The sequence below is a fragment of the Cyrtonyx montezumae genome, unplaced genomic scaffold (assembly GCF_038088225.1).
Source record: "Cyrtonyx montezumae isolate F1298 unplaced genomic scaffold, pur_monq_1.0 scaffold_32, whole genome shotgun sequence".
In the NCBI taxonomy this organism is placed as follows: Eukaryota; Metazoa; Chordata; class Aves; order Galliformes; family Odontophoridae; genus Cyrtonyx; species Cyrtonyx montezumae.
Genome location: NW_027072037.1, coordinates 661,501 through 720,893, shown reverse-complemented (window position 1 = coordinate 720,893; position 59,393 = coordinate 661,501). Strand labels below are relative to the sequence as shown.

Here is a 59,393-nt window from a genome sequence, read left to right as displayed (position 1 = left end):
ATGCTTCTTACTGTATATTCAGTGAATCTTTGTCTGGGTGTGTTTATATGGAAAATAACAACCATGGTTGTACATTTCAAAATACAAGTTCAGAATCTACTCACAAGCATGTGAACCCAAGTTCTGTAGGACACGTTGTAGGTTGACCTGAAGGCAATATTTGCAAATGATTCTTCTCACATTGCTTCATACTTTTGAAACTTCAGTGTCTAGATCTAAACTACTCGTCTTCTGTAGTCAGAGTATAGAAATACGCACGCTCCATTCATTCTCCTAAAATGAACTGTAAGAAAAGTCATCATCATAGAACCATTTAAGTTGGAAGGGACCCCTAAAGGCCACCTAGTCCAAACCCCCAGCAATGAATAGGGACACCCACAGTTCCATCAGGTTGCTCAGAGCCCCATCCAGCCTGATCTCAAATGTCTCCAGGGATGAGGCATCCAGTGCCTCTCTGGGAAATTTCATTTGCTAATTCACTATTTGCCATAAAACTTCAGCTCAGAACAGGTTAAGAGCAAAGAACAGGCTGGTTGGTCCCATCTTGATTCCAGAAATACCCATTTTACCTAACTGACATAAAAGTGGTCTCACTCAGAGCTAAATATCTAACATCTAGGTGCCGTCAGGTCAGCTGTATTCCCATCGTCTTGTGTATAGATGAAATTTTGTCCATCAACACAAATTGTCTCGAAGGACACCATATTCCAAATCAACATGCATCAAATGTTAACACTGCAGAAGTGGAGATACAAGGTATGAAATGCCTTTAAAATGTTGATTTCTGCTGTTTTTTCTCTATATAATGCCATTCCTCAGTTCTTAACCCCAGCTTCCATCTTCCTACAACAGTCTATCCCATATCCCTGTTGTCCCCTCCAACACTGCTTTTTCTCCATCTTCCCCAGTATTCAAATCACATGGCATCTTACTGTTTATCTACACGGCTTGGGGAGGGGATTGACAAATCCTGAGTGTCCACAGCTATGAGGAGAACCTTTAAAGTTCTGCTTATGCAGCACTGGACCACGTTCTGTTTAGATTAAGTCCTTGGGGTTTGGTTGTAAGTTGGAGCTGCAAGAGAAGTAAGAGCTTGCAGTGCAGAGATTGTTTTCAGAAAGCTGAAGACAACTGACATGCTTTACTTTAGTGTGTGCATGAGGATTATTGTTTTCCCCCCAGAGCTTTTTACTTTCCTAAACCGGGCAAGCTTTCATAGGGCTGTTGACAAACAAAATAAGAGCTGTGTTCCTGCCACCATTCATTGTCCAGTTCCAGAGGATGAAGCTCTACACTTACAGGTGTATAACACCTATCAGTGTTTTTATCATGGTCAATTTTCTACATTTTTTCATAACCTCATTTCAGAAACTACATAATCCGTAGAAGCAAAATATCTCCCTGCAGAGGGATAACAAAGGAAAAGAAAAGAAAACAAAAAATATAAAAATAAATCAGCCCGTAGAGCTGGCAAATTTACGAAAAAGAGTTGTAAAAAGAATATAAGACTGCAGTCTTAATTGTCATGGTTCATGGTTTTAAAATAACTTCTGGCAGCAGTATTCATTCCCCACCAATGCTTTGTTGATTACCTCAAATTGCCATTTGAGGAGGTTCATAACCTGTTCATATGACTCTTCAGTAACAAGGACGGAACAAGGAGCTTAACTCCCTTACCAATATTTAATGTCATTACATTCCCTGAAAATCCTGTAAAACCGTAGTGACAGATGCTGTCATCACAGCTCACACCAGTAGAGGCCTCTCCTTTCTTCTTCACATCCCCTCTTCTTTTTTCTCTGCAGAGATTCCAGAGCAGCCATCAGGTTTCCTGTAACATGCTAATGTTATTAAGACTAGTTTTTTTTCAAGTTCAAACTATGTCACAAATGGTCACGGAGCATCGTGGCCCACAGCCACTTCAGCAAGTGTTCAAATAAGACTCATAAGCAGTCCTGTTTAATGTGAATTGCATTTCAACATTTTATAGGGTTGCACTCTATTGGCTTCAGCCTTAGAAAAAAAAATCAGTTGCCTACGAGTATACGTATCAGAAATTCCCATTTTAGCCGTAACGTCTGTCATGTTTATTCAGTGCTGTTGAAGTCATGCCTAAAAAAATGAAAGAAAGAAACAGAGAAGACATTGCTTACCACTTTCCAAAGTACCAACGTACACAGAGAAATGGAAAATGTGTAAGGGTACCCATTTTTCAGGGACAAAGAGCACTGATACAGCAGGGTTTCACTCTGAAATTCACCACACTGAAATACGGCCACAGTTCATTTTGAAAAACCTGACTTTTCTGAATTATCAACGTTATTTTGCCAATCTGCAGCACAGACATTCCATTAAAATGAGTTTCTTCCTACTGTCGCTGTTCTGTGCAAATTCCCAGCTGTTTGTGATTAAGAAGGACACATCTAAAAGAAATGGACTTTCATGGTTTTGGTTGTTTTCTGCTTTTTTTTTTTTCATTAAAGATGACTGTTCTGTCACTGGAAAAAAAAAAAAAAAGTTTCCTCAGTAACTTACAGAACTTTAAGCTTTCATTTCACCATAAAAGCACATCTGAAGGACTGGTGTACTGCAGGCACAGACAGAAGTTATCACTTCCAGCCTACTCTGCCTAAGCTTTTCACTCTTGAATATCACCACCCCTGCAAGCCCACTCCCACATTTCTCCTGTGCAGAGACAACTGTTTGATGCTTCAGTAATTACTCCATTTTCCCTTCACTTATTTTCCTGACATCCACGATCAGCGTATTCCTGGCCAGTGTTTCTCTGCCAAGTTGTTCTGAGCAGTGGCAGATTGCCTTTAGGACAGCAGAGCAGTGGTGGAGATACTGTATGTGCAGTGAAGGAAATACGCTTCTCCCCATGGGATCTTTAAAGGTGAAAGTCTGACATTTTCACAGCTCTCTCCAGGATTCTCTTTACAGAATGGCGTTAGGCCAGCTTGTACTACCAGCTCAGTTAGTTTGTAAGCTGCCAACGGCTTTCATAGCAGCTTGTTTCCTCCTCCCATCCCTCCTACCTGTTTCTGCACTTTTCTCCCTGCCCATACAGCAGCAACCCCCAACGATTCAAAAACATTTTCTCTGCCATTTCTTTTTCTCTCATCTCTATTACCGTGACCACATTTTCACAAGAGATCAACTCAAAGCAGGCAAAAAGCGGCTACTGGTTTTACTCAAATTCTTTTGTCTGTGATGAAAATGGCAGTTTGGTAGGAGTCAGTTTATCACATTTGGTTACTGGAGATTGTGACACAGTAAACAGATGGAAAAATGTAAATTTACCCAAATCTAGGTGGCCTCTCTAGACAAATAGATCGATTTTCTCAGGCAACAAGAGCAAGGCTGTAATTATTTCAGACCATCTTTGTTCTTCTTCCCTGTTATGGAGAATTCAGTATTCATATATACCAGGTTCACATTAAGCAAGAATCAGAGTCACATCTCCTGTCACTCTAAGCACCATGCCATTGCATTTAAACATCTGAGAGAGTAAATTGTCTCTTCTACAATCAAAGAAGGCTGCATTTGTAACACACAAGGTGCTGGGTGACTGGACTAAATCTCACCTACAGTACCAAACAGGGCTGGATGACACGCACCCCAGGGTCCTAAAGGAGCCAGCTGATGTGGCTACTGAGCCACTCTCCAGTATATTTGCAAAGTCACAGCTGTTGGGAAAAGTCCTCAAGGGCTGGGGAAAAAAGGAAACGAGACTCCCATTTACAAGAAAGGGGGTCTCAGAAAAGGGGTCTCAGAAAACTACAGGCTGGTGAGGATCACCTCTGTGCCTGGGAAGATCATGAAAAAAATCCTCCTAGAAGATATGTTAAGGCACACAAGGGATGAATAGGAGATCCCAGACAGCCAGCATGGCTTTACCAAGGGAAGGCCGTGCCTGACCAATCTGGAGGCCTTCCATGATGGAGTGACTGCACCAGTGGACAAAAGGAGGGCAACTGATGTCATCTACCTGGACTTGTGCAAGGCCTTTGACATGGTCCCCCACCAAAACCTTTCTCTCTAAACTGGGGAGAAGGGGATTTCAGGGGTGGACTGTTCAGTGGATAAGGAACTGGATGGAAGTTCACAGCCAGAGTGTTTTGGGGAATGGCACTATGTTCAGATGGAGGCCAGTGACGAGCAGCATTCTCCTGGGGTCTGTTCTGGGACCAATGCACTTCAAAAATATGAAGACAGGCTGAGGCAGCTGGGCATGTTCAGCCTGGAGAAGAGAAAGCTGTGAGGAGACCTCATTGCAGCCTTCCAGTATTTTAAAGGGAATTATTAAAAGGAGAGAAAATCAGCTTTCTACAAGGGGAGACAGTGATAGGACAAGGGAGAATGGTGTTAAGCTCAAGGAGGGAAGGTTTAGATTGGATGTCAGGGGAAAGTTATTCACAGAGAGAGTGGTGAGGTGCTGGAACATGCTGTCAAGAGAGCTTGTGGATGCTCCATCACTGGAGGTTTTCAAGACCAGGTTGGATGGGGCCCTGGGCAACCTGGTGTAGCACCAGATCTGGAGGTTGGTGTCCCTGATTACTACAAGGGTGCTGGAACTTGGTGATCCTTGAGGTCCCTTCCAACCCAAGCCATGTTATGATTCCATGATACATTTCAAACATAAACCACCACAACACAGGTTAAAACTTACAAAGATCTAAAAAAACTTAACATCTAATTGTCTCATACCACTGGAAGAGTGGAGGGAGCCCTAGTAACTACACAATAAATGACCTTACATTTTTCCTAAAAAAAAAAAAAAAAGACAGTAACTGCGGGTTTATTTTGGCCAATATTTAGAAAATGAGGAGACTCCAGAACTAATTGAAGAACAATTGAAGTTAAATAGCCAAGAGTTCTGGGAAGACATTGCTACAGCTGCATATTTCCCATGGCTCACACCCCAAAAAAAAGGTACTGGAATTCAGCACTGAAGAAAAAAAGAGTAAGCATTTTGTCCTGAACTTGTTAATCCCATCAGCATGGCCAAAACTAAGTTGAAATCAAGTCTGGACTGTTTTAGTGGTCTACCAGGATTAGACGCATGGGGAGATACCATCATGATGAAGTTTGTAATAATGAAGTCAAATCCACTGTGGAATATATTGGAAATTTCTGTCTCTAAGGTTGTCTTTCCACAGGCTTTTATTGCCATGACGATTCTTTCAAACTATTGAAATTTAGAGGAAAGGTGTAGGAGGAGAGGGGGGGGAGGAAAATTGGGTCTAAGTCATTTAACCACAGCTCCAAGAATAGGCAATTTTGTTGTGCAGACGTGACAGATGAATGTTTAAAAAAAAAAATGCTTGAAACTTTAGAATATCCAGAGCTTCAAAAGCTTTCAAATATAGGGCCTCAAATTATTAATATTAAAGTAATGAAGATAAAAAAATGGGCAAAGTGAACATGACACAGGGGAATTAATTTTTATTTTCTACACAGTGTGAAAGGGCGATCATTTAACTTGCAACAGACAAGTGGATTTTAATAAAGCTTCCTACATGAAATGTAGAGCATTAACTTACAATCACGTTAAATAAAATGTTTAAACTTTCATATACCATGGGTTGACATCAGTGTTTGATTTTCTCTCTGCTGGGATAGTTTCTCACATGGTAGTAATGCTATTGCACAGCTACTTGACCACAGTGCTAGCTTCAGCACTTCTTCCTTTTTGACTGTCTTTGGGCTGCTTACTCCCTGCCAGAGCTGTTTGTGGGCAGAGTGGGCAACTGGAGCAGGATTCAGACTAGAAATAAACATTTTTGCCCCCAGAAGAATCACTTCCTCAGTCCACCTCCCCAAGTCTTGTAAGTGCTGTCAGTGTAACCGAGAAGGAAACCCTTGGAAGAGGAGATAGGGCCAGTTTTAGCAGAGAGCTGGCACCTCTGAAACAAACTTGAAACCTAGTCTTCTAATTACCCAGGGAATGCTTTCCAAACTGTGTCTTGTCATGTCAATACCATACTTCAAAAAAGGTTTATGGCAGAAAAAATAAATAAATAAATAGTTTCTGTGTGCAGAAATAAGAGAAAAACTCATGCACACAACCTGTGTGAATGATCAAATTAGGCTACTTGCTCTTTAAATGGCAATCCTCTGCTGAAAAGCTTTGGTTTGAAGTAGACACATCATGTGCATTTATTGATTTTTGTCTTTCATATGTTTATATTAGTTATATTTGACTTGATTTTCTTATTTGCATGTAAAAAATTTCCCTTCCATATGCCTGTTTAGAATAGTTGAGGCTGCAATTCAGTGGTGGGTCTGTTAGTTTATACACTGCCAGCTTATCTATAAGAGTCTTCATCCAAGAAGAGAAAGACTTCATCTTCACATCCATTTCATAAATCTTAAATGATACTAGATACTTCTAAAAACACTCAGAGATGGAAAAGTTTGCTGTTTGACTGAGCCAATAGATATTTTGGAGGAATGTAATTTTCTCATTCAGAGAATGGTCAAAATGAAAACAAAATTAGAAATTAAAAATGAAAAAACAAGCTGAAAAGAGAACTGAAAAAAAAAACCTTTTTTTTTTTGCTGCTGTTACCAAAAAATCTTTGAGTATAGTTGTAAAACATATCTACAGAATTATAGATTGTTGTTTGTTTTTTTTTCAAGGATAAGTAAGATAGAAGATAACATGTCTATCAGCCACAGAAGGTTACTTGGGATTTTGAGACAGGAATAACGTTTTCTAGAAATGGCTTTAAACAATCATATAATTGACATGATCATTGTGACTAACAGTTCTCTACATTCACCACTGATTATTCTTCGTGCCACAGAAATTACAAATATATAAATATATATATACGTTAAGCAAAAATAGTTTATTTAACCACAGAAGTCAAGTTTCATTAAAGCATGATGAAGAAGAAAGAGACCAATGCAAACACGAGGATGCTACAAAAGGAAGGAAAAGAATGCTCACCAATCTATGAGGATCTAGGCCTGTAGGGAAAGAATACCAAGAGAAGAGCTCTCTAACAAAGGATCCTTCCCTGGAAGCAGTCAGCCCTTAAATGAAGTCTAAGAGGGGTGCAGCCTTTCTCAACCCCTTCTGGTCGCACAGGTGAATTACCTTCACCTGTGCTCCCAGGACTGACCAGGTCTTTTCTTCAGGTGTTCAATCAGTGGTTCAGTCTGACTCAGCAGTCCCCATAGACACGTCCTTATTTCTTATGAGTTCTACAGAAAATCATTTCTATGTTTCTAGTATAGTCAGCCATCAGAAATTTTCCTTTTTGAATTGCTCACTAGGTTCTTTTTATCTTTTACTTGGGTTTTACATCAATAGATGAATGCATTAAACATTCACTTTCAAATCCCATTTTCATCTTGAATCAATAGAAAACATTTTGAAATTTTCAATTGAGGAAGTTTAATTTCATTTTGAAGTAAAAAGTTGGGTTGGCTAAATAGAACATTTGTTTTTAACAAAAGAAATATCAATTATTTTTTCCCAACTAGACAGAAACACAATTATGGGCTGGTCCAAAATGGTTCTCTCTTTTGGTGCTCATTTAATCAGTTGCTCATGGAGAAGTTACAAGATGTAAAAGTAATCACTGCATGATTCACAAATCATAATTATCTCCTGGTCATATTTAATCAGTGCCTTATCTCAGAGGAAGGAAGTAATCAAATTCCACAGGATCATAGAAATGAGTAAATTTAGGAGAGTTTAACAGAAACAACTACAAAATGTAGTACAAGGCTGTATAACATGAAGAACACAGACACAACCTATGAAGCTTCTTTTTAAAGAACAAATCTCCAGGAATGCATGTTCATAGGTTCATAAGGTTGGAAAGGACCTACAAGATCATCTAGTCCAACCATCCTCCTATCACTATCCCTATCTGACTACTAAATGTGAGGGAGAAGGTAGACAGGTGAGTGAGTAAATGATGTCAGTGATGTTACGATACTGGAGAAAGGTGATATTGCTGGGTGTATAAATGAGGGTATCCCTATCACCTGCATAAACTAATGCTTTGTCTGTCAAATTGCTAGAGCAAGAGGATCAACTGATTCTGAAGAGCCACTCAAGAAAGATTCCTATCAGTTGGAAGTAATGTAGAGGAAAACAGGATTTAAGGAGAGGCCAGGGAACTGCAGCATAAGGAGGGAAAGGACAGAAGGAAGTAATTGCTTTGCCCAAAGAAGAGAAGATAAGGGGGATGCATGATGACTCCTGTTTCATAAAAAGTCCTTTGGAAGCGTAACAGGAACAATTCTGTCCATGTCAAACAGGACAAAAATACTCCCTAAAATCACTAGAGGAAAGCTGACATGGATTTTCTGATTGAATTCTGAAAGTAAAATCCGTAAATCCTTATACTAACCACATGAATAAAGTGTGGACTCTCCACCTTTGAAGGTCTTTTGAAAATGATTGGGCAAACATCCATGGGAGTGATGTGTGAGGAGAGTTAACTTGAAGTCTCTTTAAGCCACACTACCCTGTGTTTTGAAGGTCTTCCAGCAGTGCCAACAGAATTTTCTTTAGGAGTGAGCAGAGTAAATGGCCTTTGAAACAAATAAGGACTTCAGGGAATTTGGAGCTATAAATATATAAATCCATACATGTATAATATTTATTTTTCCCTACCAGAAATCCATTTTCTGGATGTATTGTTAAGCTAAATGGATTTGATTTTTCCTCCTTTTTTAAGATGTTTCGAACTTAATCAGAGAGAGAGTAGCGAATGTTCTTCCTTCTTTTTTTCTTTGCCCACAGAAAACAAATTAAAACCTGGCACTACTTACCATGCCATTGAGATGAACTTCAGTACAACTCTCGCAAAATCACAAAATGTTTTAATTGTAGTGAGGACCAAGACAGAAGATGGTGCTGTTCTTAGGCAAATTCTCCTTTTTTGGTCATGGTAACATGAGTTTTCTATGTTAATGCAAGTGAATGAATGATACTTTTTATACAATAGCAATCAAAAATGTGGAAAAGAACGCAATAAGATGATTTCCCTTAGATTTAAGACAGATTAAGTGAAAATGTTATGACATTAAGCATTTTGGGCTAAAGTTAATTCCAGAGAATAGCAGAAGAGTATGTAGCAAAGGCTGTGCTGGTTTCTGAATGCTGAAGACTAGTAGACAGTTAATAATGCAGTCATTTACAATACAGGGAATCACTTACAGCAGCAGAATGTTAATAATTAACCAGAAAGTCACAGAGAACCATTGATTAGTTGTCTTTGTCTTCTCATTGAATAGGCCAGTAGCGAGCTATGATTCTCCTCACTACACTGAAATAAACTACTCTTGTCCTGACCTTGCTCTAAGCAAAAAACATAGACGAAGGAATCATTAAGCATGTGGATAGCTACTTCATTACTAGCTGCTAATCACCATTAAAGAATTTTATTGCTCTCATCCAGGAAGAAATTTTGTCAATTGAAGATACATTGAAAAGAGTAACCTAAATATGACCCATTCTTTAAGAAAATGATATTTAAAGCTTTTGAGCCTATTTTTGTCTTGGGAACTATGAATATAAAAGGGATTTAGGATCTCTGAGTTCTGTCTCACTTTCTAGACTGCTCATTAACAAAACTTATTCTCTTTGTTGCTAACACACAGTATTTCTGCCTCATGATCTAGACAGAACAATTGCATGGTTGGACTTCTGCCCATTAAAGATGGATTAATCTCTTTCTTTTGGTGGTGATTTTTTTTTTTCCTTCCAAATGGAAAATTGCCTCCTTACATATTGAAAAGATCTCTATGGACTTCTGTGAGACTTCTAACATCTGTGACAGGATTCAGTTACCTGAACATATGGGCCTATTCATAAGTTCATAAGTTCATAAGTTCATAAGGTTGGAAAGGACCTATAAGATCATCTAGTCCAACCATCCTCCTATCACTATCTCTACCCAACTACTAAATTAAGTCCTTTAGCACCTCATCTAAACGCTTCTTGAACAGCGCTAGGGATGGTGCCTCAACCACCTCCCTAGGCAGGCCATTCCAGTGCCTGACCACTCTTTCAGAAAAGAAATGCTTCCTCAGGTCTAATCTAAATCTTCCCCGGCGCAACTTGTGGCCATTCCCTCTCGTCCTGTCATTACTATTGCTATCTTAGATGTTCTGATTCATCCTATTTAGCTTCAAGCTGGTCAGGAATAGTTCAGGTGTTCCTAGATGCACCAGTGTGAGTGTCTACAGTTACCTGGGTTTTCTCAAATGGAATAACTATCATGTTAGGACAAGTAAATATCAAAAAAAACCTTGGCCAAAAATTTCATCTCCTGTATACCCATATTTAGATGCTAAAAGTAAGGTGCTGTACAAGGTAGATCTTGTTTCTAACCAATAAATCTAATTAGGACATCTTTTTTTTTTTCTAGAACAAAGTGAACCACCTTCAGAAGACCTCAAAGCTTGTGTGAGTTTCTTTATCTGTTCTTCTTCCTTGATTTTAAGCTTTAGGGACTTGTAAATTCTTAATTGTATTTATACAGTACCTACCAGAATGGGAGCTCAGATTAGAAGAAGAACTAGCTCTTATTGCAGCCCAATAGCTTAAGCAGCAATGCTCAAGAAGTGAGCATGGTGTTGACCCTGCACTGTTAGCACCAGCAGAAGATGAGTTAAATCAAGTATTCACCATGGTGGTCCTAGGACCACAGATAAGCCCTGAGTCTGCGGTCATTCTGCAGATGGCTGAAAGCTGTAAAACATTTGGCCAAAAACTAGGGGTTCTGGTTGCACTGGTTATGGTAGTAATGAGGAGAGCAAGAAACATATTATTATTTTGATTACACAGTAGTAACTGAGGAATTACACAATGTGGTAATTCAGGAATGTCTAAGGAGAAAAGGGAACCATAATTAACTAGCCCATCTTGCAACACAGTCCCTTATTTGAGGAAATGACATAATAACATGGAAGTAATCTCTCCTACAAACCTAACAATTATAGAAATAGTCCTCATCTCAGACAATTTGTTCACCTTAGAGAAGTACTAGCACCTTACCTTTTGAAGGAAAAAAGCACGGAATACATACAAATAAAAGTATTAATGGGTGTGTTGATGGGCTAAACCATGATGATTCATTTACAAGTTCAAGTTTTGAGGAAGCATATATTCTGTGACAGTTCTTCAATCGGTTACCAGATTCGGTGTATCTTCATTTACAGGTCCAAACTTTCTTTATAGAAAGCTCATGGTTTGATTTTAATTTTGAAGACTATATGATTAGAATCCTGAAGTTGTATTCAGGGTTCAGGAGAAAGACCAAAGATGAAATCAGCCCAATAAACAAAAACCACTGAAATAGCAATTCCAGCCTCTCTCTATGTGTGTTTTTATTTATGTCTTTGGGATAAAGCTACTTTTCTTCACAGTGGCTGGTACAGTGATATATTTTGGATTTAGAAGGAAAACAACATCGTTAGCACATTGATGTATTAATTCTATGGAGTTGATCAGCCGCAGTGTTTCTTGCATGAATAAGTTCAGCTGCACTGTTCTGTTGGCAGACCCAGACACTTTTTCTAACAGTTCTGAGTACTGTTGAACAGAGCTCACGGGCCAGGCTTCAGCACGTTGCAGTGATTTGTGTTTCTCTAGAAATGCCAGGGTGACAGCACACTTCTTCCGAACATTTTACTAGCTTTTCAGGATCCTGCATTTGTTCACTCTATCCCAACTGAAACCAGGACAGTTTCTTAGTTTATTTTTACAATTGTAGGACCATAACATCAGAGAGTGCAGGATATCTACAAACTAATGACGATATACTCTGAGTACAGCTATTGTGACTATACTCCATTTTTTAACTGGGACTTTACACAATCTCAGGGGTCTTCTCTGTGAGAAATTCCTTTTATTTTTCCTACAGTTTCTCTATTTTCTCACTCCTAAGCACTGTAGCAGTCTTTAAAAAACAGAAAATCTTTAAAAATCAGAAAATTTCAACATTCTCTTTGCTCACACCTCAGATGTTCTGGTCCCAGATGTGTTCATGCTTTCTGGACTACAGCCCTGAGTAAGAAAAATAACATCTGTACTTTCTAGACAGAAGGAAAAGATATCTATCAAACTACTGATACTTATGAAACCAGTTCATGAAGTTTATCCATGGACAGTTTTTGAGCCTTGTGAGATTCCAATAAAATTGTCACCACTGCCCTGTAAAATGTCACATCTAAGCTCTTCAAAGAGTTTTCCCACAGCTGATGAATCTCACTGATGTATCTCAACACACTGCTATAACAACCTTGCACAACCCCATTCACCTACATACGACATTTGCCAAATGTTGATGTCTTTTGGTGGTGGATAAATAGGATAAAAACTATAGGAACCCATTGTTTTATTGTACAGTATCTCATGAGCACAGAGCATAGCAACAACAAAAAAATACCCACCCGTTTTTTCTTGGATTACCCAAATGCAAATATCAGTTTAGTAGCTTCAGCTACAGTAACTAACACAACTATTTTAATCTCTCTTTTCTAACCCTACGACAGCGTTGTTTTAATCCTTGGATGAGAGATGCTTGTTAAGCTCCAATGATCTGGACTGGCAGTGATTCACATCTCCCCTTGACAGCCAACTCCACAGCCTTCTAGTTTTGATTCTTTTCCTAATATTTGATCTAATGCCTCCATGCTGACTTGTAAACCCATAATGACAAGAGGGAATAACTGATACTTGCCTCTTAGGTAACAACTCTTTTAACTATTCTCAGTTAATCACTGTCTCGCTTTGTCCCTGGAACTACATGACTTCCTCTCTGATGTCTTATTTGCACATCTTCTTCATTTCAGGAGCCTACTGGGAGCTTTTTTAAAAGCAGTTTTTAGTATCTGTGAAATCTGTGATATTTCCTTTTTTTTTTTTTTTTCCATTCTTTTTTTTTCCCCTATATCAGAGCCAGGAAGAAGCAGTTCTGTTGAGTGACTTACTCTGGAAACTTCTTTTGAACGCCTTGTCAAATCTTTTTCCTCCATTAACACCTAGATGTGACCAAAAAGGCCAAGACACTCCATTTGATGATGGCACAGTGTAAGAATGAACTTGGAGCATTGTACACATTATTTCAGAATGTAATCTCAGAGGAGTTCATGCAAGCATTCAAGCTGTTCTGCACATCGGTGCCTTCATTCCCCACTGAGGTTGAATCTGACTTGACAAGAAACAGAGAAACCATGCTCCAAACAGAGGAAGTAAAGTAAGATACGTCTTTGTTGTTGTTGTTTAATTTCACTTGCCACTGTAGAAATGTTGCTATGTTTTTAACTCCTGCAGGAGAGGCTGGATGAAAAGATCATGCCCAGGGGAGATCGATATCTTCTGTCTTCCACCTCTGATAATTTCTCTCACCTTTTCCCTAACACATTTGAAGTGTAACCTCTCCATTCCCATACCCTTGAATGCTGATGGGTGCCTGGTGCTTCTCTGCAGCTTCCTACCCCCTCTGCTTCCTGAAATCACCAATTTTGTAGAACGCTGGGGTTTCCAGGTCGGTGAACTATCTACAGATATTTAACATCATTGTCCAAAAGAAAGTGATTCAGCTATTATTTTCTCCTATCTGACCAGAAGCTTGCAGGAAGTTGAGCAGAAAGCATTTGCTTGATGTTGTGGCTTTCCGAGCTTTGTTCCTCATAGAGACAAAAGAAGACAGTAAAGAATGACTGAACCATACTATCAGGAATGGACAGTATGACCAACTGACCTCAAAAACAGCAACTCATAAAACTTCTCATTTGTTCTCTGATCGGATGGGGGAAGTGTAGTAATTTCCCTCTCTGATTCTCTTCTCCCTCTATCAGGACACCCGCATACCAGCAAAATGCCAGGTCTGTTCCAGGGGGAGGGCAGAAACTTGTACAGGAAGAAATAAACTGCAAACAAAGCAGAGTTGTAACCTTATCGAAGAAAGTGTGTTGGAGGCAGGAAACCATTTATAACTCCAGTCCACTGCTGGAAAGTCCATGTTGTCAGCTGTAAGTAAGGCAGCGCTTGTGGCAGCAGTGATTCTGTGAGAATGAGTAAGAAAACTCAAACTGCTTCTTTTATAATACAACGCAATGAGGTGCAGCAATCATCATGAACATGCAGGCAGGGAGGAACCTGGTAAGGTTTAAGAGTAAGTGTAGATTCTTGCAGCTGGGATGGAATAACTGCATGCATCAGTACACGCTGCGGAATGACATGCTGGAGAGAAGCTCTGAGGAGAAGGACCTGGGGGGCTGGGTAGACAACAGGTTGGCCATGAACCAGCAGTGTGCCCTGCTGGCCAAGAAGGCCAATGGGACCTGGGGTGCATTAAGAAGAGTGTGGCCAGCAGGGTAAGGGAGGTGATCATCCCCTCTACTCTGCCCTGGTGAGGCCACATTTAGACTACAGTGTCCAGATCTGGTCTTCCCAATTCAAAAAAGACAGGGAACTCCCAGAAGGAGTGCACTGGAGGGCTTCAGAGATGATGAAGGGCCCGGAGCATCTCCCAAATGAGGAAAGTCTGAGTAACCTGGGTCTGTTCAGCCTGGAGAAAAGAAGGGGTCTGATTAATATTTATAAATATCTAAAGGGAGGGGGGAGGCAAATGGAACAGGCCAGGCTCTTCTCCATGATGTGTAGCAACAGGACAAGGAGTAGTGGTCTAAAACTTGGACATAGGTAGTTCTGTACTAACATGAAGATGAACTTCTTTAAGGTAAGGGTGATGGAGCACTGGAACAGGTTGCCCAGATAGGTTGTGGTGTCTCCTACTATGGAAATATTTGAAACCCACCTGGACACCAACCTCTGTAACCTATTGTAGGGTGCCTGCTTTAGCAGGGGGTTGGACTTGATGATCTCCTGAGATCCCTTCCAACCCCTGCAATCTGTGATTTAAGATTCGGTATGAATAACAAACAGCATTTCACACAGCTGGCGGTTGCAGTGAGATGTATTGCTTTGCCCTGAAGAGAGCAATAGAATGCACCTTTTCCCCTAATATGATCAGCCAGAAAGAAGAAATCTGGCTCCCAGCCTGATTCATGTTTCTATTAATAAAATTCTACATATCTCATTTCCTCAGAGGTTCCACACAATAAAATAATTCTTGATGCCTTGTTCCTACACAAGAACCAATAGTGAATAAATAATATGAAGTTTGGATGGGTGTAAGAGAACAAAGTATCGTGAACTGCTTGATTTGTGTGATGTACTGACACTTGAGTGTCTCTAGAGCTGCAGATTTCAGTGTTGACAGCATGCATCTCTCCATGGTTATCAGATTCCTCCGTGCCTCCAATCAGACATATCCACATGACATTATGGAAACACTGAGCATCAGCTGAGAAGGAAGTTTTCTCCAGATGTTATAATGTGAAAAGTAAATTTTGGAAACCTTCTAGGTGAATATTCTGACTTTTGGTTTGGGTATTAAGCTGTGGGGTTTGTCATTTATATATAAATATTTATTTCAATACATGTATTATCAGTTTAACAGATAAATTTTTATCAGAGTTTAAAAAAAAACTCTGCGATTTTACTTTTTTTCTGTGTGTTTTTTTCGTGTTACCATTACATGCATTGTTCATACACCCTTAGAGAACTTTTTCTACTGTCTTTGTGAACAGCATCTCTTGATTTTTCTTCGTCTATTTTCCACTTCCTATAGAATAAGCAGCATTTGTGATGGTTTTCTTTTTTTTTTTTTCTTTACTTATTTCTCTCTTTTGGCATCTAATCTGTCCAAAAATGTAAGCAAAGGTTTACCTTTCATCTGTTGCTCTGCTAAACTACACAAGTTACAGGAACCTGGTTTCACATCACCTCCTTGATAGAAATGGGTAAAAAAAAACCTCCTCCACATCACTGACCCTCCATTCTGCTCAAAGACATTTCCTATGCTTTAAAAAAAAAGCTGGAACACTTTGAAACAGAAACAGTGTGTAATGCTAGTGCCCTGCTGTGCCTCATAATCTCTGCTTCTTAGGTGCATATCATGAATTCAAGGTACAGTAATTAGTTTTGCAAAGGAGATTTGTTCCACCAGGATATACTGAGAAACACTTTTCCCCTTTTCCCTGCTCTGCTTGCACCAGTGTTGTGTGATCTCTCAGCAACGGTTTTCAGGCAGCAGCCATCCTCAAACTTCATCATGCCAGGCTCCAGCCCACTGAGCAGAAGCTGCCAGTTCACTTCAATTTTTCTGCAAGATGCAGCCTGGCAGAGGCATTTTCATCAGCTCTGAGTGTGAGACAGCTCATCCCTCACACCGATCTGATTCACACTAGCAAGACATATATGGGCAACTGCCAGTGATAAATCTGCAGCCCTGCCAGTTTCCCAGGAATGTGTTGGTTTCTGCGTAGCTCCATGAATACCATCTCCCCCAGCTGAAAAGGTCAGAAGTCCGTTCCCCTTGAGTCAGGCCAAATGGAAGTCTTGCAGCTGAAGACGAGACATTGAGCAATAATTCTCAAAAGGGTAAAGAGGAAGAGCTGTGAAGGAGAGGAAGAGAGCTGTTCGTACAAAGTGGTTCATTGTAAACCTTCAGTGAGATGAGAGCAGTGCCAGCCTGGTGGTGAAAGGACACCAGTGAGCTGAGAGCTGTACTTGAGAAAGAACTAAAGAGCATGAAATGTATCTTCATCTGCTCAAACATACTTATTATAAACAGGAATGAAAACAAAAAAAAAGGAGTTTCAAAAGGCACTGCTGTTTATGTTATGGCTATCCCTCTACTTCTAGCAAGTCAGTTACAGTGGCTCTACTACATACTTCTGCAAAGCAGTATTTTATTGTTCCTTTTTCTTCCTCAGTACTTCTTCTGAAGAGAAGTGCAGATACAGAGCTCAGCAGGTAACTTGTTTTGGGGTCTTTCGAATTCAGCCGTTGCAAAGAACAATTTTTTGAGTAATGAAAAAGAAAAAAATGTAAATAGAATAATTGAAATTTATTAAAGAACAACGATGTGAGGAAAGACAAAATTTCAGAACCAGTGTGACACCAGAACATCCTTTTGATGTGGTACACACTGTGCTGTATCACGTAGATCTTGCTGAGACATTGCATTACAGTTTCATAATACTGAAAAACCCTCAGAGCCACAGATCAGCGAGGACCATGTCTGAAAAACAGAGCTGTGGTTCAGCCCTTCTGGCAACTCAGCACCATACAGCCACTTGCTCACTCTTCCCATATGGGAAGGGTTAAACTGGGAGGACTCATGGGTTGAGATAAAGACAGTAGAACAGAAGAAATCCATTTTCTGCTTCCCATCAGCAGGCAGATGTACAGACATTTCCAGAAGAGCAGGGATCATCATGTGGAATGGTTTCTTGGGAGAACAAAGCAACAGCTCCACATGTGCCCCCCTTCCTCCTTTTTTTCCCTGGGCTTTGTTGCTGAGCATGATGCCATATGGGATGGGACATCCTTTTGAGCAATCCAAACCCCCAGCTCCTTATAAACCTTCAGCCCCTCACTGGCAGGGCAGCACCAGAAGCAGAGAAGTCCTTGGCTCTGTGTGAGCACCGCTCAGCAAAGACTGAAACATCAGTGCATTATCACCACTATATTCACCAAAAATCCAAAACACAGCACCATCCAAGCCTCTATGAAGGAAATGAACTTTATACTAGACAAAACCACGACACAGATATTTATAACCAGCTATAAATTTTTGGCTCTAACATCATCCTGTCAATATAACAATAGCAAGAACGATCTGAAAACAAAACCTCAGAGTATTTGCAAGTCAGGAAGTAATTAAATGTCACAACATCTTTCTGAGATAATAAAAATTATTTTTGTGGTTTTCACATTAACATATTGAGGCAGAGCTTTCTGCTAGTGTTCTAATTGCTGCGTAAACACAGATAATTAATTTCCTCTGAGTTCGGCATGGACGGTATCTCCAAGTCAGAGGAAGGGAAGCAGAGGCAATGACATATCACAGGTATCTGAATGAATTAGGAGCAGAAGTCCCTGGAAAAATGATGGTTAGACTTGAATTCCTTATAAAGAACAGTGTCTTTGAAAATCCCACCTCAGAGAAAATAAAATGAAACTTGGGTGTTTGTCTTCTACATCTTTGTTTAAGTACGTGTTATATTTGGACAATAGAGTGCTCTGCAGCTCTCCAAACATTCTCCAATTTCATTTACCACTTTTACACGAACACCAGTTCTTTCTTCACCAGTTAGCAAATATTGTCTAATATGATTTGCCTGAGACCAGAAATGGAATTGGTGACTGGGCCAGAAGCAAACCCCAGGGCCCTTCCTCCTCTCCTATTTTCTAGACATTATCTCATGTTCTTTGAAAACTACATGTTGCAAATTCACTGCTATCACAGCCTGCATTAAGTTTTAACATGGGATGACTTGGCTCCTGCTGTGATTAAATTGAACTCTTATCATAACCCAAATACAAGTTCTCGTGTGTTTTCCCAGAATACAACAATATTGGCTTAATACCAAGCTGGCACTCTGCACTCTACATCTTGGCTAGGAAATGATATTTATAGATGTGTACACATGCAAGCACTCCTATATACACATGCACGTACACGCACATCCACACACCATTACAAGCATCAGGATATGAGTGACACGGGGGACTGGGAAATCTCCGGAAGACCCATGGAAGCTGCAGATTTATTTGAGAGGTAAAAAGAAGCACTCATCCAGCTTGAAATATTTAAATGCCAGTCCCATCTCTTAGTCGTTGTGAGGCAGCTCCCAGCATTCAGAGGCTGGCATTGAGTCCACGTATGATGGTTGCTCAAAATCCTTAAATACACTTTAGAAAATGTTTAATTTCACTTTTATTTGTTCACAGCCCTGCTGGTACACAAGACCCTCCTCTCCTGGCAATGTTTATTAAAGGCAGGCAGCCCTTCTTTCCAACACTTCGGAAGTAAGGGTGGAGAAACCACACCAAATATCCCATCTTTTTGACTATAGCAAGTCTCTCCTTGTTCTGCTTGTTTTCAGAGCCTATTTTTTTAAGGAATGGAGTCCTTCAGACTGATTAGTAACACTTTGTGTCTCGGGGTGCCAAGGGGACAACAGAGGCGCTTTGTGCAGGACCAGACTGGCTGCCTTTAACAGGCAAGGCCTAGCACGGGGAGAAGGGTCTAACATAGAAACACACTTGGATGGCACTGAAAGCGGTCTGTCAGGACATCACGGGGTCTCTGCACCTTGTTGGAGCCAGTCTAGGGGGAGGGAGGAGGGAAATCTCCATCTCAAGACTGTCCCTGTCATGCTGAGAGCCTTAAGAATCAGCCTTTGGTCTTGGTGAAAGGAAGGGGAGGGGAAGGGCAGCTGCCGGGAGAAACCTTGCTGTGTTCAGTGCACTTAGGCTGACATCCTGGCAATTTACCCTCACCTTGGCAAACGCTATTAGTCTTATACTTCCCAAGCTCTCCAGGCTGCTTTTTGATTGCCTTCAGAGGGCATTTCTCTTCCTCTGAATCACAATGCGCTTTGTTCATCCCTTTTTCCCAAGCAGTGGAAAGGATGCGTTACAAGAAGCACCCAAAGGAGCTAAACGTAATAAACTGTCTCAGTGCAAGAAAGCAAATGTCTCAGAGGACTCTGACACACAGCAGTTGTGAAGGCTGAATACAAAATGCACTTTCCACTACAGTGAGCCTTTGCTTGGCAAAGCCTTTAATGAAATGACTTATCTGCGTGGGCAGCAATGCTTCCCTCTTGGGCTCATTCTTCCAGCCTCCCTCTCCCACCTCAGCCATTGTCAGCCTTCCAGTCACAGCTGCACTGTAGTCTAGTAGTTGTCATTTCTTTTGGCCCCATTTCAAACCACAACTGTGTTTTTAAGTTATCTGACAAATCTCTAGCACGTTCGCAAAGGGCCTGAAATGACTTAATCTGTGGAGGAAAGGCTGCAGGTTGCATTTGCTGGAATAAATACTGGTTTTAGGTTTCCTGCCCTTCACTTAACTCAGATGAGGGTGTGTGTTCCCCTGTGCCATAGTGCCAGCAAACAACAGACTGAATAATGTATGGTATTAACAGACTAAATAATGTAAGGTGTGATTTTCTGCTGCACACATTTGCATTGGTAGTGATCTACAAAGGGCTTACAGGCTTCAGGTCCTGCCCTGACAGACTGGGGCAGTGGATTTCTCTTTGCATTTGTTTCACCAAGATGTTCAGTAGACCTCCAGAAGCAAAGAGATTGCTTACATGTGCTTAATTGCAGTGAGTTCATCAAGGCTTTGTCACTAGCTGGACAAGATTTGAGCTCTGCCATCTGTACCTAAGTTTGTGTTATGTCACCGTTTGCTTAGCAAACCAAGTGTCATAGGCACTTTAATTTCAAATGAGGGAGGTGGATATAAATGAGGAATTAAACAGAGTATGCAAGTGTTTTCATCCAGTATGAGGCAGCCATTACTACAGTGTGCTATGGAAATATGCCAAGTAAAAGTTAAGAAGGAAGAACAGGTATATAAAATGCTTTGTGACAACTTTTTCAAATTGGTTATATTTGGGGAAAATTGCTCTCTGTATGACAAAAGAAGATACAAAGAAATTCAAGATAGTCAGCATAACAGAAACAAAAGAAAGGCTCTGTCATGTATGGTCCAGGTCAAAGCTGTACTTCTGGGAACTCAACGGATGTTCTTAGGTAGGAAAATGCAGGGAGAGGTTGATCCAGGGTAAATAAATGCATAACACCATCAAAAAATGGCTACAACAAATCAAGAATGCAGACATCAGATACACATATTTGCACATGTCTTGTGTGATTTCTGGAATACATTAAGAGCCAACAGATGAGGTTCATAAACTTTTGGTTACTTGCCTCCTGTCTCCACGGAGTAGCATATATCCATCCTTCTCCCATTCATTCACCTTTTAGTACTCTTTAACCTGTATCTTACACCTGAATTAATTAAACAACATTTATATTTAAGGCAGGACGTAGAAGGAAAAATTCTCTCACAGAAATATCCATATTATAGCACACGTTGACACCAGGGTCCCAAGAAATCAGCAAGGTAAAATATAAAGAGAAAATATATTCTTTTTATATGATAGCAACTACTGTGTCTCAAAGGAAGGCATATGCACTTCAAGTCAGCCCAACAGGCCTGGTCTATTTGCGTTGCATTCCATCCCATCTACTCCCAGACTATGCTCATTCACATCTCAACAGATTATTTCTCTTTGTTAAGTCCAACCTTTCACTCCCCAGTGACTCCTCAGTCTCTGTTTTTGATTCTTACAACACCATTGAAGGTGTTTAGTGAGAATGTGAAGTCGGGAACATGAAGGTACATTATATCTGTCAAATGAAGAAACATTAGAATAAAAAAACTAGGAAAAAGGGGGTAAAAAAATCTGTATAATTCTAAAAGATAGGTTGTCAACAAACTGCTTAGAAATTATCTTCGTCAGGCCAGTCCACAGAAGCCCAAGTTTTTCCAAGTACTAGTCATCCTTATCCTTCCCTTCACTCTCTACTCCAGTGTTTATCTAGTACGTTTTACCTCTCCTGGATGTCTCTCTTCTACAGTTTGGGATTTAATCCAGCTCCATGCTCAAATCCTTTGCCAAGTAGGGGTATGCTGGAACTACTGGACTCAGTTGATCTGAGAGAACAAAAAGTAGAAAGAGAGATGAGAGTTCAGGTTCATAAAGTGATGGATACAGGATGAAGTAAGTTCAGAGAACAGTGAGTGTGCCAGGGAGAGACAACATCCTGAAAAATAGACGATTCCAGAAGCCCCATGGAAAGGATGGAATCTGAGCAGCCCAGTTCCTGTTTGTGAGGTATGCTGACGGATGAGGAACATCTGCTCCGAAAGGCAAAGAAGAAAGGTATTGCAGAACGAACATTAGCTGAGAGAACAAATTCCTACACATGCGGTACCGAGGTTGTGAAATCCACCATCATCAGGGCTCAGCAAAAGTGCTGATCCAACAACACATTCCAGTATACAGCAGTAGAGAAGCAATTCATATTGAGATAAACGCTACAGAAAAAGACTTGCAATCAAAGAGGGCAGAAATGTAATGGGGCACAGAGAAGAGAAGAAATGTAAAAGAGGTACACTGTTTTGACCAGGGATGTTCTCTTAGTGCAGCAAACTCAGTCACGCCTCTGGTCTGCTCAGCTGAAAAGGAAAAGCAGAGCAACCTTTCTAAAAGTGTATGAAAAGAATCAGAGGACAGTTCCCACTGCAGCTCATTTTTCTACATCCATTTCAAACACAATTTGTCCTGTTTGTTTCCACAGTGCAGGGCTGACCTCAAAATCTTCCACAAGATTTGCAACGTGCAAGCCAGCTGGCTGCAGTGTTCCTGCCATCTGCTTCTATTTTTAATACCCTAGGTTGCAGACAATTTTATTTAGCCACCACTCTCCTGGGGATTGCCTTAAACAGTGCTGTACAAAGAAGCAAGAGGCCCTCTGCTAACGTTCCTGGGATCCTGTGGTATTAAAGGGCAACAGGAAAGGAGGCAGGACTCATCTCATACAAGTGAGAGTGTTTAATGGAAGGTCCATCCCCAGGAAATATCAACTCTGGAGGAACTGATTGGAGTCATGCTTCACTGCATAGCCACCAAGCAGTGGTTATGTCAACTCAGTGAAGATGAAACTAGGACAGAAAAGTACGGGGAAAAAAATTTTTTTTTTTTTTTTTTGAGTATCACCTTTATAAAAGAGTTTCTTGGATTTTGGTGTTGTTGAAGACCCTAAACATGGACAGAGATAGTTCACTTATCTTTCTTTTAGGAGCATTATTTTATGTACCTAGGTTCAAATACTCTCCTAGAGCCTGGCAGGCTGCTCTTTCCTCTTACTTCTGTGTCAGAGTAGGATTTGGCAGCAAGCACTCCCAGGCAATGTTCAGCTCTGCCTTGAAGGTCTTGTCCCATATCTCATGAAAGTCTGAGATTGTGAAAATCTTAACAGAAGAGTCAAACTGTTTCCACCAGCTGAAGGGGCAGATTCATCAGATGACAGTATACTAAATGACCGCGTTCTCCCAGTTTTTCTGTCATAGTGTAGTCATAGAATGACATAATCATCTAGGTTGGAAAGGACCTTCAAGATGATCAGGTTCAACCGTCAGCTTGACCTACCAGCCCCCATCACTAAACCATGTCCCTTGATGTCACACAATTTCTACCTAAATCTACACGTAATAGGAAATTAGTTGATACAGTTGAATAGAAAATCTTTTCTCAGATTGGTTCTCTTGACAAGACTACGCTGAGTGGTTTAAATTCAACATGACAAGGAATAATGTGTTTATAAATATAAATATATGTGGTTATAAATATAAATTATTAAATAATCTGTGGTTATTTATTTGCCCTTGAGGTGATAAACTGACTTGTAAATTCAAAACTGGACTGCAACTATCAAATTTCAAGTATTGTAAATATTCTTATTTTTGTTGAAATTATTTTTAATTTTTATTTAAAACTTAGGTCCTCTATCGTTGTTCTTTTTCCATATTAATGTATAGGCAAATGAAGGTGAGACAGGGATCTAGGCTCCAATTAGTTAAACAAGACCTCTTCAATAATGTTAATGAAGTCTCTGGTTAATTCAGCTAACTCTAATATTATCATACGAAGAACTTTTCATGTTTTGCTGGCTAATTTCAGTAGAACTCCAATAAACTTTCTGGGAGCTTTGAAATCACACGTGAACTCAGAACTCAGGTGAGTTGGCCTGTTAGTCAGAACACATCTCTGTAATAATAGAATTGCATTCCATTTCAAATATCAGAAATGTATAAATAGTAATCATAATACAGTATAAAAATCAGCTTCCAACCCTCATAAAACCTCAATAAATTTAAAAAAATTAAACCACTAAGATATATAGATATATATGTCCAAGTCATGCCTATATTTACCCAGGGAGGTGGTGGAGTCACCAACTCTGGAGTTATTTAAAGAACATTAAGACATTGTGCTGTGGGACACAGTTTAGAGAGAACTATTGGTAATAGGTGGACAGTTGGACTGGATGATCTTGTAGGTCTTTTCCAACCTTGGTGATTCTATGATTCTATTATATATACAGAACCAACTGCAATCTGAGACTCTACCAAAATTCACCAAAGAACTGTGTTAAATCTTTACTGAAGTAACAGGAGTTAGAAAAGTGTGTTCCACACAGACTCATTAGTAATTTTATTTAATTCTAGCCCAGATGTATGGTTTTTCCATATGTATGGCCACATGAATTAAAGTTGGTACACCTATATGTAAACCCTTTTTACCAAGTCACGTGGAAGTCATACACTAGTCTGAGAATTTAGTTCGGCACAGTGTGCCTACCACAACAGAGTGTGATCCCGTGGTGTTTTCCATGCCTCAGCTATTGCTCATCCTAGACTTTTCCAGTTAACAAAATCTACAGACATTGCAGCTCTTCCATTTCTATTCCATTTTCTTTACGCATGCAAACATGCAACTGAATTTACTCAGCTATACTGATAGAATGAGGCACCAGTTAAATCACTTTCTCTGATTCACATTTAGAAAAGAAGTGCCCTAGTGAAACTCCGTAGTTTTCTAAGGCCATTATTAAAAAATTAACAATGTTTTCAATGTTTGAATGGGCTCAGGAAACAGCTATTATTTACAGAGAAGCTAAAGTCAAGGCTTTTTAACAATATTGGACTAAACTGACTAATTGGACAAACAATCCCTTAAGGAAAGAAAGAGTCTATTGTTCATACAATGAAAAACCTATCATAATAATTAACCACTCTGAACATTTTGTCAGAAGGTCAGATGCAATAGAAGAAAGACTTGAAAAATAATGTGAAAAGTTGTCGTGACGAAGTAAAGTACGTGAAAGTGGACATAAACAGAACTCCAACACGTAAGTCTGAAGTGCCTAAATCACTTACTCAAAGTAGAAGTCGCCTTATGGTCCTACCAAGTCTAAAGTTCAAGTTCCAGCAGCTTCACACCTTCACTCCTGCCAAAGCAGTCAGCAGACAGAAATCAATTAAACAGTCCTTTGAAAATAGACATTCCCAGATTGCATTTCATCCACGCCCATCCCTCAAGATGTTCAAGGCCAGGTTGGATGGGGCTCTGGGCAACCTGATCTAGTGCCTGATTTAGTAATTGGCAACCTTGTCCTCAGCAGACAGTCTTTGAGGTTCCTTCCAACCCAGCTGTTCTATGATTCTATGAGTCTATGATTCTATGATACCATGAGGATCGGCTGCCAATTACCTCACTTGAGTTTAGCTTTCTAAAATCTGTTTTCCACATACCCACTGTGCAGAGATATGCTACAACTGAAAGCAAATTCCGTACTAAGAGAGTCACCAAGACATACTCATTTATTTCATTATATATATGCAATAGTAAATAAATTTTCCAGTGCCTGTTTGCTGGGCCAGGAACAAGGAGTACCATGCATTTGCAACTATTTAACTCAACTCTCCACTTTCCAGCCCAAGGTGTATCCATCTAAAAAGCATATCTAAAATAACAGCCTATGCTCATGCTACCTCCTAACCTGTACTGTATGAAACAGCCAACTTTTGCCTGATAGCAATTAAAAGGGTCTAGATGGCACCAGGACAATGGTAGAAAACATGCCCTGGACTTTGTTCACTAGTGTAAATGCAGCCTAAAATAACAGATCTCTAGGAGAAAGGGAAAGTTTAGAAAAGTCATGAGTTGGGAAAAAATACAATGCTGATGGGCAGTGTTTCAGACTGGGTATAAGTCTAGCTTCAGTGAGATAACTCTAATGAGACAAGGTTCTCAACTAGAATGTTTGAGGAATGAGACTGGTTCCCCTTTCCCAACAGGAACAGTAAGCTTTGAAATTTTCATCGATGGAGATCATAAAAATTTGACTTGATAAGTCCCTCAGAAATCTGATCTAACGTTGAAACTAGATCTGTTCCAAGCATGAAGGTTTTCTAGAGACCTCCACATACGGATTCCTAATTCATTGATTTATGAATTGTATACCCCAATCTCTATTTGTAATATTTTATCACCTAAACAATTAACAACAGATCCCAACAGTTCGGATGTAATCGTACACACTGGGTATGTACGATTGTTTGTCTTCATGTAGACAAACAGAACAATTAAGTATTATGAACTCTAATTTTGAGATTTCCTCTCCTGTATAAAAAAAAAAATTATAGCTCCTCTTGCATATGCAAAATATATGTTTGATATGTATGGCGTTCAGACTTCTTTTAGGTAATTTATTCCAGTCTTCTAGCTTTTGTAACCCAAACTGTTTTTGTTTCAATCAAAATGTCTGCCTTAACAGAGACTTTACACAATATTGAATTAGATTTTTCTGCACTAAAAATTTCACCAAATTCAGGGACTAGAAAGCTGACTCCTTTGATCTATGAATTCTTTGAGAAAAGTGTTCTGTATCTGAAGAGAAATAGTGGATCTTGGCTAATTGGACTTTTTTTATTCTCATCAGTTACTTTCTACAGTGTCATTGCATCTCAGCAGCACTGTATCTCAGCTCTTCGCAATCACTATTACTGGTATCAGACTTTTGTGCAGTAGGTTAATGTTTGACTTTATGAACAAGGACACAAAGGCCAAGGAAGAGCAAATAACATCTGATGCCTTCAGCACTGCAGCAGATGTGATCAAGTTCTTCTAAACAGCTAGTCAGAACTTGTGTAGAAAACTATCATTGACTCATGGGAATCATCACCACTGGAATTTATATTCGACTCTGGTGGGTTTTTTCCCTTTTTTTTTTTTTTCCTGAAGGAACAGCTTAGATAAAAAGACTTTCTTAGATAGAAAGCACTATAGTCATCTTTGGCTAACATCCCAAAAAGCATATGGCAAGAATTTTCTTGACATTCACAAGAGTAGGTGAGATTTTCTGATCTTTTTTTTTTCCGTTTTAGTAATGATTTAGAAGTTTCAAATTCCTAACAGTCTTTTTTTCATAAACCATTCCCTCTATATCAGGCAAAGGCTTGTGCAAAAAGATGTAAATTCAGCAATGACAGGAGTGAAAGAATATTTTAACATAAAGTCAAAATACCCACCTATGGCAAATACACCTCAGTCTGTCAGTTTATGTCTCCTTCATCAATAGCGAATGTAAAGGATGACTTGTTGAAGTACACTTTGAAGTTTAACAGAAATGGACTAATTTGCAAGCAATAAGACCTCTAAAACCAGACTACTTCTGGGTAAAGAATGCTTCTGGTAGGGCATAGCAGCCTTCCCCACCATCAGCATGTGTCTTAGTGCTGTTTGGGCACAAAGGTAACACGTGTACCTGAAATACTATAGATCTTTCAGAGCCTTACACATCATAGTAGTGCCTAAGAATCACACCTATGCCTGGCTAATGACCAGCCAGAACTGAGATCAAACCTCTTACAGCAAACATGAAAACACTGATGTCTGCTCCCCAGTATCACAATAGATATTTTACATGGCCCTAACAATTCAAAATTTAAAAGCCACGTAAGAATGTAATTTAGCCTCTCTTTCACTCCTCAGTAATGATTAAAGGTCTTGGATTATATCATATCTCGCTCCAAAACAGAAGAGGATCACAGTACAAGTGACCACTCTTCCCATAAAGTATCAATAAGATACAAAATCAGGCAGGCACAACTCTTCCCCCTCCTCTTTAATTCATGCTTGGTTCTCTTTAATGAGTAATAATACGAAATGCTGAAAGAGGTAAAAATGTTGGAGATCCCCAAAGGAAAGAAAATGCGTACTACAGCTTGTTGTTTTCATAGCCACAGCCACCTTTTTGCCAGGTTGCAACCTGCAAATGCTCCATTTACTTTTCGGGGAAGAAAAAAATGATGACTGCTTCCAGCAATAGCCACTTTTTGCCAAGAGCTGTTGTTTGGCTCCCAGGCTTCCAGAAAACATTGTTCTGTTTGTATTCAATAGTAGGAAAAAAAAAAAAAAGAATGAATAACTGGTCCCTTGACATTTTTGTCTGAGAGAAAGGATACACCCTTCAGAAAAGGGAGCTTACCACAAGATAAATGAAGAAGCATTTAGATGGAGAGACCACTTCTAATGGTGAGTAGTCCTTCTCGGGAGGTTGAAAATGAAGTGTGCAGGAAAAGTAGAAAAAGGGAAAATAAGTTGACAGAAACAATACAAAGCCAGGCAAATATTATCATTACATTGATCACGTTTTCACAAGATTCTTAGCTCTTGCCCTAAGACAAAAATAGAAATAGAAAGGAGGAAATGGCACAATGAGGGCGATTCCTGGTAAATTTTAGAGCATGACAAATCAGGAAGTACAGGAGATCATAAATAGGGGAGTGTGCTGAGTTTCTAGGGTTCTTTTCTTAATCAAAATCTACAAACCTATTAACAGAAAGCTTGAAAAGATTGAAAACCTTTCATTGAAACAAGCATGGCTTAAGGGCGGTAGGGCGTACACTTCAAATGGGATGACATGAGTTTCTTTGAATACTAATAAAATCCAAAGATCAATTGCCTTTTCTGCAATGTTACTTCCCTCCATATGTTCATAAGTTCATAAGTTCATAAGTTCATAAGGTTGGAAAGGACTTCATCTTTGAATGAGATGTTCTTCATCTCTGTGTTCATTTTGTGTTCTGTCTTTTTATTTTGAGATACAGCAGTTATCACAGGATTACAGGCAGTAAGGCTGAGGTCATTTATTAACAGATTCAACATGTTTTCGTATACAGAACTGTATAAGGGTTACATCATGGTTATATTACAGCATATTCTATTGTATCCTCTTCTATGTACACATTGTTTTTCTTCACTGCCGTAGGACCCACAAGGTTTCCAACAGCATTTTGTGGTCAGTGACTGCTGTATTTCATGTCACATACTGTTTATTTTTCTTCTCCTTTAGTATGGAAGAGAAATATGCTCAATAGAAAGTCTTGTTTAGTCAGCAGAGAGATGAGTTCTGCCAATACGTGTGGTTTTGGAAGATGCATAATTTGTAAGATGTCTCTGTCAGAGGAGACAATGTGAAGAGGATAGTAGGATCATCTGTTTGGATATAAGTTATTTAGGTTCCATCTGAAATTCAGGATCTATCTTTGCTACAGAAAAATGGACCTTGATGCAAAGAAAACTAATCAATAAAGTGTTAGAGCTGAATTCAATGTGATCATATTAATTTGGTGTACTGACTGATATTTGCAAAGAACAGATATAATAGGAAACGGAACATTTTAAAGATCAAAAATGAGGTCGCAAAAGGGACTCAGTATTCTAGATAAGGCTGGTGTGAAAAAGAAGGATTTAATATAGACTTCCTTCTTGAGCTTAATCAAGTTTCAGTGTTGATCCACAGAGGTCTGCCTTCCTTTTTCTTGAGATGCACTGCTTGTGGGCTTAGAGGAGATGGTGCTTGAATACTGTCCAGCTTTCTTGGGCCCCTCTTCCCTCCAGGGCTTTCTCCATGTCACCTCACCAAGCAGTTCCCTGAAGAAGAGTTCATAGTCTGTTCTCTTGAAGTCCAGAGTAGCAAGCTTGCAGCACACCCTCTTTTTGAGACCCTGTGGATTCTGAACTCCACCGTTTCGTGGTCACAACAACAAAGGCTGCTCTTGAGCTTCGTATTACTCACCAGTCTCTCCTCATCAGTGAGGACAAAATCCAGCACAGCACCTTTTCTCATGGGTTCCTGTACTACTTGAAGAGGAAGTTATCATCAGCACATTCCAGGAACCTTTTTGATTTCTGATGCACTGCTGTGTTGTCCCTCCAACAGATATCAGGGTGGCTGAACTCTCCCATAAGGACCATGTTTTGTGAACATGAAGCTGATCGTATCTGTTTATAGAGAGCCTCATCCACTTGGTCTTCCTGATCAGGGGGCCTGTAGCGGGCTCCCATTACAACGTCTCCTTCCCCTGCCTTCCTTTTAACCCTAACCCATAAACTCTCAGCTCATCATCTATCCCCAGGTGGAGCTCCGTGGACTAAAGGTGGTCACTGATGTAAAGGGCAACACTCGCTCCCCTTCTCACCTGCCAGTCTTTCCTAAAGAGTTTATACCCATCTATCGCTACATTCCAGCCATGAGAGCCACTGCCCCATGTCTCAGTGATGTCAATGACATCATAGCCCTGTAAGCACACACATGCCTGCAACTCTTCCTGCTTGTTCCCTGTGCTCAGTGCCTTGGGCTACAGGCACTTGAGTTGGGCCCCCACTGAGACTGATTTAGCAACTACCACTCCATTGCCCTTAGGTGCTGTCTTACTGGCCTGTGATCCTACTCCAGGCCCAGGGCATCGATTACCAATTGTCAGCCTCAAACTGCAGTGATTTGAGGATCCTTGCCCCCAGCACACGTTCATGGTATTTCCAGTTGCTGATACTCCACTGAATTCTTACTAGTTGGAGCTTCCCAGAACTGGAGTACTCATGACCAAGTATGTCATCTCAATGTCAGTCAGATGAGAGGTAGATACCGTGTGAATACCAGGTTATTGCTCATGCTTCAGGAAAGAACAACATTTCTGAGGCAATTGGTGATGATAGGAAACATCGTTCAGGAGTCCTATAATAAAAATATAGGACCAGGATTCAGAAGTTTTCTCCAGAGATGGGTTCAACAGTACAACCAGCTAAAGGAAAGCCCACGGTGTTCCTCAGTCCTTTCCACCAGCATTTTGTGAATGAAGCCCACTATCTTTCTCTTCTTTCTTCCTCAAATCTCAAGGAAGCCTTTCCTCATTTCCTCAGCTTTATTTGTCAAGTCAAGCAGCCTTAAATTATCATATACTCTTAATTGGTGCAAGACAAAGCTTGTAGATCATCTGTTGATGACACAGCATTCTGCACCTAATCCTTGTCCAAGTAAAAAGATGAGAATAATTGCATAGAGTTTCTCAGAACAGAGGTATCAAAAGAAGCAGGAGGATTCTGAAGAACCTAAAAGCTCAGATAGGTAACTAGTTCCACTAATTGCTATTACTTGCTGATTTTTCCTGTAGATGGCTTATACAGGATGTAGAAGATCAGGAATGACCAAGGGCAAGGATTTATGCTTACACTGAAACCTAATCTAATTATCAGAGGTTTGATTTTACAGCTTAGGTTGGAGAGCCTAAACAATGATGCATTGTTGCAAGAGTAAATCTGGGTAAAATCATTTCTATCACATAAGACTAATTATATGCTAAAAAATAAAAATAAAAAAAGGTCTTTTCAAGGATGTCAGGTTTCAGTTAAACAAAACTCAGCTGTTCTTAACACAGATGTTTACTAGAGCCCAGACTTCAACTGAATCATAACAGCTGTATTCTTAATGTGATCTTATTGTGTGACTCTTGGCACATTCAAAACTCAGCTGGGTAAAAGGAGAGAGAACACTGAAGCATTATGAGAAACTCCTCATTGGTATTATTGTGTTGTTTTAAATTTTAAAAACATTAAGCTGTGAATTGTGACTGGTGCAGCTGGTGGATATGGAAAGACAATGGAAGCTTCCTGGCTTATTGGTTGTCATTATGTTATGTTTCAATCGCCTTTCTTTCCTTGCATGTGTTAAAAACCTATGGAGAGTCAAGCACTGTAAAATCTAAAATTAAATTGCCACGGCTACAATGGGGAGGTAGAGCATGCATTTACTTCTAAAGATAGATGACTAAAGTTAGGATCCATATCTCCTCAGATTGTCTATAGAATCAATGGATTGGCAGAGGTATATGCAGGTACAAATTCAAAACACTTTGCTTAAGTTTCTTCTAAATTACCTTGTGTTGGTGCTTGCAAAAAAGAGATCTGTCAACTGTCTAAACCAACAAGTGAATACATCTGCAGTGATGCTGCTGTATCTCCAAGGTATGATTGGTGGGACCCAAACAAAAAGAAAGCAAGAAAGCAGAGTGGATCATCTTCACATTGTTCCACTCTGCCAAGAGGAGATTTGGGAGAACATAGCTCAGGATGTACTGTGCAGGCACAGACCTCTCTGTTCCCTTGCCTGGGAATGGACCCTGTGCTGTTTCATTTACTGGCATTTGTGTAGCCATCTCTGTGGGTATTTGATATGCCATAAGATAACCAGCAGGTTGGGTCAGAGGCCATGACGGGTGGTCCTTAGCTAAACTATGGAAGCATCTGCTTCTTTTTCTTCATCTTTTTTCTGGCTGAACAAGTGATAAATACATCTCTAGGAAACATTTGGGCATAGATGTGGTCTCTTCATCGAAAGGTCAGCAAACATTAGCGCATACGCCATAGGAGCTCTTTTAAACAACTCTTTTCCAGGCTTCATCTTGATTCCTGGGAGATTTTGCTGGGTTTCTGGGCAACGTCGTGTAAATACATCTGTCCACTTGACATTTGATAGTGGGTTTCGATACTTGCTGCCTCATGCTTTTAATTCCTTTGCCTGGGTAACCAACAAATATTTTAATGTATGCTGATAACTTTAAGTGTGCTTATCCAACATAAAGCAAAATAATTTGTGCCAGGAGTGAGGAGATATGTACTCTACCATGAGTAGCTATGGCCTTTCATTGTTTTGAAACTACTGCACTCATGTCATTGAGAGTGTTAGAAAAGCACTTTGTGCAATCAAGTTCCTCCTTCTCTACAAAGGAGCAGGAGGAGATTTAAGTCTGAAATTCCATTCTAATGTGTTTTTACTTGATTTCCAGGAACTTTGGAAACATTTTCAATCTGAATACTCTGACAAATCACGCTTCATTTGCTTTGATCTACTTTTTCTTTCTTCACTAGGGAAATAGTTATTATACATCTTTCCTTCTGTTTTGATCATTACCAGAATAATGAACAGTGACAGCTAGAGCACTAATATGACATAGGTTTATTATAAACATAATAGAAAGTCGGTATTGCTTTTCTCAATAATTTGTACTTTGAAGAGTAGAAAAAAAGAGATACTACTTTGTGCAAGAAGTAGAACAAATTTTGAATCTGCATCACTATAGGTGTTAAATTACCACAAGCTTGTCAAGGAAAACTATTTCTTTTGAATTATTCCTCCAACAGTTCTCTGTAGTCAAGTTTGTGAGGAAAAAAAAGATAAATTGATTAAAAAGATAATTGATTTGGGGTCATTGGATGTCCTAGAACATCATCAAATTCTGGAATTGGGTTCTGGGAAGTCTGGATTCAATGGATTATGGAAAATAGGCCTGCAGTCTTTGTACCCTGCTTCATTTCTAAGTACATGTTAAATAGAGCTTGATTTCTAGGTGAAGGTCTACTTTGCCATTCAAAGAAGCTTTCTCAGTCTTATAGATGGGCCCCTGAAAATATTATAGCAGATGAAATGCAGTGTGCTGTAGAAAAACAAAACAAAAAAAACCCAAGAACATTTCATGTGTTAGCACAAATGATTTTGTTTATTTTTAAACCACCCCAAAATCCAATCATGCTGTATGTACATTGACAATACACAGGATAACGCACCAAAAGTAAACAAGAAAGATTCTGGTTTGGTCTGTTGGCATTTCAATTTCTTCTTTTTAATTTTTATCTTGTTTATCTGCTCAACTTATTGAAATGATCCAACTTAGATGGATTCCTATGTCAACCCTCTTTCAATTTTAATATCCATGCTCTCTGTCCACCAGGAGACGTCTGCCATTCGTATTACCTCTGGAGTACTCGTCTGAAGGGTTAACTGTGTCATTTTTTATGTAGGTTTCTCTGGGCCTCTTTCCTTATGTAAAATGTTTTAGTGCAGAACAAGTATATCAGCACGTATCTGCCTCAGCTATAGTCTATAGTTAGTATGTGAGACCAGCTACTGTGGGTTATTCAGGAAATGAAAAGTAGCACACACACAATAACAGAAAATCATCTTCCATTTTGTTTAGAATGTTAGTTTTCTTTATGTTTCCAGTGTCATTTATTTTGCTAAGCTCTTATGAAATTCTTTCCACTTCTTTTCTGCTCTTATTTTCTTACAAAACAGTATACTATGCTTTCTGTATAAAACACATATATAAACATTTATATATTTATATATATATATATAAAAACAAAAAAAAATGACCCTCAAAATGAACCTACACATGGGTATGTATTTGTCCCTCATTAGAAAATATACTGTGTGTATATTTGTTCATTGTCCCTGAATGTCATAGCACTTGCTATTAAAATGGGGTCAGGAAGAAAGGGGTCTTTATTTTTTTTTCCCCCAGTTTCTTTTCAAATGTACAGTTAATTTACATAATACAAGCAAAAGTAGAGCAGTCTCAGGATAAATCAGATCCTGCTTACATATCAGCATGTTTTTCTTGTTGCTCTTTTAACTACTGCTCTTCAGTCTCACTTCTAGTTATTACTTCCCAAGAATTCATATATCTACATTTTTTGGTTATGCCTTCACAATGGACTGCATGAAGGTTCAGAGAGGATGAAGCACTGGAAAATGTAGATCTTGGAAATCTGGAGCTTCTTGTTTGACTCAGCAGTATTTCTGGTCCTCTTTCTTATGTTCTTTATACATAAATACTTTTTAGTGGCCTTTGCTTCCAAAAAGATACTTCAGGGAAATGATTAATGATTTTTTTCACATGCACTGCTGATATTAAATACCAGCCTTGCATTTCTATGTAAGTACTTCTTCTGGTATAAATACCTATTAATGGTACAGATGAAGTTTTATTCTAAGTATCTATTCTTTCAACAGACTACTCATCACTACTGCATGATGTGCTGGGAGAGCCAAGCACGCTGAATGCACCAGCAAATTTGATAGTAGTGAGAGAAGGGTTAAATATCAACCCAATTTATTTAGAACATGCTAATGAATTCTTGGCCTGAAGACGCTGCAATTTAAAGACCCCAGATAAAAAAAAAAGGCTATTAAGACTGGGGGCAAAAAAATGGAAAACCATACAGATTTAAAAAACAAAGTACTTCTTGCTGGTTTACAAAGAGTCTATAACACTGATAAAATCTTCGAAAACCAATGTGTTTCCCCTCCCCCTTGTCCTTCTTTATTTTGGCTTCATTTCAACTCTGGAGTTCATATCATCTCCTTCCAGATCGTACTCTTCTACTTGGCCACTGGTCCACACCTTCACGCGATCAGTCAGGTCACTGCTTCTGGGAGCCAGGATGAAGTCATAGATGAGGGCAGCACCTGCTCCTCCAATGATTGGGCCAACCCAGAAGATCTGGAACACAGTTTGAAGCCCAGTTAATACATCAGGTAATACTGCATTTGAAGCTGTTCTGGAAATCTCCACTGAAGTTTTTTCTGCATGAACTTCAGAGTGAAACCACAAATTGGATAAAGGACCCAGAAATGGATATCTGTGACTATACTGTCAACTTCTGATATTTAAAATTATACAACTACTGGTAAAATATCTCTGTTGCTCAAGCTATATTTGGCAGGCAGAGGGGAACAATCTCTAAAAGCCACAAAAGCATTAGATTCATTTCTAACAGTAACCTTCAGTGATTGGTGAATTTGAAAGTAGTACTTAGTCAGGATTTAATTAGGGGCTTAATTTGCTGTTAGCTACTGTTCAGCTAGAGACATTCCACAGGAGGCAAACTTTTGGAGGAAGAAGTAATAAATGTATTTTAGCTGACAAGATTATTTGAATAGGAATAATAGATCATTCTGAGGGATGTAAAAGGCCAAAGAAATAATGACTGAAAACAAGTTTGTTTGTTTGTTTGTTTGTTTATCCAGGGATATCAGTGGTTTAATAGGCATTATTATCACCTCTCTTTTTCTTTCTCCTGAAAAGCAACATATTTTTTCTACGCATTTCTGAAAATACTAGCTCCTTGCTTAGGTTCATTATCCTAATATCCCAATAGCAGTGTCTAAGCAGGAGATAACGGTACAAATTCCACAGTGTCCTCATTTTGTATGTATTGCTCTTTAGATTAAAATGGCTTTCGTATCCAAAATTTCATAGCCCCATTGTACTGCTACTGAACTTCCAAGAAATCTCACACAAACAGCTGCCAAAACAAGTGGGAGAGTTAGAACAAATTACAAAGTTTTAGTGAAATAAGTAAATGTTCGTGAAGTTCCCCATTTTAACCACAGAAAATAATTATAAAATCTATAGTGTTCCCAGTGCACTTATCCATGGAAGTGCATAAACAGACATTTCAGTTTAAGTAGGTGGGCATTTTATTAGCTTCAAAGTATTGCACAATCCGCTTTTAAAACATGCTTCAATGTATTTCACAAGTAAGGTTTACTATATTTAGCATAAGCATTTACAAACTTAGTTTAAACAAAATATTCTCAACATAGGATTCAATGTAATGAGGCTCTTAAGTTTTACCCATTTATTTATTTACTTACTTAAAGAAGCATAATGGGAAATAACCAGAGAAAATTAGCTATATTATTTTGAAAACACACGATTGTCTGGAAGAATTTTCATCTCCCAGAGATAGTCAGGAGCAAAAGGAGATTATTTTTGTTAAATGAAATAGGAACAGCAACTCAGCAACAGTTAGTTATTTGGATTTACATGTTTCTGATCTTGTAAATTGTGTATATGCAAAATCTCTTAAAATTTAAACACATGTCTTCAACTTACCCAATGATTTTCAAACTTGTTGGCAATCAGTGCTGAGCCAAAAGATCTGGCTGGATTTATTCCACAACCGGTGTAATCAATCTAGAAATTAAAAAGAAAACCAGTGGTGAGTTATCAAAGTACATGTGGCATCTTCATTACACACCATTACCACGCACAAAATTAAGGTCAGTCTATGAAAAGGAGGCAGAAGGATGAAACTCCTGTCTTGCCAATCATCTACCTTTCTTCACCAGCCCATACTAAGGTAGAGCAGTGCACACATCAATGGTGACAGCAAAAACTTACTGCAAGGAGATGTCCCAAGGCAACAGACAGACCAATGGCCAGAGGTGCTGATCCTGAAACATCATTCCTCCTCCGATCTGTGGTGGCAAGGACACACAAAACTAGCTGGAGAGTAGCAATGATTTCAATTCCTAGTCCTTGGCCTGCATTGATTCCTTTTGCAAGCTGCATGGAGACAAGAAGGAAAGAAAAAAAATGTAATATTCCTATCTGCCTTCATACAGTACAACAAAGTTTCATGGGTTGTGGTATCTCAATTCAGACCTGTACATTCACTTATTTACTTGTGCTTCCTCTGCTTAACACCAATGAAAAGAAAGAGGAGAGAAATCAGTTGAAGCACACGCTGTTGCACTCAAGTATAGATATAACCAACTTCTGTTAGTTTTAAAACATGGTAGTTGCACCCAGTGCACCCAGTAAACACTCAACCAGTAGACACAATGAGAATGTAAGCTGTGTACATGTGTAAGATTAATTTGTTAAAGATTTGCCTTCAATAGACTACATTTGTAAAACTGACCTCTGGTATCATATAAGACATTTATTCTTTGCCCGTGAGAATGAGGATGCTGTGTTCAAGTTAAACATTGCTCAATTTGGCATTACCAACAATTGACAAACAAACAGAGCACGAAGAGGAAGGGACAAATAGAGTGAGAAAGTAGCACTTTTGACTGAGCAGCTTGAAGGTACTTATCTATGTTATCAGCATGTCACATTAATCTTTTCCTCTCCTACCACTAATTATTTTCTGTTGTTCAATACGATCTCTTCAAAATGAGAACCTTATATTGGCAATGTCCTGCAGCATGCAAGTACCATGGACATATTCCCACCCAACTTTTCAGCCACCTGTACAAAGCGCCTGAAAATGTTCCTCTAGTGCCATTTGAAATACCCTGGATTGTTCATGGCATTCATGTGGAACCAGTAGATGTGACACCAGTTCTACAGGAGGACACAGTTCTCTACAATGGCTCTAGTTGCCAGTGTTCAAGCAGCAAGCCTTTGAACTTGGACAGGTAATGAGCACAGTCAATAGAGTTGAGCCACTCAGCTGATGACACATTGATGATTGTTGGAGAGTCAACTGAATAGCTCTGTCCTTTCTTACTGGATTGACTAGATCTCATTTGACTACAACAAGAGCTTCACACATTCGCATGTAGATTAGTTTCAGGTGTGCCTTGAACTGAATCCAATCCACTGTCTTTAGTAGGTAGAATAAACGTACAGAAATCCTAGAGGGTTGATGGAGAAAATAGTTTATCCATGAAATAAAGTAGATTCTCCAAAAAAAAAAAAAACTAACCCTCACAATGGCAGATGTAGGTATTCCTAATGTATTATTAATCATGGAATCAGTTGAGTTTCTTAATCATGTACATGTTGTGGGGCATACAGAAAGCACAGAAATTTATATAAATGAACATTAAAAAAAATCTTTTCATATTTCTGTAGTACTATTACAAAGTTTTCTTCAACAAGTAACCATGGATCTAAATTAACAATGACATAAAAGGTTTTGAATTCTGTTTCTAATCATTGTATTCACTGGTGTCTTAGTTAAGAGAAATCTTTATGAGCTGAATGTTGTTAAACAGAAGTAACTGCATTGCATAGATGGGATAAAACATAAGTTTGGAGACACGCCAGAGAAACTGAGAATAAAAGTGACTCGGAGTAGGCAGTCAGTAATAGAGCTATCAGTAGGCTGTCCCATCTGTCACAGTTTCTGTGTTAAAACTTCAAAGGTCAAACATTACAAAAAAGTAATTGCTTGTTATGATTCTTTGTTTTACATTGTAATTTTCCTAAATTTTTAGGAATTTTTATTCCTTTGAATAACCTTAAAACTTCAGATTTCCTGAACTCCTTCACTTTCTACCTTTGCTATTTAGTTTTCTTGTTTCTTCTCTGTCAGAGAATTGTAAACATTTGTAAACAATTGCAAACATATTTGTAAACATTAGAGAATAATTTGTCATCAGCTAGCAAAGATCTGATCAGCTACAATAACAACAGTGAAAATATATTAATTTCTAAGAACCTAATATTTGAAAAATTAATAACATAAAGTTGTATCTTGTTCTTTAACAGGAAGAATGGATAACCCTTGAATTAGAATTAGTTTATTCACAGATAGAAGGGAATTTTGGTTGAAGTGATGGATATTTTGGTTCCTGCAGCATCCATACAATACAAACTAAGACCATTTCATGCAATCTTCAACACAAAAAGGATCTATATGTGAGAAATATGAATCATGTACATTTGATTTGGCAGTGAAAATGCCGTGATCGAGAAATTCATACTGAACACCTGATATAATACTAAATCAGTATTCTGTTACTTTTATCCTTTCCTTTTTAAAACAATCACTTTATTTGCTGCAGTGACATTTGGGTCGCAACTCTTTGACTTAAATTTCAAACAGATCCTAATGATATAAAAGATTCTGTACCACAGATACTGAAAGATCTTATCCCACATTTGGAAGGCCAAATGAAAAGCAAGCATATTTGTAAAGGAGTGTATGCAGATGCCCAAAAGTGGATCTGAAACTAAATTCTCCTCTATCATAATGCAACTTTTAAACCCCAGAGAGTCTAGATCTAAGATCCAATGCAAACATGTTGAAGTATAAAAAGGCCTTGGCATTTGAAACGAATAAATACTAACATAGCATAAGACTCTTCCTTTGCTTTGAAAGTCTTCAAGAACGAAAAAAAAAAAAGGGAAAAAAAAGAAAAACAGACAGTAAGAGCAAAATTACACCTTCAAAACCTGTCGTAATTCTTATCTTTGAGAGGAGGAAATCACAGTCTTCCTTTCCCTCCAGGAAAACACATCCTAAGGTTGGCTTGAAGTCACTCTCCCTGCTAATCAGCACTTATTGATAGGCTGTGTGGAACCAAATAAAACCTGGAAATATCATAGGAAACCTTTTGCTTTCCTCTACTGTGCAATACTACGCAGACTGCCAGGGACGTAAGATTCTCCAGTGCAAGAACAAGAACTCTGGGCCACGTTCCAAAACACTGCAGACTGAGGCAAGCCTTGGATGTCCTGTTTTGCTCTGATTTGTAAGTATAATATTGCATATGTTGGTTATTTGTCTGCTTGTCAGAGCTATAGTGCCACTACAGCAGTAGGCTGGACCTCCTAGACTACAGCAACACGTGGAACAACATGAGTCTTCACCAGACTAACCACCTCCCTGCATAACAGAAGTAGTAGGAAGGTGCATTTCCTACTATTCCATGTAAAGAAGAGCTATCCAACTAAAAGGAACACATGCATACATGCACATATATATCTGTATTTATATAGTCTTTGGTCGCAGTGAAGTTGCAATTTACCCAGCTAACACTTAATGCAATATGAAAAGCTTTATGCCTTTCAAATCTGCTATTTTAACTCCCGGCATAACTGAGTAGATTGGTTAACCTTTGGTTTCATTTTCTTGCTTTATTTACATCTTTAAGGAAAGTCTAAATTCTTGCATTTTTATAGAATACCTGACTCTAGATGCTTGAGCCTTCAGTAAGGTCAGGGCTGTCGAAATCTTCATCTGCACCTAGTAGCAATAGGTATTGCAGATACCTGACCACATGAATATGTCAGTATACACAATGGTAAATATCAGCCACTGATCTTAACATCTACTATTCTGCTACTGAGTATATTTAGAATTTAAGGTGACCGTATCTCCTTTTAAAAAGTTGGAAAATATGGTTCTTAAATAGATATAATAATGCCTTGAAATGTAAGATGTAGTCACAACTATTGGAGTGCCGGAGTGAACGCATCCTTTTCCAGTGACTTGTACCACACTGAAATGACTTTCTATGCTACACTGGTAGGCTGCTTACCAGAGGTCATGGCAAAATATGTGTGCAGGGACATGGGCTGCTTTTGTCCTTGTATCTCTAGGAAAATCTCTGGTATTTTTTCACCTTATTCCAGTAATTCCCAGACACTGCATTTTAGATGGCGTTTTGTGTTCAGATGAATTGTTTCACTGAACATAATTACTAAATCACTGCACTATTTTGACAAGAGAAGAATCAGAAATGTACCTAAGAAATGGGTTCTTTATTGGCAAGATCTGAGGGCTGTAGTGAGACATAAAGATAGCTGACCAGCTGGATCACTGCCTTGGCTGCAATAGTTTTCTCTGAGTAATCCTCCCTTGATGTACTAGCACCAGTATAATATGCAGAAGCATAAATGCAACAATACAAACAACCCAAATGAGGTATATCCTTCTGACAGCTGAATCCTGCCATCAACATTTTTACCTGAGTTCAGTGTGACTCAGAACAAGTTAGTGGGGAAAAAATGTTAACAAGTGGAGTTTTCTAAATTAATAGAAATCCTATCTTGATCAAAAAGCCCATGGCTCCTGAGAAGAAATTGGTTGGAAGCTAAGTACTTAGGCGTGTTGAGCGTACAAGTTCTGCATCACTAGAGATATACAGTCATGACCATAAGAGAAACTGTTTGAGGTGAGCAACTGCTTTTTGTTCTTAGGGAATTAAAAGCAGTTGCTTCCATCTCTCCACAGCATCAAGTAGTTGTGATTTATCTGCAACTGGAACTATGGAAGATCCAGTCAGGTGCCCGTAACTGCCACGTTTAGCTGACTTCCTGAGCTTCCAGCAACAGTGTGGGCAGATGGTATGTTTTCTTTTCCATTTTTCCCTCCTCTCTCATTTTTTTGGAACAGCATATTTATTAGATGTCTGCCTTCAAAAGAGAAACGGGGACAGGAAATTAAACTGGCCCAAGGTAAACCCAACTGTGTACTTCTCCAGTGGCTTCATATTTTTCTCATCAGGAATCAAAGTCTATCAGGCTCAAAGCTGTTTCCCGTTATATGGATAAGAGAGTTGTTATGCAACGTGGTTTCATGATGTGATGCCACGCCTGCCTCATGTCGTCCAACAAACTCAGCAAAAGACGGCGTCTTCTAGGGTTAACCTTACTTTCATATAACGGGGATTAGTTTATCATTATTCATGAAAAAGATTAGGCCTCTGGAAATGTAGAAATCTACTTTTCGGTACAGGAATGTCAATTTTCTCCATAGTTATGAAACACTTCACATCAAGCAACATTGGCTGATGTTTTTTCAAGACAGAAAAGCGAAACCACGGCATCTTCTCGACACATACGCATTACCTTTTATTATTAAAGTATTTTTAATGTTCATGTTGGAATAAGAACTGCTGCAAAAATAATATGTTTACATCAGACAGTCCTCACTCCCTGCATACTGAATTCAAATACGCTACCATTTGCACCAGGCCTGATATTTTCAGCATTCTAAGTTAGGAGATTTGTCTTCCATGGGGAACTTTTAAGGGAAAATTTCTGACATTTCTTCTCAACCCAATTGGAGTCTGCCTCCCTGGCTATATTGCTGGCTGACTATTTGAAAAATGAATCTGTCTTATATTTTCTTCTTACAGATTAATCTTTCCCATCTTAGAATTTTCTCGTTTTCCTTGATAAGAAAATCTTTTCACTCTGGTTAAAATGGTTCGTGCTCTCCTCTTCATCCTTACACTGGAAATAATAAATATGCTTCTTCATACCCAACTAACATTTAAGTGCCCAACTGGGAAGAGTTATTTGATATGATGTTCTTTGAACGCAGTCTCAAAAATTAATCTTCCTACTTCCCTCAAAGCTGTCTGTCATTTTGTCTGACTCTTCTCATTCTTTCAGTTCCTGGTTCAACCATGCTTGTAACTTGATAACTCCTGTTCCAATAACATCCCCTTCTCCTGCTGGAACAGCTGTAAACCTCCCTTTAACTCACATTCCAAATGTATCCTCAGCTATTTAACCACAGTTATTCTCTTCTCCCCTTGCAGTTTAATAATATTACCCTGAAATTGATGTTTCTATACCTGTTATTTACTCACTAGGCATTCAAAAAGTAGAAAAGTCATGTTCCTTTAGTAAGTAGAGAGAGGCAAAGATCTAGAGTGTTTCATTTAAAATGACATGGCAAGAGTACTCAGATGAAGCTGCTTATGAGGCAAAGGATTAGCTTTGGATTGTATCCTAGGTCAACAATAGAAGCATTCAGCAGAACATAGGGATGAAACATATTGTTCTTCGTTAGATTATCCTTCCTATAAATAAAGCCTTAAGAGTTCTAAAGGGGGCACATTCAGTTCCCCAAGTACAAATTACATTTTCCATTCTTTGGTCAGTGGACACGCTCCAGGAGCAAGACTAACCTCCCTCCCACCCTATCCTCCAGCTGATGGGAACCTGGCCTGGGCTTTGTCTCGCAGCAGCCTGGGATGTAATCAAGAGAAGAGTGATGGACAGTGATATGCAGTAAAAGCCAGTAATCGTACAGGACTTCCATTTAACACAGATAGTTGGAGAAAGGCCATTTGTTAAACAGTCTCATTTACACTTCAACTTTCTGAATTACCTCTGGTAAAATTTCTCTGGGAAACATTTTTTTCTTTTCTTTTTCTTTTTTCTTTTTCCCTATAAAATAAACAACTACTATTCAGAAGATGGAGAATAGTGAAATTTTTCTTTGCCCATCCAAACACAAGTAAATTGTTCACTTTCAGTAGAATATGTGAAGCACTCCTTTGTATTAGTGCACTGTTCATGACCTCTTGTACTGTCAGCCCAAAAGGAGATGGTGTTTCATGTGTTCAATACATATTTGGATGTTGCACTAAGGGACATAGTTTAGTGGGAAAGTATTGGTGATAGGTGGACAGTAGGACTGGATGATCCTGGAAGTCTTTTCCAGCCTTGGTGACTCTATGGTTCGATGATTCAATGGAGAATTGAAGACCTATCTGAATTTTGAGTTTTGTGTGATCTACCTTTTAGAGTAGTTCCTGGCATAACTACCTAGATTCAAACAAAAGTCACAATATCATTTTGGGCAATTGCAGCAAAGTGATATTCATTTTCTACTAGAAAATCCATCCAACCAACTTGTGAAGTTTTCAAACTTCCCACTTCTGAGGACATTCGTACTGTCAGTCTTGTGCAGAGTATTCAAGAGTTCTGCATGAGTTGAAAGTACAACTCTCAGTGTGAGCACTGCATTGCAAAAATTAGGGGAACTCTCAGAACATTCTCCACCTTGATCATCAATCAAGAAGTCATATGAAAGTAATAAATAGAGGCCATGCCTAACTTTACTTATTTTTATTCCTCATTTCAAATGCACTCACCATTAACTTCAAAGGAAATTACGTAAATATACATAAGGAAACTTGTGCCATGCTTCTGCTTTCAAAGCCTTCGTTGACTTCTGTTGGCACAGAAAGTGTCAAGGGCATGGAAAATGTGTTTTTTGGTGGTACTTCTCAGTGGCTTCTGCAGAAGAGATGCACAGGACTCTGCTCAGAAAGTACACTGAGGATTTCTTGGCTGCTTTCCCGTCTTCAAATATCAAAAGAGAAACCCCTCACAGAGCTCTCAGCATACTTTTTTGGCCTCCTGCTGTTTATAGAGTTTCCTCCAGGATGCCTGACAGGACAGTATGTTTGATTTAACAAGTTAATGTTGTGCCATAGCTTCAGACATCATTGACTTCAGCGGAGTTGCAGAAGGTAAATAGTGGCACTAACTTTGGCTCTGAATGCCAGAACGTGTAGTGCTTTCCCATCAGGTTGTATGTTAATAAATACACAGAACCACATACTGCTCCCAGAGAGGGCAGGAAAACCTCCAGCAAACATTTACTTGCCCCATGACATCGGCATTAACTTTATTCTGAGAGTTCTGATGAGCACACAGAATACAGAAAGGCACGGGAATGCAGAAACTGAGAAACACAGACACAGAAGCATGGAGCTGACCAATAGTTCAGTGTGTTTTTTTGTTTTATTTTAACTTAGGAACAAAAAGATTTTTCTTTTACATTTTTTAATTACAGTATCAGGTAAAGATCTCTCTTTTATTGGATACTCTCAATTAAGTTAGAGCATGACAAATAAGCAAGAATGTACTACTGCTTTAAAGAAAACAGGCAATTTCCTCTTGAGACAAACAGGAAATTTTTCGAGGGCTATTTTTTCTTCCTGTAGTACTTGTAATGTGTTTCAGTATCTTTGTTTTAAGAAATGCTTCTCTTAAAGGTAATAATATACAAGCCAGATAGTTATACTTTTTAGGATTCTCTGACTAAAGAGGTACTATTCTCTACCTGCTCAAAGGTCCAAATTATCTCCCAAGGTACATGAGCCCTGCTGAAATGACTTGCTATTTTTAATAGCATATCAAGAAGAGTTCTATAATATTTATTCTCATGTTTCTTGTGGAAATTTCCATTTGTACATAGACTGTGATTCTTGACATAGAATCACAAAATCCTGAAATGGTTTGGGTTGGAAAGGACCTTAAAGTCTACCTAGCTCTAATATCTGCCATAGGCAAGGGAATTTCCCACCAGACCTAGACCAGGTGTCCCAAAGCCCCATCCAGCCTGGCCCCAAGCACTATCAAGAAGGAGGCATCATAGCTTATCTGAGCAGCCTGTGCTAGTGCCTCATCACCCTCACTATGAAGGATTTCTTCCTAACATCTAACCTAAATCTCCCCTCTTTCGTGTCACTACAGTCCAGGACAAAGTGTCCCTCTCCAGCTTACTCCTAGGTCCCTTTTAGTCCATGCCAGATCTTGATTTAAAATTAATATTCACTAACATATATTTTTAATGTAAACTGAAATTAAATTAGAGTATGGAATTTGAGTTAACGTCATCTAAAATCTAAAATGCCATTCTATATGTCTGTCTATCTATCTATCTATCTATCTATCTATCTATCTATCTATCTATCTAACCACATATCTATGTATCTAACCACATACCTATCCATCTATCCAACTATCTATCCTTCTATCTATCCACTGTGTGTGTGTACGCATGTGTGTGAGATGTGTGTACCCCTAAGCATAAAATACCCTAACACATATACATACTAAGATATGACATAATACATTGAGTGCCAAGGAAAGGAGGACAATTTTAACTGTTTATTCACCAGTCAGGAGTAGCAGTGGAAAAGTTACTTTCCTTCTTTACTTCCTTCATAATTATTCCTACTTATTTGGACAGCTGGTCAGAAATAAAAACAAAACAAAACAAAAAAGGATTCCCAAAAAGCCATGACCATGAGTTAATTTGAATTACAACATTAAACAATCTTACAAATTAGTAGTATTTTTAGCTCTGTTGCAACTTATTATCTTAAAAGACTCCATGCCAACCTTTCACCAATTTCTATCTCTTCTATTGAAATAGGACCTTTATTCTGAGGTTTGCAGAGTATTTTTCAAACACTGCACAAGTCATCCTTGGGTCCTCTAGACACAAACCCTATTCATGGCTTGAAACCCACGTTGGATCGCTCTGTTTTAGCACCAAAGAATTAACCTGTAGACAGATGATCACTGAGGGCCTCACCGTGTGTCACAAACATCCACATTATCACACCCCTGGGTGCTCTCTGCCAACCACCCATGGAGGAGTTCAAGAACTATGGAGATGTGGCAATGGAGGACGTGGTCAGGGGGCATGGTGAGTAAGAGTGAGCTGGAGTTAGACTTGGGGATCTTAGTGGTCTTTTCCAACCTCAGTGATCACATGATTCTATGAAAAGCTTAGGGCATGGCTATGTCATTATGGAGCAGAAGCACTAAGCCAATTCTTGTAGAAACTAAAATAAAAATAACTTCTGTCTTAAAAATAGAATTAGAGCCATAACCTTCGTTAATCTCAAAGGTACTGAAGGATGGACGATAACATCAGTTTTAAACCTCAGCCCAGAGATTTCTGCTGTCTCGTGTGAACTCCTTAGAAAGCAGCTGTTGCTGTGGCCATTCCTGAGCAGGTGCCTTTCCTATGTTCCACCTTCCTGGCATGCTGTGATTCAGTACAATGCTGGCAAGCCATAAAAGACGGCTGCTGCAAGATTGAAATCGAATAAAGAGCTATTGTTGTACTGCTCTTTGTTAAGAAACAAAAAATCATGGACTAATCTCATGTACAGGAACCATTTTCCTCACTCTGAAAGTGCAGCTGCTTCTGGTCCCGTGTCGCAGTTCCAGCACCTAAGTACACACATATCCAGGCAATATTGGCTGGAGGATGCTAAATCTGATCAAAAACAGGGAGCAAAAAGGGCAGTGATATGGAGAACGAAGCTGATGGCATGGAATCTGGAGAAGGATGTAGTACATAGCACTGAAAAAAAGTATCAGGAAATTTTTTATAAGCACAAGATTTCAGGAACACAATTGCATATCCCATCCATCCAGTGGCACCCCGGCAACCACGGTTCTCTGTACTGAGTCAGAGAAACAGTGGCATCACTTAATTCTTAATCAAACACTTACTCAATTGTCCACTCATGCTGTCAAGCTCTCCATTTATTTTGGAAGCTCTACCAATGCAACCAGACACTGCTTAATTTGAGGCTGGAGCAGAGGGTGTGGGCAGAAGGAGAGGGAAATCACAAAGGGAAGCACTGAGTCACCAACACCAAGCATTCAAGTCCTACTCCCATGGTAGGAGGGCCATTGCTGGTATGCTACATAGGACCATATGTGGTAACTCTGGAGCTTCCTACAGCTTGTGATGCCCTCTGAGGCAGCTTCCCAAAGGACAGAAAAGAAAGGAGACAGACACTCAATAACACTGAAACCCAAAGGGCGATCCAGGAGCAAGCAACTTTCCACATTGTAGGTGTGGTATTTCTATGGCTATCCACCAGTCTTAAATAAATACTCCAGACGTCCACATTTCTGGACTCTGGGCCATATCTCCTCTGTTGTTTCTAGAAAGTTCCTCAGTTCCACAAACAACGTTTGTTGGTTCACAAAGCAGTTTTGAAAACAGAGTTCTGCTATTTGTTATTCTTAGCTGTTTTCCTTTTCATTGTATCGACCCTGAGCAAAAATACCTGTGGGTCTGTTTTTCTTCCCTACAGCTTTTGATCCACTTGGAACATTTTTTAGAAATATATATAGTTTTTATAAACTTTGAGGCAGATTTTTCAAAGCATTTCCATATGGTGGCCCCCCAGGCTTAGGGGGGCACATTTCCTGGCAATTAAGCCAGTATAAAGAAATGCAGAAACCACTCAAAATTATTGATCGGTAAAGGAGCATCTGCATTTTTTCAGAAGATTATTTTCACACAAAATTAACAACGAAAGGAAAGGAAAAAGAAAAAAGAAAAAGAGAGAGAAATAAATTTGCTCAGCATGTTTTTAACAGCCTGATGAAAGTTCTCACAATAAACACTGCTGAACAGCAAATATTGTGTTACCTTATGGAGCAGACATCTCCTCTCACTTGTCTTTCCTGCTTGAGCTCTTTGTTAGCCATTAATTGCCCGTGATGACTAGTTTCTTCCATTTTCCAAACTACAGATCTGTCCTCACTGGACAACATCCAACTATGTTGGCAGATGAGTGCACTTCGGATTATGTTTTCTCTACTCTTACATTTTTACCAAATAGAAATTTGTAAAATGTAGTGATCCAGTGGCCAAAAAAAAAAAAAACAAAACAAGATACTAGATGATACGAGTATGAATATTCAAATTTTTAGAACAACAAACTCTGAATACTCCTCTTTCAGTTTTTCCAGTGCTCCAGGTTTTTACCTTTTTACTTTGGCAGCCACACCACTATTGAAATGTATGGGAAGTTTGTCTTAAAAGGATTCAGTAATCCAAGTGCCTCTCTGAATATTGTCCAGAATTTCTTATTTAGAACCAGCCAAAGTAAAAAAAATAAATAAATTCCATTGGCTTCAGTGAAGTTTAAATCGAATTTCTCATATGGGATAGTTTGGGTTGTCTCTAAGAATAAAACAGACCTTCATATTGAGTGTGGTAAAGGAACATCCTGCTTTTTCCTGCTCTCTTCCTCTCTTCAGCCCTGTACCTTCCATGCCTGCTTTCTGTGATCTGTTTGCTTGCATTTCCCTTTCCCCTTTGGGCAATAAGAAAGGCACAGCTTCACCACACTTTATTTCAGGAACTTGATCAAGGTCCCCAAGGCTGGAGCCTCCCAAATTTCTTCTACAGTAAAGGACGAGATCTAGGTCTCTCTAGAGGACAACAGAGAGGATCTAAGAGCTGATGTATCTTTCTTTGTCTCTCCTCACTATGAGCTGGCAAGGAACCTAAGGAATTGAGATCAGTACTGCAGCCCCTTGGTGCAGGACCTATAGGCGAACAGGATAAAATGCAATTTATCCCACCTGTGTAATCCCACCCAGCATCAGAGAGGGCACTGAATAGTTACTGGCTCAATTTATTTGTTCTCACCATGATTTTTCGGCAAAAAAAAAGCCACCCTTTCAAGTCATGCATATCCAAGCCACCTTCCCAAGCATTGCTAAAATGCAGCACTCCCATTCTTCCTATTCTTTTTCCCAGTAACAAATCTATACCTCATTTTCTCCTGGAAGGACAAGAAGACAAAACAGCTGACAGGAATGCCAGCACTGCCCCTCCTCTCCTTGTCCTCAGGTTAAAAAGCAAGCAGGACATAAAAGCAAGTCTCTGTGGCATCTCCTTACGCTCTGTTTGCTGAAGGAGGCAATGCAATGTGACATCAGGATGTGCCCCATTGTAATCAGCTCTGCACGAGGTCAGCTGTTTCATTGTCCCCACACTGGGCTCAGACCCACTGCCACTCAGACCCCTATCTCCCCTCCCCAGCTGGTCCCATAATAGTGAAAAGAATGGATTTGCTTTCCTCACCAGTTCCTTCTTACGGGGGAAAAGAACAGCTTTTACTCTCCCCATCTCCTGAGATGTCCCCCAACTCTCCTCTATCCAGAACATTTATTGCTGGACAGGTAATGGAAAATAAAAGACCAAAACTCTGAATGTTTGACAGTAACAAGACCAGAGCTTTTCACAGCGTTTGGGAACGATTTCATTCATCAGTTCACATGCAGAAAGTGTTGCCAGATTTGTAAAATAGGCATGGTGGAGGCTTACAGTATACATCCTCCTACCATAAATTTTATTGCATTGGAAAGGGTGCACTGAATATATTCCAGACGGAGGGGCCCAGCTTCCACTCTCTAATTTTTGAGATTCGTGGAGTGATTTTTCCATCTCAGACCTTTCTCTACTGAGATGCCCTTGTGCAGAGCTCTGAATCAAATCTTTGTAAGTTGATTTACTAACAGAGGAGCAAGCGTTTGGGGTGGTCCCCTACACCCACTTTACAAAAAGCCAGTTTCAGGGCTTCGGGGCAAGCGAAGGAGCCAGCCACCACTGCTTTGTGGCAGGCAAAAGGCAAAGCCCAAAAGCAGCTGGCAGCCAGACCTCTCGAGGAAACCACCAGGGTGGGGACCCTGTCCCATGCGGTTGAGCACTTCCCTCTGCCAGTGGTTTCATAGGAGAGGATCACATCTCACACACACAGCCAGAGCCAGCTGGAGTTAATGAAAAGATTCCCTCTTCTTCCCCAAAAAATCGTTTCAGATGATCCCAGAGGAATTCCCAATGAGTGGCAGGGTGGGATCCCTGCAGGCAGGTGGGCAGCCAACACACAGAGCAGCACGGGTGGGTGGCACTGGGCTGCTCAGCACTGACCTCCTTAATGGCAGTTTCTATGTTTTCAAAAGCTCTTCTTCCTCACTCTTGCGAATAACTCTCATGCCACAGAATGCTTAAAACTTTATATGTTCTTTCTTTTTTTTTTCCCCAACAACTATTTCTAAAGTGATATCATATTTGGAGCTCTGTGCCCCAAATATCCTTGTGATTCCAACAGCCATAAGATTTCAAATACATTCCAGTTTCAAACTGCATCAACGACTATTCTGCATGAAGGGGGCCATAGAAAAGCCATGAAATACATATTCTGAACAGAGTGAGATAAGTGACCAGAAGGGAATTTCCATTTATAGTACTCCTCTGTGTATTGCTGTGACTGCAGGACTGCCTCGCTGGCATCCACTGAAAGAGGGATGATTTCATGTTGAAAAGAGTAACTATCCCTTTTGCTCCCGTTATGGTACGGTGACAACAGCAAAGAACAGTGCGTGGAGGAAGAGGGGTTGCCACATGGCAGTTGTCTGTAGACTGTAATCATCAATAACTGTAAACACCCCAATGTGGATAGGGCTGAAACCTGCACTTCTCTTCTATACAGATTCTTCACCTCTTCCTCCAAACTACACCTGAGAATTTCCTTTTTTCCCCATTTTTGCACAGCTCAAAATAGGAAAAAGAAGAGTGCAGCTAAGATTCTGCATCAGGCAGGATGAGAACACTGTGCCAAATGCAACAGGTGATGCTCACACCTTTGGTGATAGGGTTTCTCCTGCTACCCATCTCTCTCACTGGTCCCATCGGTCCTTACACTGCAGTCATCAGGTTACACAGACCATTAATGAGGTATTGAAAGAGAACCACATTCACAGAAATGAAAACACCATAATGTGAATACACATTAATCAGCATCACAAGCCAAAGACATGTTACCTGAGACCTTCAGAACCAGGAAAGAGGCTCAGTCATGCAAATAGCAGAGCTTTCAATGTTACTTAGGTTTCAAAAAGCACATTTCTGCCACATGGATATGCAAAACGGAACACAAACAAAACTGATAAAGACCATAGAGCTCTGAAAAAGAATGGAGAGAAAGGATCATCCCTACAGTATCTCTTACCAAAGAAAAGGATTAAAATAGTGCTTAACTGACAGCAGTGAAGGCATACACCATCAGTCAGGACAAGATCCCTGCCTGAGGTGACCGCCTCCACCACACACATCCTTATAGAAGTCGCCCTCTCATTTCTACTCAGGGAAAAAAGAGTCAAAGGGGGACAGCAAAGTTGCATCTTACCGCATTGAGCCCCAGAGAGTTGTTAGGCAGAGAGGAGGTGACTCCAGACAGGATGGCAGTGGCCACCACTGCCCCCAGGCACTGGGCGAGGATGTACATCAGTGCCTTGAAGATGCTGATCTGGCAGCTCAGCAGGAGGCCCAGGGTCACCGCCGGGTTCAGGTGGGCACCGCTGATGTGGCCCACGCTCTGCGCCATGGTCGCGATGGATAACCCAAAAGCCAAAGAAACCTTCACGTTGTCCTGAGTTGCTGATGTCCCATTGACCGACACTGGGAAGTTAAAACCCAGAGCCGAGCCAATGCTGATAAAAATAAAGAGGATCATGGCAAGGAACTCAGCCACCACTGCCCTCCAGAACATTTTCTTTTTGAATTCACTGGCCATCTCTCCTGCTCTCTGCTCTCCTCTCTCTTCTCCTTCTTTCCCCTGCCTGATATTTTCCCTTCGAGGTCTGAAGAGAAAGCTGGAGAAAAAATACGGTCCTTGGATTATTTATAGGGCTTTGGGTGGTCTGTAGGAGGGAAGGGGTGTTGCACAAAAGGAGGAAAGAACATCTACATCGATGCTGACTGCTAGATTGATGTAAGACAGTGCACGCTTGCCAAAGTTTTTTCTTCCTTTTTTTTTTTTTCCTCTCTCCCTTAACTGCCTTCGATCTGTGCTGCCGTTTTTAAGAGGCTTTTTCAAACCCTTGGAAAAGCCTTTGGGAGTGCCTCAGGAATGTCACCCTCACTCTGTTTCACTTCTCCCTCGTCCTTCGGGTCGGAGCGAGGGCTGTCGTGGGGTCTCTGCCTGGCACTGAAAGGAGAAGTGCCCCGCTGAGTTACCGTGCTCAGCTCTGCAGCAGCTGGGGGACATCCAACAGTAGTAAACAGAGCTGACAACTAAACCCGCACTCTAGAGATGGAAAGATCCCCGTCTTATTGGAAAACGGATAGAGGAGTCTCTCCTGCTGGCTCCCCCAGGACCGGGCACATTTCTGATGCCATCCCAACCACGGACAGACAGACACAGCAACACACACCGACCCGAGCAGACAGAGGCAGGGATCGCTGACCACTCCGTAAACCAGACCGGACCCCACGGCACAGGGAAGCTTTCCGTGGCCACGGTTTGGATGCTGAGGGATAGATGTACTTTTTTTTCTTATTATTATTTTAATTCTTGAATTTACCTAATCCCTTCCCTTTCTCCTTGAGGGCACGGAGGTATCTCAGGGTTTCCCAATCAGCACAAATCAGCCGATGTGGGGCTCCCCAGCCCACATCCTGCCCTGAACGTCAGCTGTCACCGGGGAGACTGGAACAAGGGAGAAGGGACATTACATGCTTGATTTTGCAGACAAAATGAATCTCCCAACAGAGAGCCAGAATATCCTCTGGTGCAAAAGGTCTCATCGCTCCGGGCTTTATCACGGCAGGACGCGTGTGCATGCCTCGGATTAACCCCTGTGCTCTCAGAATGCTGCAGGTTGAGCATCTGTTGATAGCTTATTCTGTAAGCCAGGGGGCTTCCTCGGACTTAAAGCTGTGCAACAGTCGATCCAGAGGCAGAAACAAAGTCCCCAGAGCAAGTCTTGAAAGAAGAGCACTTAAAATCATCCCACTGCTCCTCCTCCTCCTTTTTCTCCCTCGGTGCGATGCTGCCGACTTCAAAATTGCACTTAAGTTAATTCAATGTTTTTCACTTGGGCAGTGTGTCACTATGGGAATAAAATCAAATTCACACCTGGACAGCATTAGGTAATTGACAGATTGGGTTTTTTTTTGTTTTGTTTTTTGTTTTAAGCATATTCATCTTTCTGAAGATGATTCAGATTCAAGGCAGAGCTCTGAACAAAAATCTGGATATCCTCAGCCATTGCCCCCATGCTCTTATTCTTTCTAGTCTTCAGATGTTTTTGATTTTCTGAATAAGTAGTCTTATTTTGTTCTACTTTATAATGTGCTTACACAACAGCACTGCACCAGTGAAAAACAAAGGGGGAAAAAAAAAAAGCTATGAAATGGGGAAAAATTAATTATTGGCTTCATCTTTCTAATTACAGTGGAACTGCAATGAGGCAGAAAGTGACAGATGAATCAAAATACAAATTTAGTCCAAGACAGTGCACGGTGAAATTTTGAGGGTAAAATGTTGATCCTAGTTGTGTTTTGTTCAGCAGAACTTTTTGTTTTCTGTTCAGCAAACTGTTCCTAAGACCTGAAGAACTTACGAGACCAGCTTCCCTGGTCCCACAGCCCCATGCCCAAGGCATACATCATAAACCTCCGGGAAAGAAGAGCTCTATGAATAGTTTACAAGAGCAAGTACTTTCCATGTGTCCCAAATTGGCACCTGTGGGATGGAGCTGCCCATCCCATTCACTGTGTCCACAGGAAATTCCCTCTTTACTCATTTCTTCCTACAATTAGGGTCTGGATGACCAAACAACCTCTGTAACCGTACTGATAAGGTGAGAAGGAATCCCTCAAAGGAAAATTACTAGAAGCCAGGAAAATGAGCTGGGGAAGTGTTGCAGACGCCTGTTTGATTCATACAGTCTCCCTTAGGTATCCCTGGGAGTCCAGTACCAGGCATGGGGTACAGGGCAAGCAAGACATGTAGTCCTTCCTGAGATAGCCTTGAATATGTGGATAAGATATACATTCAGTGTTTCTCAAGAGCAATAAATTGGTCACCCTCCTTTAGAGTTAGCTAATATATTTTCCTCCTGGGACACTTGGTTGGTCTCTCTGTAGCCACTACCCTCCTACTACCCAGCTCTCATTTCAGATCTTAGAATGCCACCAGAAGACAATTCATCAATAACACTCTCGTACAGACTTAGAAACAAATAAATTTAAAAAAAAATCAGCTGAAACAAAATAATGACAGAAACTGTTATATATGAACATGCAAAACGCACATCTGGGAGCTGTTATCCAATCTTAACTGATGTGAATGATGTCATGATCATCACTGCTGTCTTGTTAGCTAATTGCTGACAAGGTGATGATGTCAGTGCTGTGGGAAGACATACAGTAGACATTGTCTTGTGTGTATAGATGTGCCACCAATGGGAGATAGTGGCAAAAAGAACAAATATTCTGCACATTAAATGGAGGGAGATGGCAGAGACAAAAAATTAAATCAATAATGTAAGCATAGCAGGAAAGAGAAGAGAGAAGGCACAAGTGGAGCAGCAACGCACCAATGGAAGACTTAACTTGAGTCATGACTGCAGTCCAAGGGCATGGGAAGTGTTCTCCACCACACAGATGTAATCAGTCCTCAACACACAAGGTCTCATTTGCCACAAAATGATCCCCACTCCACCTTATTCAGGCTAATGGAAAATACCCCAGTACTTGGCCAACGTCCATCTACCCAGCATCCATAAACCACCACGAAGCAAAAAAAAAAAAGGGTAAAATCTACTGTCCCTAGTATCAGATGATCTGGGGTCAGTGCAGAAAGTTTTTATAGGCACAATTTAAAGATTATGTGCCAAATTGTACATGGAGGTAGGGTTTGGGTTTTTTTCTGGGGTTATATATCTACAAATAGGGATGATTTCCAATCTTATGTAAGTGTTTAAGAGAGGCAGGGAGCAACATATCTGATGGGAACAAGAGGGAGAAAGTAGCTTCTGAGCTGATGAGTTATTCTCCACAGATGATTTAAATCAGTGTACCCTCAACATTATTTAGTTACACTACAGAGAGTTTAGCAAAAAAATCAAGCTCACAGAACTGGACACTGAATTGCCAAGATCCCAGGGCCAACTCATCCGTTGTATGAAACAAATCAGATTCTAAAGGTTTGTAGCACAATTCTCAGTGAACATTTCATCCAGGAAACAAATGTACTTCTTGGTTAAGTGGTAGGCTTTGTTCTGTGCTCCCACAAGTTAGATTGGGCAGGCTCTCTCTACTATTTGAGCCAGAAAAACATTTCCATGACTGCAAAATTGGTCTTGGCTTGAAGGACTTCACTGGGAATTTTCCTCAAAGGTGAGGGAACTGTCAAAATTGAAGGGCAGAGGGAATGTATGTTGGTCCAGAGGCAAAATGACCAGAGAAACCAGAGGAACTTTATCAAACTACTATTACTCTGCTCTTGAGAAAAAAAAATAAATCATATCCTGCAACTCTGCTGGTGTATTAGCAGGCAACCAGCAATTGCTAGGACAACTGTATTCCTCACAGCTTCAGAGACAAGAGCAATTCATCTGTTCTGCCCTTAGATTTTTACCCCTCTGAGGCATCGCTGATTTTCTTCAGACTCTGGAGTAAAGCAAAGCTAACCTGGAAGGTCTGTGTATTTGTGTCCCAACATAGAATAACAGAATGGCTGTGTTGGAAAGGACCTCAAAGGTCATCCAGTTCCAGCTCTCTTCCATGGGCTGTCTGTCCCCAGTCAGATCAGGGTGTCCAAGGCCCCATCCATGACCTTGGGCACCTCCAGGGATGGGGCAGCCGTGCTTCTCTGGGGAACCTGTTCCACTGCCTCAAAAACTGAATAAAAAAATATTCCTGCTACCATCTAATCTATATTCAATTTTATATAAAACCTTGTCCTGCCACTATCTGACATTGTAAAAAGTCAGTCTCCCACATTTCACACAAACACGAAGGTATCGGGCACTTCTGGCTGGAACAATAATGATTTCCAATGTATTCTGCTCAGTGCTTTCCATAAAGAAAATTGGAATTCAGAAAACAAGGTTTCCTATGAGAGTGACACCGACATCAGCAGCTTTACACCAATATTCAGGAGCTGCTCCTTGGACTCCACTGTCTGGCTAGAAGCAGAATCTGCCCTGATTTCCTAAATCTAGGAAAGAAGGAATATCTCAGACACATCCATCTCCTCAGCGTGTGCTGTCAGCTGCTCTGAGCACCCACTTGCTCCATATGCTGACTGCTGGGAATCCCCCTCCCTGCTTCTGGGCTGATGGTCCTCCTGTGTGATAATCTCTGAGTCTGCAATATCCTCTTTATGGAGCTGGACACCTCAGCCCCTTTGTGAGGCTGGATTTGAGCTCTCAGGAACTCCTCGGGTAGGATCAGCAGTTATTTATGAGCCACATGAATCACCTGGTGTGCCAGGAACTGAGATGGTGCGTCACCCTGTAACAAGTAAGATTCTAAAGCATGAAATCCATACAGTTAATTTTCACTTGGATATTTTGTGATTCAGAGAAATCTAAGCAAGTTCTAAAGGTTTTTTACCATGGTTTTGCTCTTCTTAGGAAAAAAAAAAATATATGTATATATATATCTGTACATACCATCATGCTAACTTAACTATCATGACAGATTTTTTTTATTTTTATATTTTTATGACATCTGAGTGTCCTTACTATGAAACTTCCCTGTTTCTGCTCTATCTTTTCATTTTTCTGCTCTATCTTTTCATTTTTCTTTTCTTTCCTTTCTCTGAGGTGTAGGAGTAAAGCGAAAACGTATCAGTGACTATACAGAGGGAGGATGAATAATGAAGGAAATTCAATATGAGAAGTAAACATATTTACACCAATGCTCAATTTTGTCCAGATTTATAGATAGAGATGATGACAATGAGACAACGATTTCCTCTTGAAGGCTGTATCTAAAACATCTGAAGAGAAAATCACTCAGGAGTGTCAAGTTTCATTTGAATTTGTTCTCTCCTCTGAGAGGAGAAGCTGCTATTTGCCTCTCAACCAAATAAAAAACACAGCAGTGAATGTGTTGGCACAGCAAACATTTTCACCACAAGTTCAAGAAAACCTCAGGGATGGCATTTATCTCCCTGCACTGTGGGTGTCTGCCATGATAATGTCTCCACCCGAGCTGGCATCCTTCAGCTGCCTCTCAGTGCACACAGGGTGTGGACATGATCAGGATGTGATCACATTGCTTGGTTTTAAACATTTATACTCCATTGACTCCATTCACAAAAGTATTTGAGGTTCCTGCTCAACTCCAGAATAAACATTTACCTTTCTCTGGAAGTTGCGTCTGTATGGTCATGAGAGCTGTAGAGCTGGCAATCATGTCAGTGAGGTCTGCTACTCTTTCTTGACACTTCTGTGACATGAAATAACAAAGATGACCATCTTCCAACTGGGACACAAAAGGGAATTTCCCAGACAGCCTCTTAACAAGCCCGCACCAGGAAACAAATTTCCTTTCACCCCGACTCTCAAGTACCTCCTAGCCCCTCCAAAAGGGAAGGCACTCACAGTCACGAGCCTTTCACACCACTGCATATTGTGTAGCCTTAGAGAAAGGGGATGGATGATCTGGCTTCCACAGAGATCATCATTTTATAGATTCGTAGATCCATTAGGTTGGAAAGGACCTACAAGATCATCTAGTCCAACCATCCTCCTATCACAGCCCCACACACTCTGCTCTTAGCAGCAAGAAACCTAATGCAGAGTTAACATCCCAAAGTCCCTTTTAGACTAGCAAACATTTGCACTTTAGGAGCAAGACATTTTTGCAAGAAAGGGGGAGCACAAGTTCCTCAACCTGGCACAGGATGAAATCTTGTCCTTCTCACACACGTGTTGTCTTGTAGAATGACTTGTTTCTCTGGCAATCTACAAAATGCCACTGCATTGAGGGTTAAAACCCCAAGCATTATTTTTTTTTTCCAAGCAAACATATTTAGCAACAATTGTCCTGTTGAGTTTCCTGTGCCCAGTGCATCACTGGGAGGTTGACCGAGTTCTTTTTATTTTTTATTTTATTTTTTTTTGTCCTGCACATTGTGTTACATAAAATGACAAGTCTGCCAGGAATACCGGGCATGACACACTAGTGAGTGTACTAATGAAAGCCTCAGTAGCTCGTTACAAACACAGGAGGTGAATAAACCATTGTTAGTGCAGAAGGAAACGTTTCAGTATGGATCACCGTTCACTTGTTTATTTAATGTGTGGTGGAAATCACAGCCAATCTTCCACTGCTGGGAGCTGCCATGGAGATCTGCAATGGAGCAGTGTTGATTAGCTTGGAGTTGTGTTAGTAGTTTTGAGGCAGAAAGGTTTTAGGCACGTTTTCATGATTTTCTTACCCAGATTCCATTGTTACTCGCTCCTCTATGGTCTATTTCACCACAGCTCAGCTGCTCATGCCCACAGCTTGTCTTTGGCACCATCTGAGATGCTGATTCAGCATCAGAGGCTTCTTTGTGATCACACATTTCTTTTGTAGCTGCCAAGAGTTATAGGGCACTGGCTGTTGAGATGATGTGAAAATAACATGGAGACCTTGACGTGACAATTCTGACCTAATTCCCAAGCAGGAAAAACCCTTGAGGTGAACTTAGTCAGGGTTATCACACAGCAGCAGTCAGTGAAATTCACTGGGAGGTGTCGAAGCTATGGGATCCCACTGCAACAGCAGAGTCACCGACCACCTTAGAATGCAGAAATAAAGCAACAAAATACTGTGTCCATAGACAGAGCACTGGTATGCCTTGCAGAGGGCTGTGTCAGAACACCGTAGTTAATGCAGTGATTTAGGAGATTACTCAGTTTTTCCTCTATCTCCGATTACACTTACAGTGCTCCTCCTGAAGCAGTTTGTTTGGGCCGTCTTAAGAACCTTCCTCAAGGATGGTGAATCTTGTACCCATCTAGACGACCCAGTCCAGTCCTTACCATTAGACAGGCTTC

General features: G+C 40.0%; 1 protein-coding gene across 1 annotated transcript; it reads right to left on the bottom strand.

The window, feature by feature from the left end:
• Nucleotides 1-33,651: 33,651 nt before the first annotated feature.
• On the bottom strand, nt 33,652-52,258 carry AQP1 (aquaporin 1 (Colton blood group)). The gene is made up of 4 exons (XM_065744948.1): nt 51,737-52,258; nt 36,852-37,016; nt 36,564-36,644; nt 33,652-35,165 (listed from the first exon to the last, which is right to left on the bottom strand). The coding sequence occupies exons 1-4, from the start codon at nt 52,121-52,123 to the stop codon at nt 34,986-34,988; spliced, it is 813 nt and encodes a 270-aa protein (XP_065601020.1). The 5' UTR covers nt 52,124-52,258; the 3' UTR covers nt 33,652-34,985.
• Nucleotides 52,259-59,393: the final 7,135 nt, after the last annotated feature.

What these genes read in the sequence shown, in the direction of transcription:
- AQP1 (XM_065744948.1), bottom strand. Translation starts at nt 52,123, where the DNA reads ATGGCCAGTGAATTCAAAAAGAAAATGTTCTGGAGGGCAGTGGTGGCT. An exon ending in ACTCTCTGGGGCTCAATGCG is followed by an intron (nt 37,017 to 51,736) that starts GTAAGATGCAAC and finishes GTCTCCATGCAG; the next exon opens with CTTGCAAAAGGAATCAATGC. An exon ending in CCTTGGGACATCTCCTTGCA is followed by an intron (nt 36,645 to 36,851) that starts GTAAGTTTTTGC and finishes TTTAATTTCTAG; the next exon opens with ATTGATTACACCGGTTGTGG.